Genomic DNA, 72,089 nt, shown 5'->3' on the forward strand with positions numbered 1-72,089 from the left:
AAAACAATTCTAATGAGTTCTACGTGAATAATGATTTACTAACAAATTTACATTATTTGTTACGGACGATGCCCTTGATAATATCCAGCGACGCACAGGTTGAAAACCATTGAATATAGTAAGTTTTTTTATGTTTATAAAATAATGTAGAACATCGATAATGTAACTACATAATACAATATCATACTTTATACTTTATACTTTATAATATTTGGCACTAACATCCAAGTACGGAGAACCCCTGGTTTTTCATTATCGGGCCGCCGCCGTGTCAATCTATCTGGCGACGACTATATAATACTGCAATAGTAAAAGTGAATGCAGACTTAAATAACGTAATTTTCCTGTTTCGTACACCTCGGTCCCATGGTGTAATGGTTAGCACTCTGGACTTTGAATCCAGCGATCCGAGTTCAAATCTCGGTGGGACCTACAATTTTTGCAATTTTTTCCCCGTTTTTTTATTATCTATTTAATTAAAAACTCATCCGTTTCCTTAATATTTTATATGTTATCGTATTAAAAAAAAGCCATGAATTATAATTTATTAATTTAACTTAAAACACTGTCCTCACACGCCGCTGTAGCTCTAATATTCCTCACTATACCTACTCATTGTAAGTAATAACTCATTTCATATTAGACATTTACTCATATTATATGGAGTGGCTATTTTCTCACAGAAATACTCTTAACTGCACAAGTGTAGTACTAAGTCCTCGTCCTGATTTAAACTGCCACGTCGATTTATACAAAATATCTATTACCTCATTAGGCTCACCTTTCCACAATACATTCAACACTTTATTATAAGATCACGAGCGTCGCCCTTGCGGATTGCAGCTGAATAGAATCCTTCAAACTTATCTTTTGCTTATACAACAATACTAATAAGTAATAACAATATACATATATAGGGAACGGATTTTATTGTAAATACATATTTTTATTGGAATGAGATATTTTTAATCTGATAAAAAATGTGCACGATTCAGATCATTCTTATTGAAATAAGCCCAATTTTATTTTACATATTTTTACATATTTAAGTAAAAATACATATATTCACATATTTTGAAAATAACTGAATATTTCGTAAATATTTGGGTATTTTTGGTTTTTTTTGTCAATTTACAACGACGTCAAAGATTATTTGCCTTATCTTAATGGCATTCAGATACCCTATGGTCTATATTATATTATACGTTGTCGATGAAAGCCTAAAATAATAATATTTGTAATTTTCAATGACGATAAACATTATCGACGTTCTCTAAATGGACTTACGTACTTTATACACTGCTATCGTATTATACACTGCGGACAAGTATGTATAGGTAACGTTCAATGTTACGGTCTTCAGTGTATGACGTATGTCTATAGTTACTGTTCTGGCGGGCGTAATTATTTGCATCGTTTTTTTCTTCATATCTACATCGAAATTTTCTCGTTTTTTTTATAAAATTGTTTAGAATGCCTAAAGTTGCAAGTTCAATCAATAATAAGGTAGCCGCATATTTAAAAGAATTTCCGAATGGAACATTTCAATGTGATGGGAAAGTTTTATACTGTAAATGTTGTGAAAAATCGGTATACTATCATTACGTCAGTTGATGTGGAACGTTCATTCAGTCAATACAAAAACATTTTCCGACCAAATCGCCGCCATTTTACGTTTTTAAATCTAAGAGAATATGTAGTTTCGCATTGTTTTAATAATTATTAATTAGATAAGAGATAAGATTTTTAAACTTACTTTTGGTACTTTTTTTCTGTTAAGCGGTTATTACATATTTTGATTTTTTTTTACATATTTCAATAAAAATAAGTACATATTTATGTACATAGGTATTTTGATTTTTTTATTACAATAAAATCCGTTCCCTATACATATATAATTAATGCATCATATACTTATATGTATCCGTATATTATATATTATTCTTATGTTTTTCTTTCTACATTCCTAAATTGAATAGCTCTCGCTTGATGACTCTTCCCACTGCACACATTCCACAACAACCCAGAGATCTGTGTTCAAATTTCTAGCAATCTCATCTTTAACTGTCGCAAATTTTGTTAAAAATGTTTGTTTTGGGTAATGTATTTTGTGTATTCAAAATTAATGTTATGATCTTGTAAATTTAATATTTTAACTGTCAAGACTTATTAATTAATTACCTATAAGTTTAAATAAAAATAAAATATACGTGTAGTTATCAAAATGTTTTCGATATAATACTTCTAAAAGTCGACTACCATCGCTGTCTGAAGATCATCCTCAACTGCAATGCATTTATAAATGTCTAGCACGTTCATTCCGATAACATAATAAATAAAAATAGGTATAAAATAATATAATATTATGGGCATAGGCATTGCATGTGAATCGTTAAACGCGTCGTATACCTACTGCCAACAATTGGCCATGTGACGACTTCGGGCCTATATAATAAATGTACGAGTCATATATAATGCAATATATAATATTATATTGTTGCCGAATACCTATCACTGGTGGTACCTGGTATACGTTATACCTATATAATATTATATTATACACGTCATAATATTAAACGAAATCATAATAATAATGTAGTAGGTACCTATAACGTTTTAGTCGTCCCCCGGTAAACAATTGTATTATTTTAATCGGTCGACGACGTGCCCTCCTAATACCTATATTATTATAATTATTACATAATAGGTATGGTTATATTTATGACGTTTACCCCCAAAATAGTCGAGCTTAACTTTTTTTTACTGGCAAATTTTATGTGCGCATCTCCAATAGGTACAATGAGGCCTTATCGTTACTGGTTTTCCCCTGCTTCCGCCGCTATACACACTGTCATTTTAGCTATTTAGCTTGAGGTAAATCTTCAATCCGACTGCACTCGATGTTCGTCTCATCTCGAAACCGTTCGCGGGGTAGGCGACAGAAGTCGGGTATAATTTATTATATTATAATAATTCAATTTAATCTTATTTCAAACGATGGAATTTAAAAAAAATCTTAAAAATCGAAAGTGACTGGATGATGATATTATATTATTATTATTATGTTACAGGTTTCTTTTTGTGTTTTTTTTTTTGTTAGTAATAGCGTATTCGGTGTTCCGCAGTGTAGCCAGAATAGTTGGATCGGGCTACAGCTCGGCGTAATATTATTAATTTATTATAACGCCGATGACACCAACGATGTTCTAAGACGATTATTTAATAGTATTATTGTTGTACGATGCGTCAATAGTAATAATAATAATAATAATAAATTATTAAATAATATAGGATTTTTATCGTCCGCGGTAAAAATTTCGGACTACAGTGAACGATCGTGTCACCCACGACTTTAGTGCGATTATTTCAATACTGTTCCGGTGAGTCGTTTCTTTTAGAAAATAGTAATACACTATATTGATTAATATATAAAATTATTATTTATTAACTAATAACTATACATGCCAATAGTAACTTCAACATTTTTATTATTGTAATTTGTTAAACTTTACACTTAGACATTAGTATTTAATATTTATTTTATTAATATAAAAACTTAATATTATGCGCATACACATGCCACATACCCCCATTGGTATACAATACGTCAATACCTACCTACTTCATAATACCTATCACATGTTCACATAATATTTTGATAACTTAATGCAACATAAGTAAAATATTGTGCAATGCATTAGTCTTTAGACTGTTGATAAGACCAGAGATTTTTTCGGAGTAAATAATATATTTTTTACACATTAAGATATTTTCATTGAGATTTATTTTTAAAGATCTGATTAGGTCCTCAATAAATTAGTAAAAATTATCTGCAGCTCTGACTATACATCTCTGATTTTAAATGAATGAACTGCGTATGATGTAAATATGTAAATGTAATCATACTATAAGTGTGTCGTTATTTTTCTCAAAAATCCCACCAATTAACTAAATAATTTCTGTAATATTAATAATATCGTTATTTATTTTCAATTATAATATTCAAGTATTATATTAATTAATATTATTCATTAACTCATTATAATTGCTAGCCCATGCACGTTAAAATAAATATCATATTATAGGAGGAAGTTGGCAGATAAAAACGAAATCGTGTTTTTACGCATAATGTTTGTGATGCCCTACACTAGATGACGCTACAGTATTGAATATCGATAAAAAAAATATTCCACAATCTTGAAAACAAACTTTTTTTTTTATAATTTAGACATCTGGTAATTCTAATTACTAATCCATTATAAATTTAATGCAATATATTTAAATGCATTGTGTTTATATGCAATTTCAGATAAATTGTAAAAACTAGTTGAAATATTTAACCAAATTATTTTGTAATAATATTATTGAAACACTTGTAATCTATTTCAATACGTTCAATAATATTCTACATAATATATTTTATATACCTTACAAATCAAAATTTAAGAAAAAATTTTAAAATATTGTATTTATATTATTCTATTCTAGTTCTAAGGCCAGAATTACATTTCGATTTTATTAATTAATATTGTGAAATCATTATTAACATTTAAAAATGATGCATGACTGAATAAAATAACATTTTATGAATTTTGGAAGTTATTTTGATCAAAATGATCAAATGTATAATAATTTATGAAAATTGACTTATGAATGAACTTTAACTTGAATACAATATTATTCTATACAGTAGGTATAGGTAGATGGTAATACTTTTATGTTTATATAAATAAGTTGGCATCAAGTCAACATTTTGTTTCACTATTTTTTAAATACAGTTTAAAAAAATCAAAAAGTCCATCAAACATGGTTACCGATAATAATATAATATACTACATGTATTAATAAATTATACTTCGACATCTGGGTCATTAGTGACAAATATACGAACATTGTGTGAGATTTTTTAATCATAACCGTTATATAGTAGGAACTAGGGTATTATCTTAAATATATTTAAAATATTGTAAGCAACGATATTGATATTGATAAGTAAATTAATAATATTAGCGATAACAACGTAATTTAAAGATTAATTGTTATGAGTACTCTATGCATTAGACAGTTTTAATCCATTTCGTCCATTTTGCATCAATAATTGTATGTATTGTATTTATTAGTTTTTTTCCTCATTGAACCAATTGTTTGTGTTAGAAATTTAATCATAATGATCATATTTTCATACCTCATATTAAAATAAATTTAATATTTTAATGATTTATAGCCTACAGACCAATTTGTTTTAATATTAGTTTATTATATATATATGTATACGTATGTTCCATACGATTGTCAAAATTAGAACATCACACAAGTATATTAAGAATCGCAGTATAAACACTCGATGTTTTCTTCAAAAAACAAACTCATATTCATATACTTGAAAATAGTTCAACATAACAAAAATACTTCAAAATAATATTATAGCAATACGCATGTTTTCAATAATTTGTTGTAGATTTTTTTTTAATGATTGATAATTGTAAAAATATGGTAGGTACAAAATATGTGTCTCTCACTTCTATTTCCTAAGAAAGTGGACTGTGACGTTAATTGTTATTACTATTATTACTAAATAGTAAATAGTGACCTGTTATTATTAAACACAATGCATATTATAATACCAATATACCAGATACCTATGTGTTTTTTACATAAATAATAGGTATGTCTTTGGCTGAGTAAAAAATTTTTTGTTTCTTACCGATTTGATGTAAGGTTGTCGTTGTCATGGTTAGGTACTTATTAGCAAAAATATGTTTATGATTCATAGATTTTCCTTGTAGATGAAAATATCTAGTAGGTAGCTCTCTTAGGTTTTTATTTTATAATTGTTCTGCATTAATCGATCAATCGTTGTAATAATTGTCATCCACTTATAGGAATGTTACGACTTTAAACATTGCACACTTTAATATAATTAAGGTCCCCACACACTGCGGCGGTGGCGTTAAAATGAGTCTGGACGTTACCGCGGCAGCACTGCCAATACAAACGAATTTTACCGCCACCGCAGAGGTGTGTGTGGAGGTGGACCTTTAGTATAATATGCTGTGGCAGTCAAATGTTAAATAAATACTTTTTTGTTATTATAATTTATTATATATTCTATTATCTGTTACTACTATTTTGCAGTTTTGCACACACACACTCGCATTTTATGCACATTGATTAAATACAAAAATATATATAAATAATAATACAAAATATAATTAGTGTGCCCAAAAATACATTACCTTATACTTATGAAATGGAAAATCATTTTTTTTCGTATTTCAGAAAGGACTAATCGAAGAAAAATTCTAATAAGTATGTATTAAATTATAATTGTTTTATAGCAGCTATGGGAAACTCAAAGTTACTAGAGGGCCAATTTTTAATCAATAATATTATATTATTATTAATCACGAGAACTTGAGACTTTTTGCCATTAAGTTTATTATCATTATTTTCTAATTGTTCACAATGTGTGTGAATATAAGTTTTTTTTATTATATTAATATAATAATATGTGTACTATAGATTCGGCTGCCCCTATATTATAATAAAAGAGACCAACAATAATTATCTCTAATTTTATATCCAATCTACCAATATTAGTATACACTTAAATATATAATAGGTAATATTCTTTTAGACAGTAATATTTTATGTATTATTATTTATTACCAGCCGTAGTCGAGGTTCGGGCAGATTCCGTTTAGTACCTACCAACCTGGCAACTAATGTTAATGTTTAAGCTATTTCAACTTATTCACTGTATTTATTAATACTAACAAATTTATTTAAACATAATATATACAATAGTGTTTTTGTTTATGACGTAGGAATGCATAGGTTTATATTGTAGAAAAAACGCGTTTTTAATATCAATTGGATAATAATATAGTTGGCAGTTTGGGGAGTTCAAAATTGAAAATGTCTAGTACTTCTAAAAATAATCAGGATACCTATTGTCGATGGTTCATTTTTACTTTTATTCTATAAATAAGCCAATAAAAAAATGTTCGCTGGGTAAAAAATCTTGAAGACTATAAAATAATGACGTTAATATTTTTGAAAAATTTTTGAACATCATGAAAATGTGCAAATTATTATGTGCTTAAAAATGTATGAAATGTTCAATATATATAGCTAAGACTTGAAATTAGATTGAAAAAAAAGTAACTCGTAAGTAGTTCACACTGAAACCAACAATTTTTTCATAGATGGTTTGAGTTCAAATCTAGACGAAATTAAATATTTAAATGAATAATAATTATTTAGTCATTTTATAGCAGTTTAAAAAATATTTGTGTGGACTGCTTGTATATTTTTTACGTATATTATTATTATGTTTTACTTTACGCAATGACATTATCAAAACATTTATAGATTCATTATTTTAAGCCTAATAAGCATTATATCGTATAACGAGTACTGTATTGGTAATAAATAACTAAAAAAATATATTAATTAACCATCAAATGCATTTCTATAATAGGTAGCAACATAAATATACCTATTATTAAAATATGTACTTAATAATAAAGGCAACCGTCTTCGCTAAGAACCGTTTATCCAATGTGTAATAATTTAATTCAAATTTAACATATTACATATACCTAGTGACTATACTTAATGACGATAGGTTCACTCAACACATACTGTAAAGCAGAGCGGTCACCTACCGTTCCCCCTTTGTAATTTTTTCGTTACGCATTTTGCATTTGCGTATTTTATATTTTTTATGTGCGTAAACGGCTGTATGTCTTGTTTGCAATGTAATTTTAAAATGATACTATTATTAGTTATTCAATTATGTCAATGCTCCTTAAATTATGATAATTTTGAAATTATTGTAGACTATCATATATACCTACGTAGCTCCGATGTTTGATTATGGTTTACTTTTAGTTAATTATTATAACCTAATTAAACTCACAGAATAAAATCACGCCTCTGCAGTTTTCTGCGTGATCTGTACTTATAGCCTGTTTTCCGTAGTTGTGGTTCCGTTTTCCGGGTTTTCGTTTTTTTCCCACCGGACATCCACGAACCCCCAACAAGATGATAACGCAAGCATAGGGTGACAACGACACGCCCTGGTAATAGCGGAATAACGTTCTGCCGACCAACTAACACGGCCACGGGGGGAAACGCGAGAAACGTAAAAGCAATAATATTAATGGCTGACTTTTCCAACCCACGACCCTTTTCTCGTCCTCGCCACGATCGTCGATGTGATTTTTGATTCATTTTGTGTAAACAATACTGCATAAAATGCATTATCCGTTATTTATAGATAAAAATAAATTGTCAAAACAATAATATTATGGTATTTAGTTAATTTTATGTGAATTAAATAATACAAAAATATATATATATATATATAATATAAAATCGGCGTAGACAGATAGAAAGATAGGTACAAGCAAAATATTTGTTTATACACATCGTATCCGGAAAAATCGAATACGAAGAAATTGACGTTAAACATTTCAATTTCCGTTCAAAATAATATACAAATTAATTCTGACGATTGTGTTTATTGTTCCTAAGTTTATATCTGTACACTACGCATATTATTTTACTCTCTTCCGGTCTCGTCATTGTCGGTTAATTCGAGCCAATTTAACATTTTCATGCTATTTAAATTAAATTGAATAAAAAACGGTCCTCTGCCGTTGTTATTATTCATATAAGTGCCTACGCACTGTGTTATGATTTAAACTATCCGAAAAGGCCGTTTAGCATTTCAAGTGTACACACAATTTTCCAGATTGGCGATCACTCCAAATGTCTGCTTTGAAATTATAATTTTCTCTTTGCCTCGGTGAAACTACATGTCCGATTGATCGCATATGCCGATCAACGCAACGTCATCGCAACTGATCTTCTAGTCTGAGGTAAATGTTTGATTTTATTTATTTACTTAGTAGTTATTACTCAGTAGTCAATGCATTATGAAAAGAATAGTTTATAAGGAACTTCAAATATTACGCGGAATGTGATTTCTTCGGACGACCGGCTTGTGTCTAATAACTACAGATTGATAGCTATAATTATATAATTACGCGTATATCCATAATCTAACCATTTAATATTAATAAGGCATTAGATAAACGTTAAAACTAAATTACTTTCTGCAATTATATATTATTTATACAGTAAATATATTTTACTATATTATGTTTGGGATGTGCTGACATTCTGCACTTGTAACTTGTAAGAAATTTAGTGTAGGTAGTAGCAATATAGGTATTCATATAACGCGATGTGTAACATAATATTAAATTATATATAATAAAATATTTTTTATATTTTAAATGATACTAATATATGGTGTTGTTCAAAATAAAATAAATTAAATGCAATGCAATGTGCATACAATTTATTTTAAATTGTTTAATCGTTGAAATAGCTTTTAATTATCATTGTTCAGGGTATAAATAAATAAGATAATAATTAATATGTGATTACTGATGTAACGATTTACAATTTGTGAGTAATTCATATTTGATCTTGAATCCGATTTCCAAGTTATTGCGGTCACAGCGTTGGTCAGTGACAACACACATGAACAGTGAATCAACCAACAATATATTACATAGATACCTATCTACTATTTCAAATTTTAGTTTTTGAAAAGTTATTTCAAATTTAAATTCTTTAACAAACAATACGACAATACTGAGTGACAGATTGTAGTAAAACTATGATGAATACCTTTATAATTATAGGAAAGCTAAGACATTCCTACATGGCAAGGTATTAGGTATATATTTATAAAACTAATCAATTAGGACATCGGAAACAGTGCGTCATACAATATAAATACTAAATGAATATATAATATAGTCACAATATTGTACTTAAGTAGAGAAGAGCGAAGAAATATTAGTAATAGTCTTTAAAACCAATCTAAGGTAAAAGAATAATGTAGTCTTCGAAATCGTGAACTGTAAATCGTAATACATAATATGCATACAGTAGTATGTTTCGGTAAAAGAAACTATATAATATAATAAAATATATCTCAATCATTTTTTTCTAGTACCAAAATATCGATAGTTTAACTAAAACTATTACATTCCACAAATATGAGATTAATTAGATTATTAACTATCTATATTTGGTTGATTACTGTCGTTGCACATTATGTACGAGTCAATTTTGAAAATTGTAACTTGTACGTACAATATTTGTTGTGGTAATGTAGTCTTTCAGTTTTAATGTTATATTATGGGTATGCATAATGCTATCTATCTTTAATTCATATCATTCTTCGTGTAAACTATTTTAAATTCTCATAAAATTTTATTCTCTTTAATTTTTATTGTTAATATAACTCAATATGGATGAATACGAAATGGAAAACAAATTTAATAATACTATATGTGATATAATTAATGAAAAGAGTTTTATTGGCACACAACACTATCAAATATGCTTCTCTAACGATGCAAGAAAAATAAATGCACCACCTGTAGTTGATTATAAACTCATAGTTGGGGAGTTATCCAAATCGAAATGCCACGGTTCTTTGCTGTATGAAAATAAATAATGATTTTACTTTATTATTATATTATTAGGTACCTATTTTTTTCAATACGTATATTATAGTACCTATATTTATTTTTTAATTTTGTGAGCAAAATTATAACTTAATAAATATTAAATAAATAAATAAACTAAATAAAATTCACCACGTGACTAAAATTACAATTTAAACATAATTATCTAATTCTTATTTCGGAATCACTAACAGTAAATAACGTTATAAACATTACAAATGATTCATTATTATTTATTAACTTAAATTACTATATTTAACAAACTACTATTTTACTATATTTATACTATATTTATATTATAAAACTAATATATTCCGAATATCTTTCCCAAATTAGTCATTTATACCAATTTTGTTGAAAAAACTCTCAAACAGGTAAAATATTATTATAACTACTTAGCTATTTAAATCACCATAAAACTGGGTTTTCACAGATAGCAAACCCAAATGTGTGCGTTTTTAAATAAACTAATAAATACCTTACAAATACCTTACAATAATCGCTCAAAATAAAACACGTGTACTTAGATGTCTATATTCCAACTCTGAATTAACAATTAATTTGGGCTCAATCGTACATTTACAATCGTAACTCTGTTTAATTCCGGCGCGTTCGGTTGCAATCAAAGACTGAAATTAAACCATTTACTGTTATTCACACTAGACGCTCGTATAGTCACGTTTATTTCGTACATTTTATTATAATGCAATAACATGCGATTTTAAATCGAATCTAGGTAATACATGGCTTCGAGCAATACATTTATAAACGATATATCGCAAGTCTCGACTATGATTATTCGACGGTCATCTGCAGCTATATACTAGCAGTGAATTTCCTAGGTTATGTAATGAGTAAGCTAGAGAATTAAGGACTCCAGTCTTTTTGAATCTATTTAAAAAAACTATATACCTTTGCTAGTCTTTATTGCATAAAAAATGTATGTCATAACTCATAAATCGAGTAGTAAACATGTATTATAGCCATTAAGGATTACAACATCGTTAAAGACTGAAATATCACAGAATGTCTCAAACCGTTTTAAAAATTACGATAAACTGTATTACTGTATTACTGCAGGGTACTCTGACATGTGCCCAAATATTGCACCTATACATATAGGCTATAGTTGTATTTTGGTGTTTATTGGCTATTGACTAGATTAGATATTATAGAGTAAGTTATAAAAATATAACAATCGTGAATCTACTACTGAAAACAAATGCATTACTTAACAAACTATGTAAGATGAAATAAGCTATTACTGTTGAGTCTGTTGTTGTTTTATACTTATGCAGCTATAATAATTAATATCAACTATATCAACAGATGAATTTACAGGTGAACGACGATATTTAATCATTATGGACAGGGCAATATGTATACGATTTCACTATTTTCCAATATTTTAGAGATATTACTACATTTTTGGCTAATGTCGTATTTTCTTACATTAACGTCTTTGACCTATCATAATGTATCTATATATCCATTACATTCTAAAGCTCTTTTTGGTTTGTTTTATTTTTACTAAGTCATAGCAAATTTGTTAAAATATGTACGATATGTGTTTTATAATATTAACTATTGTATAAAATAATATATTATATTATGTTTGTAATTGTTTATGCTGTTAAAATATTTTTTCTTGACATTCGCATTGGGAAGTTTCGTTTTATAATGTAGTAAAACTCTAAAATTAATATTTCGCGTTTAATTATTAGGTATATAATATAGTTTCATTTTCTGTCATCAATTTTGGTATTATAATATTTTAATACAGTTAATAGGTACATACATAATATGTCCCGGTCAATGATATTTTGTCGACTATTCGATTATGTTTGCTATTCAGAGGGTTCAGTTTGTTGTTAGTTTCCAAGAAAACGTTTGCTACTCAATGTTCCGCTATTAAGAGGTGTCCGTCAGGAGAGGTTTCACTGAATTCTATTGAGTATGATTTACCTATTCTATTTAAAGCATTTGTTTTAAATAGTATATATATATATATAGCTATACAACTCACGGACGTTACATTTCACTAACTTGATTCCGCAAGTGTCTGGATACCGTTTAAAATATATATTGCGTAGTCTAAATCACCCAATAGTAATGACTTTGACCGTTGAAAAAGTTGAGACTTTCGGTTATGCCTTTTTTTTAACGTGATATTGCAAACATCCTACAGGGGATGAAACACGATATAAATATTGATAATTGTAAATTTATAAATTTATAATAAATCGTTAATACTGGCGGAAAGTTTGAAAAATTTGAACTTTAAATGCATCCCGATGTTTTTGATATTTACTTGAAATTTTAAAGTTGTGCTCCTTAAATAAAAAAAACTAGATTCACATTATATTCCTATCAGAAAATATGCGGAAGTCGAAAATCGGAGCATTTTTACTACTCCAAAAGTTGACGACAGACAGAAAAAAATGCATTTTTTCGCTTAGAATCTAAAACTATGAGTAGTCTATATTTTTGTTGTAAGTGTTCTAAACTGACGTATCGATTAATATAGACAATAAATGTGGGTATTACATAATATTTATGGGATCTGCTATTGTATGTTTACCTAACAGAGCCAGGCAAAACTATTGGAAGTTTATATATCCATTTGAAACGTCATTGTCTTGGATATGAGATACGTGTACTATTATTAATATTATCACAGTACATAATACAAGAGTATAATACAAATAAACAGTGTTTACGATCAAAAAAACGATAGCCTGTATATTATAATAACGCGCTACAGACACTTGAACCGTGAAAAAACATCCGTCTACAGTTTATGCGTAAACGGAAACACTCGAAAATAATTTGGGAGTGCCATGACCTTATTACGACAATAAACAATAATATAAATAATTACATGCATGTACTTGTTTACCTAGACTGTACTTGGGGTTTTCCTCAGCGTCTTCCATCGCCCGGCATGTCAACTGCGACAGCGGTATGTTCCACAGCTGTTTTTTAGATTATTCCGGACACGAGGGTGACAGTGAGAGCGATTGTTTTTGTAATCAGTGACTTTAAAATCGGTACATCTTAATCATTTACCTGCAAATAGACTAGAAGCGAGCTAATACGAATTAAAAATATACTTTTTAGTTTTCGCGTATGGTCATATGATATCATGCTGTATTCTTTATTAAATTAGAATATATAGCGTGTTTTTATAGTGGACACTTAGTCGTTTCACCTTGTTCGTCGTGGATTATTTTATGTATAATAAACACATATTTTTAAATTATAATTGTTTGTATAAAAGATAGAGCTATACTGAAGCAATGTTTTCGTATTTTATAATATTCGTTGGTTAGCTATACAATTTAAATAAAAACAAAAATTAATAAATATTTCCAAAAAGCATGTCAATAACTATATACCTAGTTTCTATTTTGAGTCCTCAAAAAGTGTTGGATAAGTTAGGCTGTTGCAACAGGTGGACAGAAGAGTAGAGCATGTAATATACAATAATAGCATGATAGAGTGTGAACGAGGACAAACACGGTGAAATACTGTAATACTTATATACAATATACTTAAGTATTGTAAATATTTGTGTAATGTTTTGAGTTTAATGTGATGGACAGCATAAAACGGGCAGTTAAATTGGCTTCGGTACTTCGGGTTTATTTCGAACATTGAGAACATTTAGATCAAGGGCACAGGTATATGCCGAATATTATTGTCCTTTAGTGGGTTGATTAAACGAGAACGTTTCAAAGTTGATCCTAAATCATAATACAATAATTATTATACATTTTACTCGATTATTTATTAATTTACCAACGATGTGCGACTTTGAAAAATTATGTACTAAATCCTAAATACTTACCGTTTACGGTGTATACCACAAGTCTCTCTGGTCTCACGATAAGTTAAAAAATGTAATTTTTTGGCGACGCGTCCAGGGGACTGAAATTCGTTTCGAGTACATCTGTTGTTTTATCATAAACAGACTGTCTGAGTGACTACAAATTACAATAATAAATAGTTAATCAACAAATAATTATTCAGTAATTAAGAAAACTATAATTTTATTTAATAATTCTTTAAACATTGATTTTATTTTAAATAAAATAACGAAGGCTTAAGGAACACAAAACTTTTTTTTACCTCACTATAAGAGGCATAATATAATAATATTATTTATTAGTACATAATAGTTTAATTTCTAAATGTAGTTAACTTACTCAAAGTACTTTAAGTTTCTGCAGTCGAAAAAGCTAAGCCCAAAACGGCAATGTGTAATATCAACGTTTTATTTATATAGTTTAAATGATATTTTTTTGACAAACATTAAGATTCACTGTCAGCTCAAAGTATCGACTGCGGTTCGAATAGTTTGCTACGCCTACTTAGTGATGTTCAACATAATATAGAAAGACGGTATGCATTATTCAAGTCTACGACTATATAATATGCAAGTAAGCGTAGTAAAATAATTACTAAAATACTCATCGGGGGGTTATTAAATTTATTATTCAATTTGAATATCAGGACAATAAAATCTATTGTTTATCTTTATCAAACAATAATTATTGATGAACATAATACCGCAATAATAATATTTAGATATAACTTTATTACCAAAACTTCGATGGTCGTAAAGTCGTACCTAACCTATAAGTTAATAACAATAAAAAACAAAAAAATAATTCGTATAGTCTTATTACATATTATATGGTCAGTATGGTCTGCACGAAAGGTCGGTTGGTATAAGGTACTTTCGTATAGACTCCGTCTCCTTGGCACTTTCTGAGTGTACCCACTGCGGTACGTTGCAATCGCGGGAAAGTATTTTTTGTAAGTTTTGTATTTTGGTATACTTCTATCATTATCTATATTTATTATTTGTAAACAAATGGTATCCGATGTCAGACTTTAAAATTTTTTAGAAGAGTACCTACTCAGATGGCCAGATCGACTATTTTTAACCGATCAAGGTGATCTAATACCCAAATAATAATAATTATTATTATTATATTAATAATGCCGGTTGATCTCAAGGCAAGCTCTACTTGTAATATAAAAAAAAAATTGCGAACCTTAATATTATTCAACTTGTTTTAATGTGTTTAGTGTAATAAAGAAATAATCAGTATTTACTATTTATGCATTATAATATTATATTATCATACGGTTAGTGTGCTTGAACCTCAGTTTTTGGTAGGTACTACGGTGGGTATCCTTTACCGGGAATTCCTGAAAATGGCAACCCTGGAGATGAAAGTAAATATTACCAAATTTATAATATTTCTCTATACGTATGTGTGTGTGAGTGTGTTGATGTTTTCAAATATAGGAATAGTCATTTTCACAATTTTCAAGGAGTCATGACAGTTTCGAAAATAATAAACACGATTCGTTTTTAAATAAATAATCATAGATATATTATTATAATTTATAATAAATTAATAAATAAAATTTGCATAATAAAACGCTTTTGTTAGTGTTTAAAATAAATAAAATTATGATTGAATATTAATGTGTTTAACATCCAGTATTTGTCAATGAATAATCGATCTTGTATCCTTTTTCCACATCTTCGTTGGGATTCGAGAAATCGTCGCTGACAAAAGCCACGTAGAGAGGTCCTTGAGTCTTGACTGAAAAACATAAAACAAAAGCAAAATATAAATTAAAAAATTCCTTATAAAATCATTTCTGTGGATGAAATAATATATCAAGCAAAATCGGGAAGTCCTTAAATCTGTTCTCGTATCAGTGGGATGTTCCAAGTGTATCGACGTTTAAACATCCCATTAACCCTACAAAAGTACAAACTAAACGGGAAGCCGAACTTTAAATTTAATAAAATTAACTATCACTACCACCTAACAGGTCACTGGGTAAGTGCCTTTTAAAAATCAACGAAAAAAGGTTACGATCGCTGTTACCTGTGCTGTCATCGATGTTTTCCAGCGACTTGTCACAATATTTCGACGCAAATCGAGATCCCGAATAAAGGCCGTCCGGTATGAGCAAGTAGTCGCTGTGCACTCCACGTTCGGATGGTCGTCTTCTGCTACGCCCGTTCGTCGGAGCTTCGGTCTCATCGTCGTCGTTCGGTGGTATAGTGGTTCCTGCTGGTGGCTGAGTGGTTCCCGCTGGTGGCTGAGTGGTTCCAGCAGGCGGCGTGGTCTGGCCCGGTGCGAGTGTGGTCTGGCCCGGTGCGAGCGTCGTCTGGCCCGGTGCGAGCGTCGTCTGCCCGGAGTCAGCGGCAGTATCGCAGTCCCGGTCCGTGGAACCGGTCAGCTTCTGGTTGTATGCCATTTGGAATTTAACAGCCTCATATCTGGAGGGTTGGTAGTTTTTTGATTGAAAAAAAACGTTTCTATTATTTTAGAGGTTTTAATTGGTGCCTAGGTATGTGTTTACATGGACGATATGAATGTTGTATGAACCACATTAAAAAATACCTCATTTTATACCATACATGTATTATAATTGGGTTTATACATACATGTTAAGTTACAACCAACCATTTTTAATGTAATAAAATATTATAAATATGTACTAAAGTCAATAACGTTTATTTGTGGTATGAATTATTTGTTTTCAAAAGTATTATTTTGAAGTATTTCTTATTATTTATATCATATCATGTTTTTAAGGTCAATTATTTTTTACAGACCCGACCTGTTGAGGGGTCCTTAATTTGTTGCAAGAAACCTAAATAGGATTAAAATTAAACGCATATTTAAAATCTATATTATATTATTATCCTTATTTTAAATCTTTTCTTTTCTTGGGGAACCTACCTTTTTTAATAACTTTTAGAATACCGTTTTGCTTTTTAGAAAAAAATAATTTTAGTTGACAAAAGTGTTATGGTGTACGTCATACTTTTGTCATCAGACGGTCTAAATTTGATCATATACTATCATAACATGAATTCAGCACGGACTCTATGGCTTTGTCTTCATAGTGCTGTTATGTGTTGTTCAATCACTTACTTGATTCCACAAGTATCTTGGTTCCTTTTGAAGCACGTCGCGTAATTTAAGTTGCCCAAATAATGTCCCGTCCCTCTGTTGTAGTTGAAGCTTTCGAACGAACCACGTCTGTCAGTGAAGTATTGTAAACAACCTTCTGGCGCTAAAGAAAAGTAAACAAATAATAAATCGGCGTCTTATCCGAGTTCGTGGTAAACAAACACATTTCGGTGAATATAATATTACATCTTTATATTTTGTGTATATATTTATTTAGCTGCAGGTTGAGCGCTTATTATATTCCTTACCTAGACTGTACTTGGATTTCGAGGCGTCTCTCTCTTCGTCTTCCCAGTCCCAGACTTGGCGTGCGATGTCCTTAATCTTCCACCAGTTGGTCGACGTCGTTTGGCATTCCAATTGCGTGATCTTCAATTTCCAAAACGGTTCCGGTTCGGTGTAGTCGTCATCCCTGGCGGTCAGCCTGAATTTTAATGTCATCTGTTGCTTGTTGTTGTTATTGTTATTGTTGTTGTTGTTGTTGTTGCTCCTCGAATCCGACTGTTGTTGGTTCACCGGCACATACACTGCAATAAAAAAATACATGCACTGTACACAGAGGGAAAATATCGGCAACCGTTAAAATATTATAAATGATAACATTTTAAACGGAAAATGTATTTTCTTAATTATCTTACCATGCTGACCGGAATTTTCACCGCATAAAACGGGCACATTTATCTTTGTGTTGCCGTTCGTGATTAACGTAAACTCGTCACGTTCACATGTGTACGCTGATTCTGACGTAAGTTTGGTCGGTTGGCCGAGTGAAAACCTCTCGAAATCGATTCTATAAAAGTGATTTAGTATGTCTAATATATGTGCATAATCTTAATCAATACGCGTCTAAAAAGCCAAAGTGGGTATAAACTATGATTTTAGCGTTGCTGCACCACATACCTTATCTGGCAAATGTTTCGTCTGACGTTGATCTTGTACGAGCATACATCTTGGAATTTTTCCGGGCTTTGGAAATATGCGGTGCTTGAACTCGAAGATGCACCGCATGAATTAGGTGTCACTTTAAAAATAAATAAAATGTCTCGATAAAAGTCATAAAAAATAAATTTAGTTAATCTTTATAGAATACCTAAATAGTATAAACTATAAATTATTATAATATTGAACACTTTTGAATATACCTACGGTTAAATGCTTTTATATGATGTTGATAAATTTTAATGCACAGAACGTTCAATATTTTAAAATGTATTATTATAATGATAATCATTATCTAAGAGTAATTAACTAAAAATACGAGATTTTTAGTTTTTCAAAACTCATTTTATTTAATATTCTGTTTTTCATTAATTAAAACAGTTATACTGAATTGTTTTACAGTTATTGAACGCAGTGTTTTAGTGTTAGTTTTGAAATTCATAATAATTTCCATTTTGGATTGTCAAAGTATGCATTTTGTATTGGACCAATTTATAGTACCTACATCGTATTGTATATAAGAGTGGAGTGCTATACATTTATAATTTAAAGTTTGAACGGTTTCAGACTTAAGTAAAATAAAGTAAATAATATGCTATAATAATATTTGATCAAAGTGACATTTTTGATTGTGAAACTGGCATTCAAAAGATTTCAATTTTTTTTTGTCTTGCTATTATATTTTATATTTTCAAGTCAAAACTAAAATTAAATGGTTAAATGCCTCATGATAAAAAATTTAGCTCATATTACAATATAGGTACTATATATTACCTATGTATATATCTTTCTATTCTGTATCTTTGGTTTTTAAATGTAAAACGTTTCGGATAGTTTGAAAATGAATTAAATCATAATACATGTAGAACAAATAGCATGTATACAAATAACATTACCGAATGATGCATAAATAAATATGAATTGACCAATATAAGTTCATCATACGTTATTATATAATATTGGCAAACGTCTAATTGAATTTAAAATAATATGTATTTTATGTTAGATACTATTATTGTATTATTATATTATCATGGTTACCTGAACAGCAAGCATCGAACGGAAAACACCTGCCCACTGACTTTCCGTTAGCTTCAGTGCACTCGCTTTGGCCCATACATATGCCTGGTCGGCCGTTCAGCCCGACGCACGAACGTTTGGCTCCATCCAGCATATTCCACCCTGAAACAACATCGATCGAAATGGTTTTTAGATCGGCCCAAGACGATATATATAAATACATCGTCCAAACGACCGATCACGGTGTTTATAAAATACGTTCATTATGCTCAAGACATAATATTTTTGCCGGCGTATAAAAATTGTATAGAATATTATTTTGTGTAATGTTGATATGAGTTAAACCGTTGCACACGCACCTCTGCCTTGACGCTCGTCGTCGCCGTCGGTATTCGTCGCCTGACCGAAGACGGCTAATGCCAAAGCCGTTAAACACCACACGGTCGTGAACATTTTAAACATTTTAAAATTCAGTCACTGTAAAATATTTTTGGTTATTTTGTACAATGTAAATCGCGAGCCGCGCTACAGTAAGAAACAAAACCAAAAACTGAAAATACTTTGTATAATACGTATGTGTACACGATGAGCACAGTCGGGCCGAATGTACGGATTGTGAGCCGGGTTCGGTCTTATATAGTCACAAAGTGTCGCTTATCAGTTTTAGATTTTTGGAAATTTCACATAGACCGATATAAGCTACTGCGTCTGTGTTTGCTAGAGTCAAATATATTTTGTCGTCAAATCGACGGTAAACATATACCACCGCGCGAGTTCGGCTAATTGCTGAAGATAAATGAAAAATAGAACACACATACGGCGCGTATTGTATCCGGTTCCATCCGTATCGGCGATTTTTACAGTTACGCAATATACGATGTGTCTTTTGGAAACGCTTTTTTTTACTTACCATAGATTTAATGTTGTACAGAAGAAACGAAAATATTATCATCCATCGATGTATACGTATTGGTTGTGTTTGCCTAACAATTATTTTATAAAATTATTTTTCGCAGACAATTTCTTACCACGTATTATTGCAGATTTTTTATAAACCAACGATTGAGCAACTCACAATATACACCTTATATTTATGGTAAAATATTTTTATTCAAACCTGCAGCAATCAAGTAAAATAAAAATAATACACGTGCTACTGAGTGGCGCCGAATGAAATTAAAACTGGTAGTTCAAACAGTCGGATTGACCCACCCATTCTTAAAACGTCTGAGAAACGGTCTTAAATAATTTAATGACATTCGTGAATGTTTAATACATTTTTTCTAGTAGAAAGAATAGGAAGTATTCCCAAATTGTATGGCAAATCAATTGAACTACCTGAAGTACATCCTAAGCATGGTGTAAAAATTTGATATGTGTGGTGTTAAAATAGTAACTGTGGGGTGGTTGATATAATTTGATAGTAAAAATTGCATTTATTTATTATTATAGTGATGTGCATCAGTCAATAGTTATTGACGTCGTGAACATTATTATTCTGTTTTACGTCACCTGTTTGGCTGTTTCAATGCTTTTCAATATTTAAGGAGCTTTACACTATTAATTCGTACAGGTATATAATTTGTGCGTTCAAAATAAAAAATAATATCCATACAAATTTCAAATACTAGCAAGAAGGTTCAATCTGCGAGAATGCTAAATTCTCAGCTTTCAAACGTTTAAAAATATAAAGCAATAAACTATAACTCCAAATACAATTTTAAAATGATTGAGTAGGTAACTTAAATTGTTGGTAATTTATTTTGTACAGTATGAATAATGAATCAATATTAAATTGTTATACAATAAGTAAATATCTTAATTTTAAAAATCGTAAGTACCTATGTAAAGTACCTGCGAACAATAACAAATACATAAATATCTTTAATATTAATATCCATGGATATTGTGCACAATCGTAAATTCGTAACTATATATGTACCTACTAGTAACTAGCGAACGGACACAACACAAATTTGTTTTTGTTTACGTTTTTCTGTGAAATGTATTGCTAAGCCAATGGGGAATTGTTGTTTTTGTTTAATTCGGTTTTTTGTTTTGTCCATTGTTTTGCCAAGTTCGTAATGAGATGAGTTTTATTGTACGTTTAATATCTTGAAACATGATAATTATTTATACTAAAGGGAATAATAAATAACGTAGTTGGTTTTGTATATAATTTTGATGTAGGTATTATAATATGATTGAAATATTGAATTAATTTGAAAATACAATTTAAACTATGGGTAGGTTTGACTACCCATATATTAGACTATTTAACTGCGACTTTACAGTCGTTTCACGAAATACAGTAGCTCCATAACACTTTTTTGGGGCGGAAGGTGGGAGGGGTGGCAAGTGTCCCGAAAACCGTCTGTCAAATATCCGGCAAACGTGACAAACTGCCATAGTTATAGTTGTATTCATATAGAGGTATACTAGCTATCTATATATTATAGTATTCAGGCCGATCACGCTCGCGGACTATCGCGTATGACCAGCGCGCTTTCGGGGGAGGGCCGAGCCTCCACCCTCAACTCGACACCCCATCCGCGAATCGCGCCTCTTGTCGATAAGGTCTTTATGTCCGTCGCGTATGTACTGCACTATCCCGAGAACGCAAACATCCATTTGATTATTTATTATATAATACATATATATATATAAGTATTACGATTTATGTATATGCATATACGGCTATATATTTTCGTTGTACAGTATATATATAAATATATATATATATGTTGTAATATATGGTGTTAGTGTATTTTACGATCCTCGACGGAATCATTTCGGACCGGCGTCTATATCTTATTTAATCGACTTTGAGGGGATAATCATTCGGTCCGTGAGTTTCGGTTCGCTCTCACGCATAAATATACATGTAATGTATTTAACGAACGAGGCGACGGCCATGGTGTTTATGGTTTGTATATATTATATATATCATATAATATATATAAACGATATACTCATTGTCGTAGTAGGATATACTATAAATTATAATAACTATATACGCTTTACGAGCGGCGTTCCAATCGGAAAATCCTCCATCCAAGTCCGCCATGACTGTATAATGTCATATTATTATATTAACACATAACGCCCGACGTGACGTGCGGTATAACAATAAAATGTATTATGTTTTTGTATTTTATGCGAGACCCGTCTCCCCGTTGAGAACTAAAATCGCGGAATGAGCCGGGAAAAAAACTGCGCTGGGTGGAAGATCATACTCCGGTGAGGGGTGAAATGAACGAGACGCGTTTATACAACTCTGATGATATTAAATAATATACATATATATGTATATACGTGGGAGGCCAAGTGCGTACGTTTTATAACAAAAAGTGACAGGAAATAAAAACGTTTCGTCGGCGATAATAAAATATACATATAGTATAGGTATTACTTGAAAAAAAAACCGTTTACATAAGAGATATATGGCTCGTCGGAGATTCATTATTATGGAAACATATAACGTCGCTCGATGGACTATTTTCGATGAATATAATAATAGTATAGAAGGTGAGTTTTGGAAAATACGATTTTATGGGGCACGTCACTTTATAGAAATGCGAGTTTTCGGAAAGGATGTATTATATCGCGTCTTGCCGTCTCGTGTATAGATTATATTAGAAAATAATATAATTTATAAGTTTATGACTGTCTGCAGCGTAAGGGTTTTTATTCCGTACAAAAGTCATGGACAGGATAGATTCAGCGTACGATACGTTTGTCATATTATTATTTATCACGTCGTTATCGAATTATTTGGAGACGTATAATATTACACAATATATTGTTATAATCGACAGCGTAAATATTCTGTTCACATGTCGAAAGTCTGAAGCAGGTGTACACACTATATTGCATCACATTTATTTTAGAAATATACGATGTAGCGATCTGCAATGATCGTACTTACGATTTCCAGCGTCTGAGTTATCGAATGTCAAGACGAAAATCGATTTATTTTGGGCTGCAAATACGACTGCAGTAGGTAACAAACTATGTATGTTATCTCATATGTATGTTTATTTTCTAGATATTTAGAACTTTGGCACTATATGTATAGGTTTAGTTGGGTAGGCCTTAGGGCAAAGTGTACACATAGCTTATATTAATAATATTATGCATGACATCGAGATTTGAAAACTATAGGAATTCATTGTTTTTATAGTTATTATTTATTACCTAGTACCTACGATGAACGAATGAAATACTTTCTGAACAATAAACTAATAATAAATCCGTAGATTAGTTATTGATGGTATGTATTACATAAACATTTACTTTTTATTATTTTAAACCGTGTACAATATACCATTCTTATATACTAAAATAAATAAACAAATAAATAAATAACCCAACTATTAAGTTAGTTATAAGTTTTCAAATAACTTTTAACTTCACTGAGTTTAAAAAAAATTAGGACAACTATTAACTTTAAACTTTTTAAAATGTTTTCTTTCAACTTAACTTAACTCAGTTAAAATTTATCATTAACTTGCCCAGGATTGGTTTATATTATGTAAATTTTTGTTACAATAATATTTTTAAAAAGTGTAAGAAATGCGATGCAAAATGTTGGTATCTTTTATTTTTTTTTATTTTCATTAAAATGAAATTTGTTGAAGTGTTGAATTGCTCTAAAAGCACTAAACCTTTTATAGGTATTATAGTTGTACTTGTATTACAGTCGATCTACTTCAACGTGTACCGAAAATTGTCGGGTGAGTACACGTCCACTAAAAATATATGACTTATATGAAATATGATACAGTGAAACCTCTCTCAACGGGCACCTCTAAATAGCGGACACCTCCGAATAGTGGACGTTTTTATAGCAACATTTTCACCACTTTTATATAGGAAAACCTCGAAATACCTTACCTACCGACACTTTTATGGCAATTTAATTTTTGATTTTGATAATTATACACCGATATCAACGATAGTACGAATATGTCCACACTTAATGAGGTAGGAAAATATGAGACCTAAGATCAAGAAAAGGATCTAACTCCACAAATAGGAAGTCTACAGGAGTCACTGGCAGCAGTGAGCAGTGAAAGGTGTGTGTGAATACATTTCTTCTATCGATACATAGAAAATTTCATTGTTCTCCAACGCAGTTAAATTACAAAATGCCTTAATACACGAAATGCATTGAGGTCAAATAAGCTAAAGTAACTGATTTTTTCAATAAATGTTAATTTTTATACTATATGATACTTTTATTTATATTTTCATTAATTTTTACATATATAATAATATCATAATTTTAAATAATAGTATGCACAACTTACTAATATTTATTTATTATTAAAATAATACAAATACAATGCACACCTATATCATTAATATACATATGTACATATTATATAAATGTTGTATATTATATTATGCAGTTATTATTTTCGAATTTTTTTTCCCCTCTGAAAGCGGACACCTCTAAATAACGGACAAAATTACGGTGACTGTGAGTGTCCGGTATTTAGAGGTTTCGCTGTTTATATATTGTATTATAATAAATGCTTCATACAGCAAGTGAAAAAATGTAGTTTTCGGTTTAGTGTGTATATATTTTATTAGTTACTTATCTGAAATTCGAAACGAATGGATAGCGTACCAACATCATAGTTTTCAATACGTTTTCACTTCAACGTAATTTAAAGTATTATTATGAATACATAATATGAACATATACATTTAGTTTGTATTGTAAACAATGAGCGAATATAATTACTTACACGTAACTATAACATTATTAAGCGTCGTCGTCCGTCAGGACAAAATCATCACAAGGAGAAAACTATTTCGTACCTTCCAATGTTATAAACTATATTTGTGGGTTAGCGCAAAAGTGCTTTGAACCACAATTTAATTGATTTTAAATGTATTATAATATTATACACAGTTACCTAAACCATTTGATTATGACATGTACCTATATAGAGAAATCTGAACTGTAGAGAACATTACGCGGAAGACAGTAGTTAAGAAACATGTAAGTGTTGTCCCCTCAGCCCGCAGTTAGCGATATTCGAAAACCGCAATTATAATTGAATTAAAAACGGTTCGATATAATTTACCTTTTCGTACATTTATTTATAGGGTCGTGCATTGTATCGGACCAAGCCATTTTTACAGCGATCGCCAAACGAACCAGAAGCCCGAAGCCGTAGAACTGCATCAGACAACACGAAAAAATGTTTTCCACAAGATTTTTAATCGCGTTTGCGCTTTACTGTCTGGCTTTGGACACCACTTCGGGAAAACCTTTGGCTGGTAGGTATTTTCGATTGCGAAGTAAACTATAATATGAATCGTTAAATGAAACTATAATTTGACCACCCTATCTAATATGAACACATTTGGTGTACTTAAGTGTAATATATTATAATATTGTGAATACGATTTCAGACGGGCTGAAGGCTTGCAAGAAAAGCGATCCGAAATTGGACGAATGTCTTTTGAACATGCTCAGACAGGCTAAACCTCAGCTCATGCAAGGTAAAGGGTAAAAAAGACGTAGCTATTATAATGGTAAAACCGTTTAAGTTATTTTTTTAAGCTTCCATTACAACCTTCGGTGTAGTGTGGTTAGTTTCTATTAAAATTATACTGTAACAATAAATTGTAATCCCAGTTCCAGTCTGGTTGAGATGAATACCTACTTTAGCCACTGTCTCAACTTTTAATTTTAGTTAAACTTTACAGATTTTTGTAACCCCAAGTTTTGGTTAAATTGCTTATTTCGCAGGTAACCCGGAACTGAATCTGCCGCCGTTGGACCCTGTACACATCCCCAGGGTTTCGGTGTACAAGAATTTGCAAGATATCCGGGTGACTGGAGAGCTATCCAACTTGACAGCTAAAGGCGCCAGTTCGATTACCTTCAAATCGTTAAAGTATGTATATAAATATATTATTGATTTATTAGAGTCTTCAATAATATACCATCGATGTATCACCTATATCTAAATTTTGATATTTTATGATAATTCAATAGACAATAACAAAGACACTGAGTATGCATTTTCTTCGGACTATCACTTATATAATATTATAAAAATATCTCATTTTCGCATTTATCTATAAATATATAGTAATAATTATAATATTTATTTGTATTCCAACTATAGTTTTACAATTTATAAGAAAAAAATTTTAATTACATTTATATTAATTAATTTAAGTGGGTCACTTCCAAGTCATTGTCTGTGTGGAAGTTCACAACAGTATTAAATTAATAATATTAGGTTATACATATTATATATATGTATATATACACAACACATATATACATATAGGTAGATATTCATTAAAATATATTGTAGTATTTGACTTTTATTCAATGTATCCTAGTACAACATATATATTTTATTGTATTTATCAAAAATCAAAAATTGTTGTCATCGTCCATCTCTGTACAACTAATATGATGTAATTATAATCCGTTTTCATTGTTTTCGTGTACCACAGAGTCAATTTGAAAGCAAATACGTGGGACATGGTCATAGCGATTCCCCTCGTCACGTTCGTCACGGACTTCAATTTGAACGTCACGCTAAAAGTTATTCCTATGCCTGTCTTCGGAAATGGACTGTGTGAAGGAAAAATCAGTGAGTCTTTTACTGTTATTTATTTTTTACTATCAGAACAATGTCCGAAGTATTGAACTGCGTAACATTTTATTCACATAAAATTTTAAATAATAAATTGCACCCGAAAAAAGTTTACGATTGTATCTTTAAGTTCTTACATAGTGAATGTATAAGTTCATTATGTATTTGTAAGTCTTTGATAATTGTCTTTCTGTACTGAATCGGAATAGATCAATTTGGTATAGCTGCCTATTTAGAATCTAACACCCACTTTGAACTATGTAAGATATACGAATTCTATACCTTACCCATTTTTAATAAACTAGAAATTGTTTAAGTGTACATGATGTATTAAAAAAAAAATGTTTGATGTGCTCGCAACGTATTAAATCACTGACTATATGACGCGATGTACATAACAACCTATTCTAAATTTTCAGGTCACAGCGTCGTTCGATTTCACGCCAACACCGAAGTGAAACAGAGAAAATTGAAGTTGAACGATATCAAAATCGATCTGAACTTGGGTGACGTGGAAGTGCACATCATCAAATCTCAAAACCCATCATTAGGTAAGTCTGCACTAAAACCTATAATCGTCAGTTTCTCGTACCTAGGTTGATATCGAATATCGAATCGATGTACCACTTGCAGTGTCCACATAATCAGAGTATACATCACTCTATAACTCAGTTACTTATATTTATTATTCAGTACCCGATACATATTTTTGAATTATTTTTGCGGGACACGAGTATAAAAAAAATGATTTACCATCGGATTGTAAATTCCTGACTTACAATTTTTTAACTCTTGCGTTTTGCTCATGCTCGACGACCCCGTTTTCGTGGGCAAGCACAGTATTTTATGTAGTTTCACACAATGTATAAAATATAACATACTATTAATATGATTATTGTTACATTGAATACGTTTTGTTGTTTTTCGATTGACGGTCGATGCCACACATCGTGTATTATCGCATCTTATCGCTTATAAATAGACTTCGACAATAATCGCATCAGTGCATGATATTATAATATGTACCTACAATCTACATAGAATGTATGCTCGTATAATGTATTTACTTTACTTTTAGATAATTGTGTACGTCTAGTCAATAAAATAATATTTAAACGGCTAATGGTTCGTTTGCGCACGCACTACGGTTAAATTGCGTACACATTAGATTAAAAAAATGTGATGTGCACGTATAGTATTATTAGGTGTATTAAAATACAGTACCTATTTATACGGACTAAATTACTTAAAACGAATTATCAGTGATTTCCGAGGAACGGTGAAAATATTAAAACATTCCTGTATATCGTTTTCGTAAAAATGCATTTATTTATTTATTTACATAGAAAACGGGTTTTTTTACACCCAAAGATCAAACACCATATTGATATATTATTTAATATTTACACAAACCAAATTTTTTTTTCTCATTAAAAGTATAGGTACATAAATTGTGCCAAGTTCCACCCACAATGTTGAGTGTTGATTCTTGATATTATTTAGACTTGACTAAAACAAATTTATGTCTTAAATTTAATCTGAGATAATTCAGTCATTCGATTATAAAATGTCTGCGTGAATACCTTTGTATGTTAAAATGGGTCAATATTTTTACTGCATTAGCCATCGAAGTTATTTCAAAATAATATTGATGGACAAAATATGTTCCAATATATTTCGGTATTTGCATATAGTCTAGACCATAGGTGCATGTACCAATATCGATAATTATAATATTATTTATAACATTTCCCAGTTGTAACTTTGTAAGTGAAAAAAACTTGTAATATTTGCAGTAACAAATTGACAAAATTTAATGTTTATAACTTAGGATAGGTGTTAATGGTTTAAAACAGTAAAATTAGAAAACGAATATTGGTGATAATATTTGCTTAACTATATACAGTATAACAAATAAAAAATAGAAATAAAAATCATATAAATTAAAACAATTTTTCATTTTCATTGACATTTTAGTATAAGTTAATTACTATTGTCACAATTATTCGTATATACGTATAAACGAGTCTTAATTTCTAATAATTGTAGTAGGTAAACTGATATTTTAAAACGATTAGCGAGGTTTATGGATAAAATAACAGTATAATATTATATATTATGTGATCAATAAACATTTAACATAAATCGTATTTGTATATTTTCTGGGATAGTAGCCACGACACTATAGAGTAAAAATATTATATTATATTATATTATAGCTTTATTATACCGCTATAATCAAATTACCATATTATAGGCATTGCACTAGTGACTAGTGTACTCAATATTTTAGTTAATATAACGATGCAGCAATTATGTTTCCACGCTGTTTGTAAACTAGTCTTCAATAATTTTTTTCCATATTCATATTTTTGATATAAAATATATTATATTCTAGATACCTGATTTATAATATTTTAAAATGTATTAAATAGCTCCCAATTCTCAACGTTTTGGAATTGACTTGAATTCAAAGAAAATATTGATCTGTTTAATTTCTGAGAGTGGAAACTCTATTTAATCGTCATTGAGTTTAAAATTCAACGATAGGATTGTACACTTGTATGTATTGGTTTTAAAGTCTAGATAGGTGGCATGGCGGGTAGGTCGTTCATGGACGCAATGAGCACTCTGTATACTGCACTATGTGTCCAAAACCATCACATAATAATAATATTACACATCGTACACGTTAATTAAGCTTCCTATCGTTTTTCAGCTCAAACGACTTCGCAGTTTTTCAACATGAACAAGCGCTTGATCCTAGACCTGGTGACGCCCGTTGCCGAGGACGTGGTCCGACAGATGTTGCTCCGGTACGGTAACAGAATTCTGTCCACCGTGGAAATCTCCGATCTCTTGATTGACTGAGCCGTCAAAAAGTCGTCGTGGGATTATTTCGGGACGGTTACGTGTCATGTACGTGCAACAGTCATTACACGATAATATTATTAGGTACCTTCCTAGACTCAAAATAGTACTATGGTAATATATATGTAATTGTAGACTATTCGATTGGAGCACTAAGCACATTGTACGAAACTCGCCTTCGACCTAAATCCCGATACTTTGATTTATGCGATCGGGTATTACCATATAGGTCTCACAATAATTATATGTGTCTGTATACCTATATGGTCTCACAATAATTGTATGTGTCTGTGTGCCTATGTATCTCACTGTCGCAAAAGCCGTAATAACAATAACTTAGGTATTATAATATATAGTGCGTATGCAGACTTACAGTAGTACGTACCGATTAAGAACACTTATCGTGGCACAGTTGCGGTGTTCATATTAATACTAAATAGTAAATACGAATAAGTTTATGTGTTTTTTTTTTTTATAGACTTTTTTAATTGTAACTATTTTTAATGAACTGTATAATAGATACCTATTTATTAATTATTATCATTCGTGTAAACAGTGTAATTTATTATTTATTACATGATACATTGACAATATATTCAAATAATTTCATCGTATATTATTATATATTTGAGGTGTGGTAATAATTACTGTTACGCTTTTATCGACAATATTGTTTTCTATTTGCTATATAAATATACCCTGACCTACATAGTTTGGTAATTATTGATAGTAATATAATGTATTTATGATTTTTTTTAGTCTTATCAATAGTTTATTCCTACACATTAAAGTTTGAGCGTTATATAAGTAGGTAAATTATATGATAACTTAAAAGTTGTTTAGATATATTGTCATTTTGGTACACATAATAACGTTTCTGTATAGAAATAAAACTCGTTAGTATTATAACACTACCGTTGCAGTAAAACACTCAAGTACTTACCTCCGGCTCCGTCATCGCCACAATGCTATAATATTATATTATGCTCAGCAATAATAAATAATGATTTTGTATTACCAAGCAGAAGCTATAATATAATTACGAATAGTTTTAAACTTTCCTAATGTGCGCTGTTTTATAGGCCACAAACCATTTTGTTATTGATGAATGAAGTACAAGGAAAACATAATTTGAATTTGTCGAACCACTTATCTATGCTTAACTTCCCAAGATCCAGTACCAAGTTTCAAGAGTGCGTCCCGAAATTACACCTATTTAATGTCCCGGCTGTGTTCCAAGAAAAAAAGGCATATTTTTGACGTAGCCCAAGTACGATCCAGTTTATTTAAAGTTACCCTGGATGCACCACGAAGAAGTGAAGTGGCTTACATCCTAAAATGTTCAGTTAATATTATTCATTTTATCATTTTGGCTTTCATCCATTTTAAAAAGTTGAGGTGATAACTAATTTTTTATAGTAATTTCTCACATTTGAACTATCATAGTGAGATCTGTATCTTAAAAGTGATTATCCGATTAATTTATCTTGAGTAGGTACTGTAGACTGGGGACCCAATTGCAGGGCTAGTCGGTTTAATTCGTCGATAACACGGTGTATGCACAAGGGCTATGGAAAAGGTAAAAATTAAAACTGAACTCACTACGAATAAAATATCAGCCGTGGTTCAAAAACTGAAAATTGTATTTAAAACATAATGGATACTGACATATACTGTCACATTTATTGTGATTTTACTGTTAAAATAAAAATGATATTTATAATATCACTAGATATATAAATTTATAACAAAGAAAGATTGATCTATATTCTATATAATGTGCCAGTATCTTCAAAGGTGTTGTAGAATTTACATTATCGTTTCGTCCGAAATAAGAATAAGGTTCTCTCGGCAGCAATGCACGTTATATGTGTGTATTATTATGGGTGTAATACACTATAAAAATACTGCAATGCAAAAAATTACTTATTGCACACATTATACGTTTCAATTTAAATTATACTGTTTACAAAATGTTAGAAAGAAAGTGTGATCGTTTTTTTAACCGTAAAAGAAGATGTTCTCAGAAGACCAGCATTCAAAATATTAATCGAAACCGGTTTTCATGAATAGTTTATTGTACATATATTCAATGTTTCCCAAAACCACTGTAAATGTACCCATAGTCTTCGACAGCCAGAGGTCTTTCGGGTTTCATACCAGTCACTCCCGTTTTTACCTAGTGGGTTTGTTTTTTACCTTCTTCATCTTCTAATATTGTTAGTTATATACATATTAGACTGTAAGAGTATTCACGTACCACCCTAATATAAATACCATTTTTTTATGATTGTATTATGTACGCATTACCTATAAGTATCATACTATTATCTGAACGTTCATACACTGCATCAGTGCATCACTCTGAACCTGAACCATTTAAGGTTTTATGAATTTGAGTACTTTGGGGCCCTTTATTTTTATATCAATATGCCCTATGCCCTAAGCACAGCCTCACATAACTCTATAATAAAAGGGAAGGAAAGAAAAATATCAATATTTCAATATTTCTTTTTCAATTCAAACAATAGCGGTTTTAAATATTTAATGGTTATTTATATTTTCTTTATCTATTTTTTCAAATTTTTTCAAATTTTAACCAATGAATTAATTAAGAAAATTTTTAAAAAAAGTCATATTTTGCCTTACTTAGGTTAACTTAGCTCAGTTGTCAATTAAAAATATAATATTGGTAAGGGAGTGAGGAGAGTTGAAGAAAAATATATGATAAAGTGATACAGAAAAAATATTTACCTAAGAGTAACAGTTGATTATTTTTTCGATCAATTATATAGTACTAAGCTAAACGACAAAATGTCACCAAAGAAAAATCACTGTAATGTCCCAATTCGTGTAGGTACAAAATATGTACAATACTCATCACATCATCGATATTAATTGTCAAGCAAGTCTTGACGTTTTCAAATCTCATGATCGTGGTTTGCAGGTCACGAATGCAAAGAACCATTAAAATTATTTAAAGTCGTGTTCGCAGGTACAAACATAGTCGGTTTTTTTTTTCATTTTAATATCTTTTCGCGGACCGGAGACGAAAACGTCGTCGACAGTCGATTGAACCCGGCGCCGCGCCGCCCGCCGTCCCGTGTCGCCGGTCAGTCGGGTGGTGGTGACGACGGCGGCGCGGGCACTCCAGCGGGCCAAGCAGCAGCAGCTGTTTGTAGTCGCCGTCCGCGTACAGCGCACGTCCGACCTGCACGCGAGCCGAACGTTTCCCGACGACGACGACGACGACGACGACGCCCGCTCGTGAGTATATATTATATACATATTAGTTATCTCTGATTATTGTTATCACAAAAACCACCGACTTGCGTGGGAGAGGGTCGGCGGCGGCGATGAGTTCCACGTACGCAAACGAAACTCGTCCTCGTCCCTATAATCGTATACGCATTGTCGTATTATTAAACCTTTTATTTTTACTTTTATAAATACCTTTTAGTTAAATGCCATTGCAGGTCTACAATAATTAAAGTAATTATTATTATTGCGATGGTAGTTGGTATAATATTATGCGATTTGTACGTCTCATTTGACATTATATAATATTATTGTGCGAAAGTATTTCGTTTCGACTTTTGTAATATTATTTTTTAAAAACTATTAAATCGTTTCTCTAAATGCGTTTTTAAGGCGCCTGCATGTTGAATTATATCTCTGAAGTATTATAGCAGTGTTCTCGACCGGTCATGTTAATGTGATCATTAATGATCAATTATATAAAAATATATATAGGTAATATGAATGATAAGATCGTTCAATTGATTTTAAAGAAAAATAATTTGTGCTACTGAATAATATACATATAATAATACCTAATATACAATGACAGTTTAATGGTTTTCTGAACCTAATGTTAAACAATAATTATGATTACCTGAAGGTGAATTTTTTAAGGAATTTTCCATGTTAGTTTTTCTTGTCTAAAATTGTTAAAAATATTTCATTTAAGACCACTGTTTTGCCCCAACCCCTTAGTAATTAACTATACATATTTCAATATTTATACCTATACTTAAAATACGTATTTATGCTTTAATCACGTATTTTCTTAATCGTTTCCATATCATATTACGTACGTACATAATATATTCATAACTGTTAGTAATAAAAAAATATATATATATAATACTACCAGTATATACCATTGTATAGCATTTATATAAGCAGTAAGCACATAAAAAGTAGTCATCTGCAGGGGAGAGTAATAGTATATAAGTATTACATTTTACGTTTTTTCGTTATATAAAAATCGTTTTAAAAGTTTTTGTTTTTTTATTCTCTTTACTTTTACGTTAAGTTATTGTTTTTTTTTAACAGACGTTGGGTTATACGCGTAAGTTATGTATCATAACAGTATAATATAAATTAAATTGTTATAATAGATAAACATCTGAGTTATTTCGACCGTTTAATCTACTGGACATTATTTAATTTATTTCGCTCTCATGATGCTGAAAGTATATCAATTTTCCACGTAATAATATTATAATATGTACGCAACGTTTTTAGAGTGATTTTTTTTACGACAAATTATGTTATTCGATTTTTACGACAAATAATAACTACCGTTCCCCTCGTCCGATCACCGCTCATACTACATGCAATACATGATGTACGCATAAAATATATATTTATATACTATAACATATTGTTTTATTTTCTTTGCTAAATGTAGGTACACATTTACAATAATATACAGACAGCCGACTGCAAGACGCGTGTAATATTATGTTGTATGTTGAAGCGAAATCGAAATACGCCAACGCAGCAATGTCGATAACCTATTCGTAGGCTATATCCGTATTACATTACCACTATAAATCAAGCAAATCATGGACGCTATAATATTCATATTATAAGCGATGCAAATTGTATTTTTCGGTTTTTTTTTTAATATTCGCTCAACCTATTATTTACATTTCTCGAAAAATAAAATCAAACAGTTTCAAAAGCGTTTATATGGTGCTGCAGCAGTCTGTCAAGAATAATATTATGGAACAGTTGTCGATAACGTTTCGATAAGAATTATTTAATTACATTACAGACGTATGCCCTCGCACTTCGCAGGCTGCAATTTATTTTTATTTACCTATAACGCGTGACGCGAGTATTTGTTTATCTTATCTCGACAGGTAATTCAGTAATTACTAATTATTTTACTAACTTCTTGCAAGTCGCAGTGCATAAAATATTACAAAATAATTGTATTGATAGATTATTTTGCAAGTGAACGTATCTACGCACTGTTCCACATAGAGTCGTATCCTATATTTCGTATTACAATTTATATAACCCATTTTAACATTATATGTCTTCAAAAATTACCAAACTACCCCAAGTACCTTGACAAGAGACCGCGACTCGAGTGTTTGAATGCTGTTTTATCCACGGTTATTTATGATAAAAATCCAGTTCAATGGCATACATTTTCTTGAACTATATACATAACTATTGAAAAAATATAAATTTAATTAATTAATTTGCCACGGAGATGATTAGGACAATTTATGGAATGTGAACCTTACAAAATTTGTTTTAGTTTGTATTGGTATATACTGTAGTACTGTATACGTCTTGATCGAAGTTTAATCTTTCAATAGTACAACTTTACTTATAATCATAAACTCATATTACTCATTACTATATAGCTCATAAACTATCAGAGTGTAATAACACGGTAATTATACATTTATATTGTCATAATTGATAGTGTCAACAACATTTTTTTAACAAATCTATCAGTGTAATCTTTGAGTAACCGGAATTGACGGTTGATTAATATGTAACATATTTTCCTTCAAATAGTATATAGCCAACTTAAGGTTTGGGACTTCCGGGATGTTAAAGCATCGGGTGATTTAATAATAGGTATACCTAACCTTATATTATTATTATATAATAATAATATAACGTTTAATAAACAACCCATTACCATTTACCCAATTTACACAAATTTAATGGGTAATGTTATTTTGAATTAGATATTATATTTTTCTCCATACGACAATTTGTACGTATAGGATAATAATTATAAACATGTGACTTTTCTATAATATTATATTATACTATATTATTATCCCCTGCAGCAGAACGAAATATCATCATTAATATTAACAATACTGTTTGTTGACCTTATATGTTAACGATGCTTTTGTTGGTTTAATTGTTATATTTGTGAATAATTTTGATGAGGTTTTTCGCTCTGTGTTGCAACATATATTTTGATTTATTACCTAATAAAATATATATTATAATACATAATATTATTACATTATCCAACACGGAAATTCTGTAATAATTTGCAAACGAACTGATAAGAAGCTTATTCTGTTACATAATGATATTATAATTTATAATCCACGTGGCAACGATATTATTCTCACACAAACTATACCGTTGTTTATTGCTAGGAAATGTTTGATAATTCGGTGAAACCATCGGATCAGGGCTCCATGTGGCGTCGTGAGGCTATTACTGCGAAATATGTATTATAAATTAAAATATACTCTCTCTAAACCAAGACGATCGTAACGTAATAACGGGTTATTATTGTCATTGGTGTTTACGTTTTGTCTTCCATCGCTGTTTCTCAATGTTATAGACTCATAGTATTGTAATATCATAATCAAATTACTAATGATAACTACGAACTGCAGTTAGGTTTTATTTTTAAATTGTGATAATATTACCTATGTTGGGAATCTGATGAATTGTTGACTGTCTGTCGAATTTAAATATTGGTAATCATGTTGAACAAATTTTACAAGGAAGAAACGTTTTTTTTCTAACCCTGATTCCATCAATAAAATATCAATAAATACAAAATAACTTAGCTATTACGGTTGAATATCTAAAGTCGAGTCGAACAAATTTGAACTTCAAACGCTCATAAAATATTAACGCGAGTTTCTAGTAAACTTTTTTGTAGCTATAGGTAGAAACTTATGATGGAGTTATGAATCCTTTATTATGTTCTTTAATTCTTTGATATAAAATGAAAAATTACACAATAAATTCCAACTTTAAAACGAAATTAAAAATATTATGACTATAAATATATATTTACATAACTCTACTCCAAGTATTTAATCAATTTTTATCGACATTTAACAGACAAATTTAAATGTCAACAAATTTGCTCAAAAAGCTTCAAAATATTTTGAACATTTTATTATGCACGGGAAATGCTAATATAATAATTATATACATTTGGTGAATATTTCAAGTAAATATCAACGATCGTTCGTTTTGAGTTAAATAAAAAAAAACATTATCGATGTTGTCAAAAAATGGTTTTGCGTAAAAATTTTAATTTTTCTCCATTATTAAGAAAAGTATTAGGATTTTGAGCCCCCTCCCCTCCAAAGTACCAACTAGATCCAGTTCTTGCAAAAGTAACAAGAGTAACCATTGAAGTTAAAAACGAAGCATGTTTACTGCTACAAACGGTGATGTCTGTAGACACAAAGAAAAACACACTCATCACATATCGTTGTAAAATCATAGGACTCATATGGCTCCACTCAGAATCTAAAACTTCAAAATTGAATTTTTTTGGTTTCATTGTTTTTAAATATTACATTATTATTATTTAAGACTGAAAATGGAAGTCGATTACGTGTGGGGGACGTCATCGGCTAACGTACCGGTTCAAAAGTTGGAGCAACACTTTCGTGAAAATTTCTCATCGCTTCAACCGGAATATTACGTCAAAGTACCGGGCAGAGTGAACTTGATCGGCGAACATGTAGACTATTGCGGCTATTCCGTGTTCCCGATGGCCATCGATCAGTGTATCGTAGTGGCGGCGAAGAGGACAACCGATCGGCAAACCATAGAGTTGACCAACCTGTGTACGGAGCGGTATGAAAACGTCTCCAAAAATATATCGGACATTAGGTAATGACAAATCGAAATTCGACTAAAATATTACCTCAATGATCTAAAAATTATCGATTTATCCGAATGCAGCGCAGAGTCATTGGGCAAAAATCCGAGTTGGTCCAACTATTTTTTGTGCGGAGTGAAGGGAGCCCGAGAGTACCTGAACGATAGTCAGCTGAAAGCCGTCGAAAAAGTCGGTTTTTTGTTCGCGGTCACCGGTAACATTCCTGAGAGTTCGGGATTGAGCAGTTCGAGTGCACTGGTGACGGCCGCGGTGATGGCCACCCTAGTCGGGTACGGAGTGAGTATCTATTACAATAATGTATGTTACCTACGTACCTAATATATAAATTATGTATCATGCAAATAGAAATAGTTTTATAAAATAACACGAGACATAGAAATTATTATAATACTCGAGCTGTGCAATTATAAATGTAAACAAGTCAGGAAAGCTCACTCTGCGAGCGTGCTAAATTCCCGGTTTCCAAAACTTATTATAATACAGAGCAATCAACCATATAATTCCAAGATCAATTAAAAAATAATTTGGCAACCATAATATTTTGTTAGTATATTTTAGATAGTATGAAACTATATTAAATAACATTAAACAATATGCAGTATTGCAGTAATTAACTTAATATCAACATTCGTGATTAAATTTCCTAATCAAACAATCGTAACTATGTAAAGTGCGAACTATAGTGAATAAATTAATATCTTAACATCAACAATCGTGATTATGTAAACTGGTAATAAATGGACGCACGGCCACAATACCTAATGCAAAAGTGTTAAACTTATGTTTAGAAACCTAAAACTATCAAAATGTACGTGCCTCAAGGCTTCACGACAGTATTATATAAACATAATCTATAGTCTATAAATATGACCCATATAATATATATAATTACGCGTACATATTATGGTTTTACTATTTTTTAATACTCAAACTTGATAACTATTATTTATTTGCAATTGTTTGAAAAATAATTGTGTGAAAATAAAAGAAAGGTGTCACATCCTCAGTATTTGACGTAATATCATGACTGAAGCGGTGATAAAAAAAATCAATATTTACATACACTCAGTTCTCCAAAGACGGCGTATTGTGTAGGCAAAACGTTTACGATGACGTATTGTAATTTTAGGTGCAGATCAGTAGACTGGAGCTGGCCGAAATCAGCGCCAAATGCGAAAGATACATCGGCACGGCCGGCGGCGGCATGGACCAAGCGATAGCCGTGAACGCCAAACAAGGTAACCGAACATTTTATAACACGAATTAAATTATATAATATAATTCAATAATTTATAATATTTAATATGATTTTTTTAAGAGAACGCTACACCCGCATGTGTTGTATCCTGTATCCATCTTACAAATTTACAACATATAAACAACTGGTTTGCGTGAGATAGAACCATGCAGGCTATAGTGTTAGTTATAAAGACTTCAAATCGATGTACAATAAAGTTGAGAACATTATCTGTGAAATATCTTTATTATTTTTTTTTGATATCACTTTTAGGCAAACATTTCTTATTGTTTCCAACCCCATTATTTCTGTGCTGACTTGAACAATAACTCTGATATTGAAAAAAACAAAAACGATATATTTTCACAACCAAAGTTTTTTATGTCGTGAAAATGTTGTTTCTTAGTTATGACTGAAGCCTTCTCGTTTCTTTACCGTGCAAAACAGTTTTTGATATGTTTTACTTTTGTGAGACGGAGGCAATACATTTTGGTGTAGCATATTAAACCATATTTTATAATTGTCATTGTTATTAATATTATAATTATAATTATTATTCCACGGCATATAATGTAGGTTATGCGGCCCGCATCGACTTCAATCCATTGGCGGTCAAACAATTCCGGCTTCCGGCCGACGCCAAGTTCGTAGTGGCTCAGAGTTTGGCCGTCAAGAACAAAGCGGCATCGAACGACTTCAACACGAGGGTAGTGGAATGCAGACTGGCTTCGCAGGTAAATGTTTCTAGTGGAAAAGGTCCAGAACCCAATACAATATATTTATATGATGTGCCATATTCCATCAACATTTTTATATCAACTAGTAACTCGTGAAAGCTTTAAAATTAACAAAATTCATTGGAAACGAGAACTGATGTATTCGAAAAGAAAATACTTTTTATTTAGACTTTTTGTGACTCTGTTTATGGTCCCTTTAATCCAAAATCTTTTATAATATTAAAACTTTAAATGTATCGCATTATTGATAAATGTATAGCTTGTCGAGACTTTGAGAGTTCTTAACAAACACGATTTTACAAACATATAACCTCAAATGAAGTCTTAAATGGAATTTCAACTTTCGCAAATTGGTGTTTTTTGAAACGGCAAGCGGATCCGATAAAACCACTAGGAGGTACCCGGCATCTATTATTGCAGCTAATCACGCGTTTTTAAAGAAAAGGCACGCAGATCGATACACATAAAAATATTATATTTCTTTCAATAGTTTGATATGATTCTGAATTAAATATTTTAACATTTATGTTTGATATCAATCGATAAATAAATCGCGATCTCTGGTTTCAGATAATCGCCAAGAAATTGAATCTTGAATGGGAGCAAATGACCGCACTGGCGAAGCTGCAGAAGAGTTTAGACCACTCGCTGGACCAAATGATCGAGTTAGTCCACCAGCACTTGCACATCGACGGGTATTCCAAGTCAGAGGTACGACAACAGTTGGTCTATATAACATTAAACTTGAACGATCGTTTTTCTTTTTTCCCGTGAATTATATCTAGGTGTGTGAAATCTTGTCGGTGTCCGAAGACCGACTTGACGAGCTCAGTTTGACGGCCAACACGACCGAGGTCACCGAATTTCACTTGCACCGGAGAGCTCTGCACGTGTTCGAAGGTGGTGATTTGAAGTATTTTATTTATATATAGACGGTGGTAGTAATGGACTTATGAAATATCAGCTCAAACTAGTGATCGTTGAATAGTTCTCAACAAGTAATTGTGTGTGACAGAAAATGTGCTGAAAATGTTGAAACACATGAATCAAATTTAAATTTTGAATAATCCATTACAAATAGTATGTACCTATAGTTTTTGTACGATAAAATGTAAGAAAAATCCCAAATAATAAACAACAGAAATAAGTAAAAAATGTGGTACAACAATAGTCACTAAATAAAAATATTTTACAAAGCACTCCATTACACTCGCTTTTGTGGGTATAGTTAATTAACAGCTATAATTGAAGTAGTGTCTCACGCCGTTATGTTTTTTTATTTGTTCCAAGCAACAAATTTACTTTTCATTTTGCAGATTGTAAATTATGTATTTAAAAAAAAAGTGATAACAGATTAAACAATATATTTCCAATATAAATAATCAAAAATAAATTGAAATTTTCGTTATCACGAACGGAGTTTAATTTTTACTAGGTAACTATAATTTGTCTTTTCTTACAGAGGCCAAGCGGATGGAAGAGTTCTGCAGGCTGTGTGAGACCTCTGGAGCAGCGTCGGATCTCGGCAGACTGATGGACGACAGTCATTCGTCACTGCGATACCTGTATCAGTGCAGTCATCCGGACCTGGAGGAGTTGGTGGCACTCTGCAAACTGGAAGGCGCTTACGGATGCAAGCTCACCGGTGCCGGGTATATATTGTATTTGTATATTAATCACATAATAAACTCGTAGATAAAACAATTTATAGCTCAGAGATGACATCGGATCCTCCCAAACTACTCAAAGAGACGAACCTGATCCAGAAAATATTGCAAATAAACATAGATTTGATCACATGTAATAACAAAACTTAAACCATAAGGTGTATCCCATTTAAAAAATGTTTATATAAAACTTTAATTGTAATGTATATTATTTTAGAAATTCCATATAACCTTAGCATTTGAGACGAATAAATATACATTTTAAAAAATAATTTATGAAAGTATGAGTTAAAAAATCAATTTACTGGTGTGATATAGTTTGCTCAGATTACGTATGTATAATATATCATATATTATGTATTAAATACATATACAATGTACTCGTATATAAATATCTCGATAGTTTAAGACAACCGTATTCTTAACATATTTGGAACACAGTACGACTAATATTTATGAATTTTATAAGAATACTTTATTTTTAATATTATTTCTAAGCATTTGAACATATTCATTAGGTATAGGTTATTTCATAAATGTCGTCACTTAATTCTTTATTGTCAGCAAGTGTTTAGCCAGACCACTGTCATTTTTTGACACTATAGATAATATTATACAACATACATAATAATAAAATGTGAAATATGAAATTATTTCTATTATAATATTTATACAACACTTTTGTTTCTAAGAATTCAATACACAATAAACATAATTATGCACAATTTATCAGATAATTAAAAGAAAATATTCATTTTTGAGGGTTAATACGTCTGTTAAAGAGTGTGTTTGCCTAATAATAAATCCTTGATTTAATTTAATCGTTTTATAATGTTTTTTTATGTGTGTATCAACATTATTCTAAAATTGACAAAACTTAAATCGTTTAAATATCATAAACCACATAAGAACTGTAGTCACATTATCCCGGTATACTTATTGTTCCGAATTTACAGTCACCGCAGACAAACACTAATGTACATTTTTTTGGTACTTTTCAGTTGGGGTGGATGCGTCGTGGTCATGGTACCGTCAGATGGCGCCGAAGGATTCGTGAGATCTATAAGGGATCAATACTACTCGAATAGAGAGACATGTGGTAAACGCATCGATGAACTGGTGTTTGCAACGAGTCCTTCTGAAGGTGCTTGCTGCGTTCACGTCAAGCCCACTTCCATCAGTGACAAAATCACCGACCAACTTCCGGCTCTGGTGCACTTATGAGACACACTCAGACAATTTATTCTGCATAGCACATTATTTGGTCTATAATCAAATCGTACATTTTTCCAATAAAATAGTTTATTTTTATCGTGGTAACAATCATAGATTTGACGGTTTATTAAATAACGTTTTAATAATTATGTATATGTACATAAGTATATGAAAATTGTTGTACTGTTTTGTTGTTTTTGTTATTTTATAATTATTTTCACTTCGGTCAATCAGTGTTCAAAGTATAAGTAATTTATTAAAGCAAATAAAAAAAAATTGGATTGGATACGCCAAGTTCTTAATATTATACTATCGAGTCTGAATACTTAAGTCCTTTCTTTGGAAGCAAATAGTAGGTACAACGACCCGACTGTTGGCAGTAAACACACAATAAACCTGATGTAATATTAGAATATTATTTTTAGAAAACAATTATTGATACAGTTGGTTGGTTTAAGATTGTTAGCTGTACACTAGTTCCATAACTGCTTGTGACTGATTGAGAGGTATTCAGTTCAGTGTTCTACTATGATATTAATGGGTCAAAAACTATTTTATACTAACATTTTTATCTGCCTTCTAATTTTGCAAAGACTCGCTTTCTTGGATACGCCACTGGTCCAGGACTCTTGTAAGACCTCTGTAAATAAACTAGTCACATTATTGCGATATTAATTATGATTAAATTCTATTAAACGATATCACTAAAATTAAATAACATTGAACCGAATTTATCTACACAGGCTCAGTCTACTGCTACAGTGCTACAACACTTTAGAATACCCGGTTCAGTCTGGCCTCGTCTATTTGTCTTTTTCGTGTTTATTTGTATAGAGCGTTCTATGTTTTATTTTCTAATTTAACTCGCGTACATCATTCAACTGTATGCTACAACATCGCACTGTGGTATTTAATTATACTATCTATTATTTATTTATATATAAATTTTATTTTTGACCTCCGAGAATTAATGGCACACTTTATTTTCAGTAAGCCGAGCTATATTTGAATACTTAATTAAGAATAATTTCATATAAATGCAACGATTTATTGATATTTATCATTAAAAAAATTACTTACACACTACACTCAATTGAGCAACATATCAGCAGTTGTGTAGATTACAAGTGGTGAGAGGAATGACATTTATATAATTGCTTTGTATTTTTCAATACCTAACCTTTTCTTTTTATTGTTATTATGATTTACAAGGAAATTTAAAATTTGATTCACTGGAAAAAATATTTATATTGAAATCTTTATCGAACAAATAGATTGTACAGCGAATAAGACAGCTGTACTTTTTGCAGCATCAAAAATAATTATTTAATTGCGCTGTAATTTAATGGAGGTCCACGATCTATTCAGGAATAATGTGAATAATACTATTTTAAATTAATTATTTCTACGATTGTAAATATCATTTTGGATTATAGGTAGGTATGTAAGTTTTGAATAGAAAGACTAATTATTTTTCTGTTTTAACTCCGAGCACGGATATAATTTAGTTTTATCTTGTATTTAAATTTTATTGAAGTAGGTATTAATGATAAATGAATAATTGGTAACTATAATACCTATTATTATTTGTATATTATATTTTATAGCACAAAATAATTGTTTGTGAAGCTAAAACAGTGTTGTCATTAGTGACATTATGGGTACCTATAATGTTACTGTCGTACAAATATAATGCTCGTAGGTGAGAAATTAGACACGTGGAACTTTAGAATTGGTATTTTTTGGATTTTGCCAAATTTTTCAGGAAAATTGGCAAAGCTACGTGCAAAAGTACTAAAAAAAAAAACAAGAACTGTTACCTGTAAACGTTCATAGGTGTGCCATTTTTAAAAGTTATTTGAAAAATTGTGCCAATGTTTTCATATATACATCTGAAATTATTTCACACCACAATTTTAAAATTAAAAATCTAAAAATACGTATGATATGTATTGTATTAGTTTTGTAGCTAAATTTAAAATAGTGATAACGTTTAAGTGTTCAACATAAAAATTTCACAGAAAGGATATGAGTGACATGATAGCAAAAGCATATACTGTTATTGTTGGATCAAATTATCGGTTAATGTATGATCAGTATGATACAATTGCAGATTTGTAGTTACTACTTTGTCACTTAAATTTTTACTAATTTTACTCATTTGTATTAATTTAATACATATTTACTAATTATACAAAACTTTGAGGACTTGTTAGTTGCTATAAAATATGTTCAATATACATAAACGTTAGATCAGTGAAAAACATTACGACTTATTGAGGAACTGTATTATATTTGTTAATAAGCCTAAAAAAAATGTCTTCCTAGTTTTTGTAAAATTGAGGTAATCCGCGACCTTTAAAATATTGTTGAAGTGGTCCGTGGAAGTAAAAAGGTTGGGAAACACTGCGTCAGATAAACGATTTGGGAGAACATTGCAAATTGCGCCCATCAAAACATTTTGACTATTTTGAGGTATCCGTTTCTGTGTAATACATTTTACCCAGAAGTTTTTCGAAGTAATATTATTTCTACTCTAACTTGTATTCACCATTGTTCATGGGACACCAAGAGTAGATTATTTCATTTTTTAGTTAAATAATTTATAAGGTATTATATAAGACTATTTTGAAACATTTTTATAAGGTAAGTAACCTTTGGACTATTTGGAGTACATAGTAATTATATATTAAGTATTTTTTGCACTAGTAATGGGACATCATTTTCACATATTAATATTCCACGGAGTTGCACGAATATTACTTAAAATCATTGATATCGATAATATTATTATAATTTTACTGAATACAATGATTGTAGCATTAAGCGTTTGACTTTTATACCAATAAATGTGTAATGGTGTCCAAAATAGATTAATTCAAAAGGTCACTAAGATACTATAATGGGTTCAAATTACTATAGGTACCAATTTTAGAAATCAAAAAGTGCCGGGTGCAATTTATTATACTTATATTAGGTTGTTTACATATACCTACATAGGTCCTGTACCTATAGGTTTATTATTGGTAAACTATTCGAATTGAAGAATTTCGGTGTCACCTCCTAACCACACTATATTTTTAAGTACAATAAGTAAAAAATATTTATTATTCCCCCCCCCCCCCGCAAAAAAATTAAATAAAATTACTCCATGTTACACTACTGATTTGGAACGATTTCAGAACCACAAGTAAATACATGTTTCCAGTAACGACTAACGAGACACATCCGTGAGAACAAACGAAATATAATACCTATGTACTGTACATAGAAATTCGTCCAGTACAGCAATTTCACTTTTAAAATACGAACATTCCAGTACACCCCACCCCCAATCAATAAACATGTACCTGTCATCAGAAATTCGTAAATCCAAAACAAAAACGTAATCCTGAAGGTACATCCCAGGATGCCTATTGCTATAAAACTACTTTTTTTTTGCACAATAAACGATTGTGACCGGAGGAGAAGCAGTGCCAACACCAGTTCCTCCTCTGGTTCTCGATAACAAGGAAAAAAAGGTACCTTAGTATAGTATAAGTTATTCGTAGTAGGTACACGTCTTATTTGCCAGCGCAAATAACTGAAAAAGAACGTCTTTCGTATTGACACGTATCACATAATATGCGATATTGTCATTATTAGTAATTTTTATTTTTATGTAATTTTAATGTCAACGGACAGTGTAGTACTGTAGTGGGTCTGTACAATAACACCCTATTTTGTAACACAATTTGCGCGTTATTTTCACATCAAAGTCAATATCAAAAACGTCGTCATCGTTCGTGGTATATTCGAATACGATGCGATCGTTATTGCGAGTTATTTAAAATCGTATTCATTATTATTATTACGTCTTTGCATCGGATCTAGTCGGATCATTTGCCCGGCGAAGCGTAGTAAATGTCAACGCGCAATGAAATTTAATTCCCCCGTCAAATAATATACCTAGGTGTATACATCTAGTAATATTAATATAATAATATATACCACCGCCGCATACTGATATTAATAATGAAAAATGAATAAAAAAACTTCACACACATTTTGCTTACCGAGGTGCTATAATATGCTGCTGCGCAAAAACACACTGATAATATATACAAGTACGTAAAAGTTTTGAGATTTCCATCGGTGGCGGCTACGACTGATATGCTGACGGACCGTTATGGGTTCCTTGACCCAACGAAATAATATCAAACAAATCTCGTTGCACACATATTTAATATTATATATACGTATGTACAATAGTGTTGAAGTGTAGTTCAATGTCAGTGCACGGTATATTATGCATTCGTATCGTGTGAGAAATGTGTATGGCATGCGTTGACACGTCGAAATCGAAATTGCTGTAACGTAGTTTCGAGAAAAACCTATCGATGTGTAATATTATAATATAATATACTAAGTATCATAAAATTGTATTTGGTCGGTGGTGTCGTCGACGGAGATAGCAACGGCGAAAAGGTCGGGTATAGGCCGGGTGTCGCCGAAGTGCAGGCTAGCTATACGACGCAGAAAATGTGTGTTAGCATATTCATCATTTTGTGTAATACTACCGTCAATAATACTATAATAGTGAACTGCACTATGTATATCGCAGATCATATAAAACCACGTGGTGCACTTCTGCATTTACCGACAACTCGAACCTATCCCAATGCAGTGGGGTCACATATTATGAGACTTTATCATAATGGCAGGTAAATGCAATTGTTGGTGAACAAAATATTAGGACTTTCGTTGGATTTTAAAATAAAAGACTCCATGAAATTTGTATAGATATCTGTGAATTGAACTAAATATTATTCTATTATTGCACATCGAGAGCCTTTGATGAACCACACTATTCCAAATTTCATGTTCGTACGTTTTGTAAATTTTGATACGTAGCTATGAATGAGTGAATGAGTGAGTGGTGGTATTTGGATTTTATATGGATGGGTAGGTAATGGCTAAGCGGTCAGATAACGTCCACAATTCCATATCGAATCAACCATAAGAAAGTACTACTCTTCACGAAACTCATTCATGCGTTGTTGTTCTTAAGTTCTTTGACCGTCAAACTGACGATGTGTTCCCCCGGATGATCTGTTCATGGCGAAGAATGGAGGATTTAAGATTTTCTGGTCCGACGAACCGAGCGAATGCTTCCGTAGGCATAATATCTTCACTCAACCCCCTAGAAACAATTATTTATTTATTAATTTTTATCTGTATGTCTATAGATTGATCCATAAAGCTGTTATTAAACCAATAACCGAACTCTGATTAAGTTAAAACACTAAATTTATGTAACTTATATCAGGTATATTGGTACAAATATCTTTACGGTGTATAGGTATATATTATAAAGATAGACGCAATTACGTAACACTGTAATCCTAAGGTACGCATTATTGTGCGTAGGTACCTGCCACCTGGTACACACAATAATTTGTTACTAATCTTGAGCATATAATTAAAACTATACTTATAAAGTTATAACAGTTATAACCATTCAGTGTTCTTAAACCAACCGTTCGAGAGTATATAAGTTTACAAATTAACCAAACAATAAATCAACAAAATACCATATTATATTATAATCATGTACTATAAACTTATTAATATAATATCATATATCACCTGTTGTATTTGCTCACTTAAAATATCTTCTATAACACCGGAATATCAATATATAGACACGCCGAGTACACGAGTAACAATTATGTAAGTCATGATAAAAATAATAATAGTAACAATAATAATAATGATAATAGTTTTAGAGATCGAAATTATTGTGTATGCATTTTCATATTCATACTGATAGTGTGATACTAGTGTATGCATAACTAATAACAATTATTATTAGAACTTATTTTATTCTATGCTATTAACAACTAGGGTTCGAAATGTAGGTGTTTCAGATCAAACTGATTTCATAGACGATATTTTATTTTGCATATTGATGCATATTTATTGGGCAAAGGCATGTGTTGTTATTAAAGCATATAATTTGCATATTTTAAACACTTTTAGTGAACAAATAACTATTTACTCTTTCCTTGGCCACCTTAAAAATAAAAACGAGAGTTAAAATGTTGATCAACAATTAATTTTAAATAACCACGAAAATCTTTTTCATAATCGAAATGTATATTTTTTTGTTTATATACATAGAATTTTATTTGCGACACTGTATTTATAACAGCTAAGGAGCATTCACAACTACGTATCGTGTGTCATGTCGTGCTGATCAAATCGTATTGTGATTTGTGATTGGACCTTAATTTTTTGGTATCGTGTAATAATCAAGTTGCGACAGAGTATCGGTACTAAGAATTGACCACAACTCAACTTATAAACCATATTGATTACCAGTTATAACCATATAGTTACCAAGCCATCGTTGCACGACAAGACACTAGTAAACGACTTAGCTGTAAATCCGGCTTCAAAGAATCGAAAAGAAATAATAACATGGTTACTAACACGGTTTTTGATGGATTATTGTTTAAACCCACTGACTAATTATAATACAATAAATACATGATTAAAGTATATACAATTGTTTGATTAAAATTGTAAACATTTTCTAATGAATAAAAATGTGATTTGCACACTTAAAAGTTGTATTTATTGTATTACAGACATAATTTGACAATATAGTGTATTGTGTATATATCTATCCTATACTAATTACCATGTAGGTTAGATTCAAAAAAAAAGTTAATTTATACATTTTTTTTTTAGTACAAATTTTGAATACATAATATTTTACTGTATATTTTGAATTTTTTTTTTGTACATAAATTGGGGCATATTTTGGCATTTTGATCATGCATATTTGCATCGTATTTAACACTTTTTTATGATGAGTTTAATTTTGGTCGCTAATAATAATAACTGTTTTACTCCTAGATTTCATTAGGTACCTAATATTTAGACGTCATAATAAACTATAGTCTAAAATAGAAGTTCGTATTAATTTATTTCTCTTTAATTTTTAACCTAAGGGCTAAGACTAAAGTCCTGTACGTGGTACAATGGTTTTTTGCCTGCAAAGTTCACCGAATGTACTTAATTTCACAATATCAAGCCGTATAGTCAGTTATATGATGTATAGGCAGTAGTATAGAAGTAAAATATAGAAACGAATTTTTAAAACTAACACAATTTATGGAAATATTAGCTCGTTTCACGTATATTGCAGCTTCCAGGATGCGTATTGTCACGTCTAAAAGTATTGTCTATCGATAGCATTTCAAGAGATATAACTAGAATAAGATTCACACGAAATGTCCACCACTTTCAAAATCCAACAAAACGAGTTTAATATTTTTTGATCGATAAAAACTAAGCTAACATGTAGAAGTTGTACTTTTAGAGTAATCCGTAAATGACGTATTACGCCAACTTAATAAAAGCTTTGACGGCGAAAATGAAGTCCAACTAATTGTAGATCAAACACAATGTCCAAAAAGTTACAGACAAAGTCGTGGGATAATATGTGTCTGTTATGTTTGCGCTGCTAACTTTATGAGAGTAAATATCCCGCAAAATTTGAGACGGTCTGCGATTTGTGAATATGGACCAAACGGCGAGACTGTAAGAGTCTATACATTAAGTAAACAATTTCTACTGATGAATTTTAAGAGTTTATGTTTAAGTAGTACAGCCATATTCAATCCCGTGAGTCTGTGATGGAGAACTTAAATCTCAGCAAGTCGATTACAAGTACGATAGTCTTTTTATTCTTCAAACACGTCCAAAACTTTCATGTTTTCAAAAAAAAAACAACAATTCAATTTATCAAACAAGCAATATTATCATATTTTAATTGAACCAATATTGAATCCGAACATGGGCCTATCCAAACATTACACTTTTTATGTTTTGTTTGAAACAAAAATTAAATCATACAACAGAATTGAAATCAAACTGTATAACAATATATATATTATATAGATTATAGATTTATAGGTACCTACTTATTAATTATTATTTAATGCGCACAATAATATTAATCATTCATTGTTTAAGCAACTCAAACGATTACATGTAATTATATAATGTTATGTTATGCTTATCAGCTTATCATGACAAATCTTTAAAATTATAAATTACAGTATTCAGCGATGGCAAACGGAAACATTGTTTATAATAACTTGAATAGAATAGTGTTGTCCTTACACTATGTTAATTCGAAAGTCGAATTCGATAACACGAATGCTTATTTTGACGAAAAACATATCAAAGGCTTCGAGATAATTTTAAAATTTGATAATCCATGTTTAAAAACATGACAAGCTCTTCGAAAAAAAATACATTTCTCTTGAAACCGTGGGTCGGTAGTTTTTATTCCGTCCTGTTTAAAGCGTGTTCCATACTATTTTTTTTATAATTTATAATTTATTTATTTAATTTTGTAACATAACCTTTTGAGCGACCCTTTGTTGCAAATACCTAATAATATCGTTTGAACTAAACCGTGCTATTTTAATAATGACATAAAACATATAATACTGCTGTCACAGTTATTAATGCAATTTTAATTTTAATGTAGTACCTATACATGCAGCTATAACAAACTGGCGAAACCGAGCGAATTTCAATCAAATATTGTATAATAATAGATTAAACTCTGTTAACTTAAAGTGTTTCGTTTTGATACGTTCAAAACACTTATTTGCAGTAAATATTATATAGTGTGAACATATAATACAAACACTTACATATTATACAGTGCAATATTATTGTATTTACACACCCATATCATGTTTGATGTTTAAAATGTTCAGATAATATTCTGTACGATTGCTTGTACCTATGTGCTTAGGACTGCAATAAATTAATAAATAACACATTATAGGTATTTAATAATAATATTATATAATGTTTAGTTTAAAGTGGCAAGATAAATAAAATGTATTATTTTTACATAAACTATTTTTTTTTTTTAACTTTTTGATTCAATTTGAGTTTCACGGATGATAAAAAATATTAGATAGACATAATATATTGAGGCTGCGAAAGTAGATATAATATGCAATAAAAAAGTATTCTAACATAATACTAAATTAATAAAGGTTGAGGTTTTTGTAAATATAAATCATTAAGGATTTTCTATAACACTCGAGACTTACCTCGATAAATAATATAAAAACATTCTAGTAAACATCATAACTTGTTTCATATTTTTTATCTCATAAATTATTAGTTTATTTGATTATTTTCTTTTATCGTTTATGTCATGTCAATTTTTTTTTTAAACCGCTCAAGTATCAATGAAAAAACAAACTTGTATTGCTTATGTTTTCTTTCCAACATTCAAACATAAAAATATAATATTTATGTGTAAATATAATAAATACTTCTCATTCCAACACAGCGTTACAACATTTTGGATTGGTAAATAGAATTATTTTTCTTAAGTTATACAATTATTAGCTATACTATATTCCTTCTAAATAAATTATGGTGCGTTGTAAAGTCATATTATATTATGTTAGTTACGTATTCATTTTAAAAATAATAACTGTTAATATTTATCATATTGATTGTAATAACTGTAATCGTTTGATATTTGATTTTAAACTAATTTTAGGTGAATGAAGTTTTAAACATTTTGAAAGAATGTGATCCATGGGTACATCCACGATTGTTCAAGAATGAAATTAAAAACGTCCTTTTTACACTATAACGATAAAATATATATATATATATATATATTGGAAAATTAACATTTAATTAACTACGTCGTTGCTATGACCAAATATGGAGATTTATGTTTTTTAACGACTATGTGTAATTCGAATAAACTGATTACTTTATTATTAAAAAATATTATAAGTGGATAAACAAGTAAGGTCTGATGTAAGTATTTGGTAAACGTTGCGATTAATTCTTAAGCAAAGTTAAATACACTAAAATACCTATAATTGTGATTATAAAACATTTAAAACATGTTATTATAATTATTACAGTACAGCAGACGATTTATATTCTTATGACACGACTTAATTCTATTAAAAAAAAAATTAGTCTCACCGATTATTTTTCAACTAGTAAATGGAGCCGACGGATTGAAAATTTGAAATTGTTGGGTTCCCAGACTCGTCGATTTGAAATTTATCATATTCCAGTGATAACCTATACGATATTTACCTTCTATAACTATAAAGGTTAGGTAAGTGCAGTTTTATCAATACAAGTGGATATCAATATGACAATATGACAATATGATAACAGATATGTGTTGTAAACACTATCTAGAAATATTTTGGTAATTTTCTTTTAGAATTAATAAATGCTGGTTATTTTTGTTTGCTATGATAATAACATAAAGTTTCTTATTTGGTTTGTATATAATAATTATTGTAATATTAAAACACGACTGACCCGGTAACGAAACAAAAATAAACAATCAAATTCCATATTATAATGTCAGTTAATACTTAAATCACAAAATTATGTTTTTCGACAGAACAACCGCGCTCACACTTGCCCTGTTTTTTACGACTGCAGTGGCATTTGTGGGATGGTACCGGTGGAGGAATCGCAAAATTAGACGAGAGATACTACAGTCTTGCAAAGATTGCAAAAACAATAACGATGTGAGTGATTAAATAATGAAATAATATTATCTTCTGATAACGGTGATGATGGTGATGTAAAATAATAACAATAATATAACAACTATCACGGAATCAGCAAAATAATTGATCGTTAAATGTATATAATATAGGGCAAAGGATTCGATGATCAAGTGACCAAAGATAACTTGTCGGTGATTCTAAAAGGCAATCGGTTTGTATTGTTTTTTATCAATGGGTTGATTCTCCTTGGATACTTCCTCAGAATGTTACCGAACGGATTCACTTCCCATCTAATCCTTTTCCTAATACTAGTATACACCTTTCACATGCTAATGTCAAAGTGTTATGCGATTAACGTAGTTTGGTGTCATGGAATCATGTCCATAAACGGTTAGTGCGTTTATTAAAACGTTTATAATATGGTAATAATATGTATTGAATTTTTAAAAGTTCATAAGTACCTCTTTATTATTATTGTAATATGACATATTGAAAATATTTTTACTATAATATACCTATTACAATATTACAAATAAAATATCTGTTACAGCTGACATTGATATAACGTTATTTCCAAAATTAAGAATTTTAAAAATATTTCACATCAGCGCCAGCGGTGAAACAACGACACAGCAATAAAATAGTATATGCTTATGAAAATTATATAAGCCTGAAAAAACAAATTGAGAAAAATATCAAAATTTCCGATGAATTTGAAGTTAAAATTGTATACGAGTAAGGTCAATATTATACTATGTAAGTGATGGTTAAGTATTGAGATTTGGCAGAAAAAAATTTTACTAACAAAAAATTAACACACAATTGTGGAAAAATGTTTTAACCAGTTTACCACCCCCCAAAATGAATCTAAAATTAATTATATTCATTTGATTTTATAATGTCTGTTTATGTTTTTCATAGTTATTATGAGCAAACTTCGTTAGGTTGGTTAATTTAAACTTAAAAATAATATTTCAAGACAAACAATTCTTGTTGAAAATAACAATTATCTAGTTCAATATTTTAATTCACTGTTTTAGATTTAAAGATCAAACTTTAAATAGTTTTGGATTTTGTATGTATACTTTTTTAAAATTAATTTTAGATGTTAACCGGAGTGATGAAGTAATGATTTTATAATGAAATGTGTCTCTTTTTAAATTTTTACTCATTATATTATTAATTGCACTGTTTTGGGTAAAAATTAAATCAACCTGCCGCGGTAGTAATAATAATAGTTAAAATAATGACTGTTATAGCAATATCAAAAAAGGTATCATGCAAATAAATATACTCAGTAATGTAGGCTGAGAATTGTTTTTCGTATGAGATGATTTCGCCAATATATTCAAATTTAACACATACATCACAAGGTGTTACTCAAACACGAGGAACCTCGACACCTGCTGTGCGATTACCTTCTTGCCCCCTTTTTAAAATGGCATTTTCATTTTATATTTTTGGTAATTTAACTTTCGAAAACTGTATTCATTAGTAGACGGTCATAATTATTATTAAGTTCTATTATTTGTAAATTTTTTATACAATCAATCCATTGGTTATTGGTAGAAATGTTTGATTTCACTGAAAATCACAATAGTAGTTTACCTAAGTAAATTATTTTGTATTTGCTAGAAGAAGAGTTTATATAAGAATTGATATTTCAATGTATTTTCAAAATCGAGTATCATTTTTACAAAAACCTTTGATCCGCTCAAAATCGGTCATTGTCATAGATCAATCATCGATTTATAAAAATAATTAATAATCGTTGTATTGAACATTGCACATTGTATCGAAGTGGACGAAGCCATATAGTGACCAACAGGTAATTTCAGTCCATATTATATTTTTCAACAATTTTTGTACAAAGTCAGCAATTTGAATTATCATTATAATGATGCTTCTTAATACCCTTCTTCTATGTACATTTTTTCTTCTAACAATATTGTATCATGGCCTCCAGATATTATATTCTATGTCGTTTGAAAATTATTAATAAAAAATCACACAAACAATTATTGTAGAATAATACAAGTTAGATAAGTTTTATTTTATTGGAAATGTCAATTTTTTGCGGTTTCCTCAAATTAAAAATCTCTTAGAGTTGCCAAACGACCGTGATGGCTATATAATAATTGATAAAGAGATAATAATATGATAATCAATACCCAGCGGACATCTTAAAATACCGAAACGTTTTAAAACGTAATATACCTACCAACGTTATAATATTACTATCAATCTTGCAGTAATTAAAATAATATGTGTTCGAGGTGAATGTGTATAAGAAAAAAAAATCATTATCTGCCCGATAATGAGCGTTCATCAAATATCGGACGATTTACGTTATAATAATCATTCGTCGTGTATACATACAATTCATATTACATGGTTTAATAGTTATTATTTCGCAATACGGTACTGTCTTTAAATATGTTTATAACGGCTATCGTTCTCGGTATATCTTTGAACTATATAATACCGTACATTCGATAGAACTTTAGAGGAAGAATAATAAGATAATATCATGTGCGAAGTCCCGTGATAAATAATTGTATAGTATTATGATATTACGTATGTACGACTTACGACAAGAGCTGAATTCGCCCGAAACATCATTATATAAAAACAGTATCATAAAAATTGCACGTGGTTCGTGCCACGTGGTAATTGTGTAAACATATTCTTTATAATAGACCAGACCAACGAAATCTCGTCGAAATAATAACGATATGTGACGCTATAGGCCAACAAAAAATAGCCAACTTTCGAGGAATCTCGTCGTGCCTCGGTCTAAAGTATTTCACGCACGTCGTAGCACAACATAATTACTGCGTCGAAGCATCTAAAATGATGTATTTATTAATTATGTAATTATTTTTATCTAGTTTTTTTTTCTTAAATTATTTTTTTTTTTATTTTAGTGAAAGGTTAACAAATATTTTTACGGTTTTCGGTGTGCTGACGTCGAAGTCTTATTATTATCAGCGACAAGCAGTGATGTGGTGAACGCGGTCTTATGACGCCTTTTCGTCATGGTTCAATCTTTTTTTTTGGGTTGGATACATTATATTATAGTAACCAGTAATCTAAAACAAAAATTGAAATATTTACAGTTTCATAATAATTATATTATATAAAGGGGATAAAGAGTGGGTAAGTACCTGCTGAAATATATGATGTGCGCCAGGGTTTTTAAATGTTCACCACGCCACTGGCGACAAGCGAATTAACGTCGTGGTACCACTACGCTTTAAGTATAATCACAGATTAATAGATTTATATAATCTGTGGCATAATAACATATTATGTACATCATAAACGAAAAATGTTAATGAAAATTGAATTTTAGAAGACTTACAACGACTTGCAGGCTTGTCATTATATAACTATTGTTACTATCCTCGTAATCTGAAGGATGTTGGTGCAGGAGTGTAAAACTGTATGGATTAAAATATTACAGTGATATAACATATAGACAACGACGATTTGTGGATTCAAATTCGATAAATAGAAAATCAAAATAACGACATTCGGTAGTGGACAAACTTTATTATGAAATCAAAAAAAAGTGATTTTTGAATAAATATACAGCACAACTATACAGTAATTTTATAAATAGGCACATACGCAATAAAATGACTATGATGAGGTTTCCTCACGAACCTCATCACTGGCTGCCGAATAGACATAAAAAAATTAACCGCATGTTACCGTGTCCTTAAATAAAAGTAAACTCAATCAAAAGATTGTAAAATTCTTCCCTCGTTATATCAATGAAATGTGAGTATTCATAATTGTTCAATTGCAAAAAAACAAATTTCAATTAGTATAGGTAAACGTCACACATGTGGTTCCATCAGCTCCATAGATTACTTGAAAATATTCAAATTACAAAATATATTAACTAATATCAAATATATCTCTTACATCAGATATATTTTTTTAAATGTATAGATCAACTATTATATTCATAGGATGTATTTTTCTTTATTTAATCATTTTTGTTTTTACTACACAATGTATGTACCCTTGTTATTATAATTTGTAATAATCAGATCGTAATGTAATAATGACGTAATACAAAGGGTTTCTAAAATAAATGTTAAGTTTTAACATGATATAGTACCAATCTAGTAATTGTATTTAATACTTTTTTTTAAACCTGACTTGTTGTATAAAAAAACCTAAGAAAAATGACAGACGGCCACAACCCTACCTGTATAATGTTATAAAACCTTCAATAAATCACAAATTTAATTCGCTCTATCGTGTTTGGCTCCTCCTCCTCCTCCACCTCCGACACTCTTCGCCCACCCCTCTTAGCCGAAAAATGAAATGCCGTCCAAATTAAAATGATCCAAAAGCTGGTCGATGAACAAACATAAAATCGTATATATACATGTTAAGTTTAACAACAACGCGTACATAGTTCGACAGACTCGAAAGGTGATATGACAGTAACATTAACGCGATATCTCGAGTCAGTGTTGCGTAACCTTTTTTTTGGCTGTACACGCACGCACACGCAAAAGCTCCGTCCAACAGTACAGTACAGTACGCGACCTGTGGCGGCGGCCTTTTGATAAAAAATATTTAATAATATTTTTATTATGATTACTATCGATTCGGCTTTCCGGTGACTTGTATAGACAATCCAATACGCTCGCTGTTGCAGAGGTCGCGAGGATAAGGCTAGCGTGCTGTGTATTTTTTTTATTAAAAAGTATAGGTATATTATCATTATGAGCCCGTGATTTTAGTTTCATCTACTGAGCACCTGTAGTGCGTTGTATTTGTTTACTTCTCGAACCGGAAGGGCAAAAGTACAGTCTTATAATGTATTATTAATAATTACTTTCAGTTAAAGTTAAGAATTGTAACTGTTGTATTAAAAAGTATGCGCAGTTCTTATAGCACCACACAAGTTGTGCGATATTATTAACGGTATGTTTTAGACGAGGCCTTGCACCAGAATTAACCCAAACCAACACCCTTAAAACCCATTAAAAAATCCGAAACCCGGAGGATTGTTTTTTTCAAAGCATTAGAATTTATCAAAACCCGTATACGGTTAACCCAAAATCCGAGTAATTTTTTACTCTGTACATCTCATGTGAGTATTAGGACTATTTTGTAAAAAGTTTTTTATTAAAAATAAATTAAATAGGTATTAATTTTTAAAACACATTGACTTAAATATTTTGGCATAGGTTATGTTTACGTTATTACGTCAAACTGTGTTATATTTTGATCGCTCTTTTAATATATTTTTTAGATTGTTTCTGAAATACTATATCGACACAATCCATGTTAGCTCAAATAATAACGGCAATCGATAATAGGTACATTAGCCAACTGTTTATCATATTTTATTGAACCACTCTCTCAGTTTCAAATATTATTCTACTCAGGACTAGTCAGCCGTCGAATCCTAGGACCCGTGAGATTAGGGGATTATACTAGAGGTTTGACAATTATATTTTTGATACGAAAAAAGTTTAGTGTCCTTGAAATAGAACAACAATTAATGATGGTAGTTACTCGGTTGTAGGAGGTTGCTCAAGGTTTTCGTCGGGCATCCAAATAACCTACTCAAGCGTGTATACAATAATAACACCCTGCTGAATAAGACTCCAAATAACAAGTTACAACCATTTCTCGCATACAGAGTAATCCTATAATAAGACATATATATTATATAATATTAAAATATATTGAACACCACGAATCCACCCGACACGCCAAATCTGGTGAGCTGGTTTTGGTGTTTATTATGTATTATGTATAATAAAACTCGTCCCATATTTCCTCACTTAATGCGTAGTATAATAAGCTCAATATTATTTAGCTTTTATGAGCTTGCGAATTTTTTTTTTTTTTAAATATTTCCACCGACGCAAGACATAATGCCCATACTACAATACGATAATATTATATAATATAATACGACTGTATTAAGTGGGCCATAATATACATCGAAATAATTTATAATAATATTATACATAATTATAGTACATATATATACAGGATGATTCTCCAAGCATGCTCACACCCATCATTTCCTTCAATAATGAATTCATTCCATTTCTGATTTTTTGAATTCTTAAATGTACTCAAAGGCCATATTTTCAAATTCTTTAATTTTTTTATACTACTTAAGGAGTATCCAGTGGTGATACAAACTTCTGTTTATCAAATGAGAACCCCCTCCTCTTTTACTGTAATTTAATTATTGGATAATTTTTTTGAATATTTTGATGTACCACATTCAAAATTCTAATGAGTAGTTTCTTAGTTAGTAAAATGTTTGTATTAAGGATAATAGTCCTTAAAAATGATTTTACATGAATATAAAATAGACATAAAATTGAATCTATAGTATTTATTAAACTTGGGCCATTTTTAATAATTATTAATATTGATATTAATTACTACAATTTTCAAATTAACATACTTCCCATATCTTATAGGCTCATTACTATGGACCATTTATCCTTAGAAAACAGAGTTAAAAAACTACTTGTACGAATTTTGAATTTGATACGTCAAAAATATCAAAAAAATTATCTACTGTATAATTTATAGTTGAGTAGGGATGTTTTCATTTGAGAAACAGGAGCTTGTATCTCCACAGGTCACTCCTTAAGTAGTACAAAAAAATCTCAAGATTTTGAAAATATGGTCTTAAAGTGTGTATAAAAAAAAAATCAGATTTTGAATAACTGCATTATTGAAGAAAAAAGGGGGTGAGCATGCTTGGTGGATCACCCTCCATATAATATGATACAGTTAACGAGTGTTACAGAGGTACACAGCTGCGCATCGCCTCACTGTGCATCGCTTTTCATCACGTACAACATATTATTAATTTAATCTTCTTGTACCATATTTCCATCGAACACGTTAAAATGTGTAACGATTATAATATAGTTCCCTATATTTAAACCGGTACAATGTGTCCCTCGGCACGCGCTCACGAATTTCCTCAAATACCGATAATATATTATATTATTTATTTATATTATACAAAGTGCATCGTGTGCACTCGTTCGCCATTGTATTTATTGTAACATTTGTTAACAACATAATAAAATAATATATATTATATGTATTACTTGTGCACGCGCGCGGCCCCTGGCGACCGTCCGGCGACGATGATGGCGACGACCACTGCACCTCCCCCCGCCACCACCAATTTATTATCTTTTTCAGTTTAACGTTCGATTTAAGACCAACTCTGTAATAATAATATAATATATAATCCGTATGACCGTCTTATAAAAATTATTTTTAAGCGTAATTACGTTGTATAGTTGTGATATTATTTGTAGCAAAAGTTGATCGGGGGAGGGGGCGCCGCTGCCAACGCTCCATCTTTTCTAGTATATATGCGTGTGTACGAGACTTTTGATCCTGCTTTTATAGAGCTTATAAAAAATTAGCCAAATACTTATATTTTTTTTAAATACATTCCTATCATTTGCGCTTAAATTAATACTTAGACCATAAGGATCAATATAAATGTATACCTAAAGAGTCAAAGGTGCAAAAAACAAAAGCATCTGCACCGATATTAATGTTCTATACATTTCAAAATATTTAAAACCTTCTACAATAATTGAAAATTATAATTCAAATAATATATTCCCCAAGTAATGTATTAATGTCCCTGTATATAACAGTTGAGAAGATCTCGATTTTTTCAATTTATCTCTCGACAAATTTTTATTACAATTATATCTGTTTATAACTACTATTATAATATTGTTCATTGTAACTTAGGGAGGTCGATGTTTGGGTGATGATGATAAATTTGACCAAAAATGAATAGTCCGTTTGGGTGAGTGAAATTATTTTTTCATACTAGCTCAAGATAAAAACCAGGTGACTTTGATGCGAACGTTTCTAAAGATAGGGTTCATTATTAATTATTTTTATTACACAAATCGTATATAATTTTGTTTTATTAAATCTTTGTCACTATCCATTATTATCATATGTTACATAGATACACTTTGTACCTATACTTATATTGTAATATTATGTTTTAATTTGAAATTATTCATTATAAATCTATGTATTAAATGTTATAACTGTGTATATTACACTGTCTGTTTGAATTTGTAATTGAAATTTTATTTAGTGAAATAAAGATTATTATTATTATATTATCGTAAAATTTTATATTTTTGTTCATTAAATAAAACTCATAAAATTCCTTTATTCGTAATATTGTTCTCGTGAAATGCATTGTCACTAACTTACGGGAATGCTTACTAAGTAGTTAGTACTAATACACAGACAACATAGGCACATGAAAATACCACTGTCTGTAGTACTTACCTAGTAAAAAGTAAAAATACATTATAATGTTATAACACAAAAACACGGTCGTAATCAGATAATAAATGTGTCGACTAAGATTATACTTACGTGAACACGTGCGGTAACAATTTTCGTTTTTGAACGATACACCTATTGGCAGTTCTAAATTGAATACCTACACGAATGAAGGACACAGGTATCTGAGATTTTGGAGAATTTTTAGTTTGTAAGATACGATTTTATTTGTCCGTATCTCGTTTTGACGCAAATATTTTCACTCGTAAATATTTATTAAAGTTCTAATAAGTGATAAAATCTGCGTTGAGAATATTAGTCATCGAAAACAAAATATCATTGTCTATATAAGTACCTATAATGACTAATTATTCGTTTGAAAAATACAATTATTTCATTTCAAAATACCTGCACTGCTCGTTTTTCCTTGTTACTAAGTTGAATTCTTGAATAATAATACTCATAATAATTACTAATTATAATGTAAGGTTTTTTGCTGTAAAAAAAGATCCACTGAAAAATCCTCTGAATACTGAATACAATTAAAAATAAAAATAAAAAGAAGAATAATTATTATTTTAGTAGTATAATATGTATAATAAAATGTAAACTGCGTTTCAAAATAAAATAACCTTCAAAAGTATTAAAATACATAAGACCATTATTTTACTAATGATACGGTAAATTATAATGAGTATATAGATCAATTATCAAAATCATTTTTACACACATCAATTGTCTTATCCTATTTTAATTGATCTTTCTACATAATATGAATTTTAGTTAATTATTGGGAACGGCGTGACAGCATCACAGCGATCAAATTTCGTATGGAAAAATACCTCGAATCAAGCAATAGATTTCTGAAGCCCAGTTTTAACCGATTTCAAAACATTTTGTTTTAGAAATAGGATATTATTTTACAAGATGGCTAAATTCCAAAATGCTGAAGTCCTTGTTTTATATGCAACGGTATAATTTTACTAATTAAATGGCATTTTAAATTGTATTGTTTTGATTTATTGTGAAAAGTATTAAGCCAGCCTTCTAGCTACTTTACGAGATTATTTTCTCTTTCTAAAATAAAAATTTCAAATCCATGAAGAAAGTGAACTGACAGTTCACTTTTATAATGTGCCTTTAGATATGAGAACATTAAAATTCGACATTTCGGCTTTTAATCGGTTTAGAGAATAATATCTTCTTTCTAAAAAAAAATAAAATTTCCATATCCTTTTAGAAATGACTTCAGAAAATGACTACACATGTCTTAAGGTTTTTTTCCGTCCCCATAAATATGAATCACGTGATTAGTATATTATGTTGTACCTATTCACTTCTGTTTATTTATTTGATTTTATGATGAATCATCAAATTATCTTGCTACATCGGCCGGATGTCGATAAAAAAATAAAACTATATATACCGCAATATGTTTATGGAGTGTTTAGTATAGTCTATTGTGCTTATCATAAAGGGTATAATAATAAATAGATAGGGTGATTTATTTTTTTAACATGGTCTCTGGTGTTTTTAATAATATATATTTTTTTTAAATATACCATAATATTGTTTCTATTTTTTTTTTTTTTTTTGATCTTGAAATACATTTTATTTATATACCTACACAAAACTATAACAGGATTTTTCCAACTTTATATTTAGTTGATTCTGCGCAGGAATATAGTGTATGTTTTAACGTTCCTCAAACAACAACTGCAATATTACATATTTGTATTCGATCGGAAATTATAACAGTTTCTAAAAACATAAATGTATTAACCTCAAGTGTTTGACGTCATATTATTTTCGTTAATTAATTACCTATCGGTCGTCCGCAACATGATGTAATATTATACGGTATACCGTCTAGACGTTAAAACTTAAAGATGGTCTTATAAAACAGTCAGCCATAAAGGCTAGAAGAGAAGATGTTTTTATATTTTATATTATTATATTGAAGATTTAAACAAGGAATCGATTTTTCGTTACCAAGCCGATCCTCGCTCATGAAAGGAAACCTTAGTGTGTACCGATTTTCTGCTGCAGTATATAAAGTTTAAATTATATAATTTGCCAGTTACCACTCCGCATATACTACACTGTAGATAAAGTTCGGAAATCGTCTGAATCTGATTTAAGCTTCATGTTTGCAAAATTATTATAAATACTATTTTGCTATAGGTACATAATTTTAAAATTTTAGACTGAAAGGTTTAATAATAATAATAATAATAATACTACTACTAATAATAATAATAATAATTACCAATTAGTTATATCTACGTAAAAATAATGACCATATAGTATTAAATTGTGCTTATTAGTTTATCGTTTTGTAAAGAAAGAAATATGCAGTGATCGCACTACATTCGATCTAAATTAACACTGATAAATATGTTTCTGTATTAATTTAATCAGAAAAATAATTACATGGTAAGTTGTACTGTCCAATGAAAAAAACTTTATTAAAAAATCAATTACAATATATGTATATAAAGTACACTATTTTCTTTATTAAATTTATAATTAAAATGTTTCGAAATGTAAACACATTATTACTATACAAGCAATGATAAATAATAACTGTATAACATTGTGAACTCAAGAATTTTACAGTAGTCGAGGTTGGTTGGACTTATGATTAATGGACACATTCGTCCATTGGACTCAATCAGGGACCCGATTTACACGTATTCACATAAGGCAAGAATGCAAGATAATCCATCGATTGGCCTTCACTGGTTAATGTGTATTTTTTTTAAAGTCATATTTCAATATTTTTTTAGTCCGTTTTCCAATTTCATCCCAAATATTTTGACGATATATCGAGCAATTTATCCTCGACTCATTACACCGAAAGTACTATATTTGTTGAAAACATTTTTTTACATCATTTGAGGTCATTGCAAATATAATATTTTTCATTTTTATGGTTACCAATTTTTTTTTCTCTATGAATATATTTGAAAAACATCAATAACTAAATACATAATAATAAATATTAATTAATAAATTGCTAAATTTAATATTTTTTGTCACAATATGCATATTATGTATATATTTTTATATTCTTAGACTCTTCGACTTGTTGATTCTTCGGTTAGTGAACTCAAATATTATGGTGTGTCCAACAAACGGTGACTACTATACTATCATATGAAGGATATAAAAATGAATAGGACAGCTAATTATTTGTTAATGAATAGAATTAATGTAATAAATTATTTTAGCTTTATCACAAAGAAAACAAAAACAAACAATACACATTTATTAAATCAAAAACTAATAAGTTCGTATGATACCTACACTATAATAGATCCTCTTTATTACTAATTTAATATAAGTATAGGTGGTACAAATTACAAAATTTATATTGAGATTTCAAATATCTTTGAATACATATTATTAATATTATTATTATTATTATTATTATAAATGTAATTAAATAAGCACATTTCAAATAATTGACTTGTGCAAAGCAGGGTTTCAAATACCAACTATCTCAATCTTCGACTTTGAGGTTGTTGGTTGTTTGGTAGAAAATTTGAACTAGTTGTTACATTGAGAGTTCAAAAGTATAAGATATTTTGTGTTTTGAAACATACAGTTATGAGTCACATAATATTGTTATAAAATATACAAAATAATATGGTTCAGTCAATAAATTAGGTACACAAATCTATATTGAAGACGTAATCGAAAATGCATGCATACAGCTATAACTTTTTTAACCAAATTATTTTGACTAATTTTTTTTGCCCACATTACCTACTGTGGGTATTTTTTTAGTTTTTGTTATTCAGTGTGCCATTTCGCCAAGGTAAGAACGCATTGCGAATTCCGAGTCCAGATAAATTGAGCGTTTAGTTAACAATTAAATGAAAAATAATTATATTTTTAACGAACAGTGTTTGCTTTTATATTTAAATTAAAAATATTGCAATTTGTAATTAGTCCCACTAGCTATATGATTTTTGGCACTCCGCTATCGAAGGCTAGCGCTAACGAAATGAAAAACAAAAGAAACGAAACGATACAAATAAAATCAGACGTTCAACTTAATCAAGTAAAATAATATACATAATTCGAAAATCTAAAAAGTTTGAATGAAACGATATTTACGGTATCGAAATGTTTTCTTATCAAAATATTCGTATTGTTATTTCTTTCAATCGCTGTTGCACTATATTAAATTACATTTATGATTTATATTACCCATAAATATTATAGATGTTCGTTATCGGTAGCATTTGTTAATGTGTTTACAAACATGGCGTGGTATTGTCATTCATTGTGTCGTTTGAGCGATAATTGCACTTAACTAAAATATTACAATACATAGATATAGGTACCTCCTAGGTACGATGTATTATTATTATTATTATACAAAGTATCTTTTTTAGCATGCTCATGCCGTTTTTTTGTTTAAACTATGCAAATCAAACTAAATTTCTGATTTTTGGAATTTTTTAGTCTAGTCAAACAGTAATACGATATTTTCATATAATTAGATTTTTCACAACATTTAAGGAATATCCTGCGGTGATATCAACCTTAGTTGTTCAAGTGAGAATCTACATATTTATAATGCAAATTTTGAATCAGATGATTTTTCTGTACATTTTAACGAAATGTAATCAAAATTTGAAAGAACATTTTTTGAGTTATTCTATTTTAAACACTAAGGATAATAGTCTTTAATTAAAAATATATTATTAACTTTTGTTTTAAAAATGATTAATTATAATTTATAAAGTATTTAATAGACTATTAAGTTAAATTTATTCATAGTGTTATTTTTAAAATTTCCAAGAATACTTAGGTAAAATATTTCTAATAATTTAGATTTTTTTACTATTAAAGTATGTTCTAAAGAGTCGTTTCTGCGTTATTAATATGCATAGTACTAAATATTTATGTTCATATTATAATAAAGAAATAATATTGGTCCATAAAAATGATAAAAAATTAATTTAAAATATAAAATTTAAAAAAAATTTAAAAAATATATAAAACAGATGTAACATTGGATCTTTATTATACTCTGACATTTGTATGAATTATAAAATATCGATGGATTAATATTGGTTTTATAAGTTTTCAAATCATCGTAGAACACATATATTTCAAATTCAAACGCATTACCTATTATATTAGACCTATATTATCATTAATAAACAAAGTTTAATTAATTCGAAAATACTCGTTAGAATTTTGATTTAGATACATAAAAATTTTCAAAACGTAGATTGATTAACAATTTATAGGAAATGGTTATAGAATGGTGATTCTAATTTTAAAAATAGAGTTGATATCGCCACAATAAGACATTTCTCAAATTGTATAAAAGATATAATTATTTGAAAATATGACTATAAAATAGACTTAAAATCAAAATTTTAATAATTGTACAACTAGATAGTAAAATTCTGACAAGCATGCTTAGGGAATCACCCTGTATATTATATAGTGAATTGATAATGAATCAATAAGTAAAAATAACAACAGCGAGCCAAAATAAGATTATGTAAAAAAAGAAATAAGTTCAAGCACATTTATATGAACAAAAAAAAATTGTCAATTAAAAATGATTTTATTGAAAAAAATAACAAAAACACAATATATGTCTTCTCAGTGCGTCATTTTGGTTCCATATCCTTGCAATTATAAACAAATGCAAGAAAAAATATTTTATTTTAATAAAAGGGTGAAAGAGAAAAAAACTAAAAATGCATAACCAATACCATCAGTAACCGAAAACTATGTCTAAAGAATCTATCAAAACAATAAAAGATTAAGCACATAGGTATTTAGCAGATTTTGGAAAATATACCTCTAAAAAGTGTTTTCAAAATTAGTATAGAAAAATATAAATATACATCTATTTATTTAAAAATCATATAAAATAAGTATATTTGTCACCAGTCACCACTTATTCAATTAGAAAGTAATTTTCTCTAATTTGTAGAGCACACTAAGCAGGTGGGCAACGTTTTAAGTTTTAAACATATAGTTTGTAACCACAAATTCTATCCTCGGAAAATAAAATTGATCTATGGAATAGGAATACGCCCATAGCGCCATCTAACCGGCTTCACAGTGACTTTTGATAAAAAAATATGCAGGAACCACTGGGTTGGAAGTTTCAAATATCTCTGCTTTCAAGTTTTTTAAAATATTTTTAGATTTGAATCGGAATAAAACAAATTCTTAATATCCAATCCACTGCAAGCAGGTAGTCCATCTCGGTCAGATTTGTCCACATAGATAGGTATGTGACTCTGTGACACCGCCAGAGTAGTAAAGTGCTTGGGAAAAAGTACATTAAGTACTCAAATATGTATTTGTAATACTGTCTTCCAAGTATCTCTATTTAAAATCAAATACTAATTTTTAAATTTTATATTTTTGTATATTCTCTATTTAATTTTGATAACTTAAAATAAAAATAAAAATTTAGAATATTTATTTTTTTCTGAGAATTATACTCTCAACAAAAAATCTAATACTCTGACAAAGAAAAAAACAGTTGCCCATTTTAAAGTTCAGTTAAATGATGCGATGTAAAATGTATGCCATATAAAATTAATGTTAAACATAAAAATCGGTTCAGTTCATTTAGAAGGTAAAAAAAATATTTTGTGAACAATTTGAAAATATTTTATAATATCTATAAATACTTTTTTAAAGTATTTGTATTTGTACTCAAATACTTTTTTGCTGAGTCATGAGTATTCAAATGATTAATACGTGTTTTAAATACTTTTCAAAATAACAAATAAGTATATATGTGTACCTGTACTTGAATACTTTTAAAAATTATCTTTTATAAGATTGGACTTGCTCTGGACTTGTCAATGAGGTATACTCATACCGAAATTCACAGAGCGTCAAATCTCATAATTTTGTTCATACTTGCTCCGAGCGAAGTCAGATGTTTATAATATTTTAAACACATGAAAGAAAGAATTTATCAAAACGTTTGATTTTATTTCTTTATCGTTAGTCTGTTCCTATTGGCGCCTTATCTGCAGTTGGCGTTGAATATTTTAATGTTTATGCGTCTAAATTTAAATTATTTAATTTAAAAAATACTATTTAATGGTTGCATTACAGCAGTTCTGAACGAGTGTGTAAACATATTTTAATTTTTACTCATATATTATACACCTATATATATATATATTACATATTTATAATGTTTAATAATATACCGATTGCCATTGGAATACGTGTTTTGCTTGTAAGAAGTTATAATGAAATTTCGTTTTTTAAGTTGGAGGGCTTTAGAAAAAAAAATTGTGAGTGACAGTCGGTACGCGACTAGGACGAAAGACAGACAACGGAGATCTCTGTGTATTGATATAGGCATTGAAAAACTGCTTCCTTTCCCATTAACAATAAATAATAGTACACTATACGATTATTGCTGTTATAAGCCCACTCAAAATGAAAACAACATTATATTACTTTAACAAGTGATTAAAAAACAGTTTTTTTTTTATTCGGCACAAACAAACCAAAACGGTGTGGTTTCAATCGAAACTAACGAAAAAAATCAGATTTTGTTTGTTTTACTATTCTATTATAATAGACATTTTTCAAGGTCAATAACATTTTTATTATCTTATTAATTTTGTGGTTCGATCCATATAACCGATCCGATGACATTTGGTTTACCACTTACAAAGTGTGTACGAACATGTGTGTATTCATTACTGTGCACACGAGTTATTATTAGCATTTATTGTTAAGTTTGATTCTTTGGTTGAAATATTGAGGATACTTTCAAAAAACTTGGCAAAACCGCCATCAATGAGTGCTCTTCAATCGTTTGATTTATTTTGGAAACTATTTACGGGTATGACAGTGATTGGTATGTATAGCTATAGGTATTTAGAATTATTGAACAATGCAACTTAATTTAATCAACTAACTTTATATTCCTTGAAAAATGACTGGGAGAATGTTTTTTATTGTCTGTTTAAATACTGAACACTTTGTGTTTTATGTCCTTAAATAATATTATTAGTAAAAAAAATCATAAAAGGAATACACCTTAACTCTCATTAACTGCCAAGTGTTTGCGATTGAAACGAATATTAAAACTGTCTACTGATTCATTTATGTGAAATATAGATGTTATAGTTAATATAATAATAGCAAAAATAACGAGAAATAATAAATCTGTATTATAAGTATATCGAAATCAAATAATGGGAGCATGTATAAATTCTTTATAAAAAGCAAGTTTGTCCTTGATTTTTGATAACTACTCACGTATAGAATATAAATAAATGGAAACGATTTCTGCTATTTAAGACTTATGATCAACGTGTTATAATTGACGATTAGTGTTGTTTACCTGAAAAAAATTGTAGTTTGGTAAATTTATAAGAATAGAAACATATCTGATATGAAAAAGGTAATAAATTATTATAAATTGCATAATGTGAAATAAAATGCTCTATGGTGTAAATGCTATTTAAGTTACAGAGAGATCCCATGATTATATATTGTAAATTATTCACGAATACGACAGTGAAACCTCTGATTCTCGGAATCTCGGTTGCTGACATTTAGTCCTCTATTCGGAGGTGGTACCTGCTATTTAGAGAGTACAATTTGTAGACAGTTTGTAGTTGGTTCTCAAAAAGCTCTCTGGAGGTGACCACAGGTTTCACTGTACCTATATATTATACCTATGTAATACATATATAGCCCTCCGCTGAGTTATCATTCTGTTCCTGCATCGTGCTCGTTGCCGTATTCATATGAATATTCATTATGCCCGCCGTCGATTATATTTATATAATAATATTATAACGAGTATTATAATATTATTATAAACGCGTATCGCTGAGAGGGTTTTTTTCTCGTTTTTTTCCTCAATCTTTCTCGTACGTGTTATGATAGGTATTTCATACAACAACACTCGCGACAACTGCAGTTTCGCAGTGTAATCATAATGTTATTCTCGAGCCAGATTCAGTGCGTCAAACAATTTCGTTTTTCAGTTGACGGTGAAAAAAAAGAAGAGTAGGTAGTAGGTACACGTCCCGCCACCACGAAAATAGATCGACCTCAACAGGAGCCAAAATACCAGTGTATACAGGTGTAAACCGGTGGCGCGATATATTGCCAAATTTTATGGGTGGGTGGGAAAACGGAAAGGAATATTTCGCAAAATATTCTGCTGAAAATATTTTGTTTTTTTTTTTAGTTCTCGAGCGGCTCCTCTAGTGATTCAGCAGTATACCTACATTATATGTTACTGTAAGAAAATAATAACGTGGCACCGAGTACATCGGACCGTTTCTATTTTCTAGAAACCCCTATTGAAGCGATCAAACGTATTATTGTTTTTACGTACATACTGACTAGTATTTATCATATTATGTTTTTTATTTATTCATTAGATCTCAACGCCACAAGGGCACAAAGTACAGTCGACTGATATCCGCCATGCATATTATCTTTCCATGGGCATATTATATGTGTATAAACACCATAAACTATTAGGTATTGCACCATTTCGGAGAGAAGAAGCTGGAGTTCTTTCAGGAAAGTTCGTATAGGTATGTAAGATGTAATCAGTCTTTGTTTATCGAGAGTGTTGACTGTTGATAGCTGATCTGTTGTACATCAAATCTTCATATTATATTGTAGATTCTTTGAACTCATCGAAAAGATTCATATGACCATATTTGCTTAGGTTTTATCAGTTAAAGTTATACGCAATCATAACGGCCGCAAAACAATTTTGAAAAATACATTTGCATGCACAACACGAGTGATATAAACCAAATCATAAATTTTAAAATCAAAAATATCTTCGTTTATACTCCAGCACTCTTACACGGCAGAAGTATCATATGAAGTTATTAAAAATTCGATTTGTGCAAAAATTACCATTCTTTGTATCCTCAAATGATTCAAAGATATTTTCAATGTTTCTAGGAAAAATCTGAGTTGACTTGATTCCTTTTTGAAAAAAGTAACTCGTTTCGGTGAGCTGAATCATCACACCTTATTAAAGTATCCTTTTTTTTAACAAGAACCAGTAAGGACAATGTAGTAAGAACTCGGAAACCAATTTGATACAAGCTAATCTTTGATATTCAAAACACATTTGATAACATTCTATTGTAATTAAATGCAAGACGTTGATTCGACAATAGAACATAATTTAAGATACTTTATATATTATTTTATAATAACAAAACACTTAATACAAATTCGACAAAGAAATTTTATTATGACATATATAAGTATAATAGATAAACACAAATTAGATAAATATAATTTCAAAATGCATTGTAAAAGGATTAGATGAACAGT

At 29.9% G+C, this 72,089-nt stretch overlaps 4 protein-coding genes, 1 long non-coding RNA gene and 1 other non-coding gene across 13 annotated transcripts; 4 read left to right on the forward strand and 2 right to left on the reverse strand.

Moving 5' to 3' along the window:
• The first annotated feature begins 360 nt into the window (after positions 1–360).
• Trnaq-uug lies at positions 361–432 on the forward strand. Its single transcript has one exon. It is a non-coding gene; the product is annotated as a tRNA-Gln (tRNA).
• Positions 433–6,143: 5,711 nt separating this feature from the next.
• On the forward strand, positions 6,144–30,421 carry LOC111030887. Of its 2 annotated transcripts, XM_022310597.1 has the most exons (8): positions 6,144–6,309; positions 8,762–8,888; positions 25,649–25,822; positions 25,958–26,047; positions 26,298–26,445; positions 27,020–27,159; positions 27,582–27,713; positions 29,882–30,421. In XM_022310597.1, the coding sequence occupies exons 3-8, from the start codon at positions 25,744–25,746 to the stop codon at positions 30,031–30,033; spliced, it is 741 nt and encodes a 246-aa protein (XP_022166289.1). In that variant the 5' UTR covers positions 6,144–6,309; positions 8,762–8,888; positions 25,649–25,743; the 3' UTR covers positions 30,034–30,421. The 2 variants fall into 2 exon arrangements, with proteins under 2 accessions (XP_022166289.1, XP_022166288.1); XM_022310596.1 differs by lacking the exon at positions 6,144–6,309 and having other exon boundaries at positions 8,673–8,888.
• LOC111030888 lies at positions 13,287–15,032 on the reverse strand. Its single transcript, XR_002604140.1, has 3 exons — positions 14,765–15,032; positions 14,407–14,542; positions 13,287–14,302 (listed from the first exon to the last, which is right to left on the reverse strand). It is a non-coding gene; the product is annotated as an uncharacterized LOC111030888 (long non-coding RNA).
• LOC111030886 (putative uncharacterized protein DDB_G0292292) lies at positions 15,988–20,151 on the reverse strand. The gene is made up of 8 exons (XM_022310595.1): positions 19,888–20,151; positions 19,550–19,690; positions 18,470–18,590; positions 18,208–18,359; positions 17,818–18,096; positions 17,531–17,672; positions 16,472–16,869; positions 15,988–16,180 (listed from the first exon to the last, which is right to left on the reverse strand). The coding sequence occupies exons 1-8, from the start codon at positions 19,988–19,990 to the stop codon at positions 16,065–16,067; spliced, it is 1,452 nt and encodes a 483-aa protein (XP_022166287.1). The 5' UTR covers positions 19,991–20,151; the 3' UTR covers positions 15,988–16,064.
• Positions 30,422–33,113: 2,692 nt separating the features above from the next.
• Positions 33,114–43,105, forward strand: LOC111030889 (N-acetylgalactosamine kinase). Its single transcript, XM_022310598.1, has 9 exons — positions 33,114–33,300; positions 37,651–37,953; positions 38,026–38,239; positions 39,093–39,201; positions 39,777–39,934; positions 40,508–40,648; positions 40,723–40,837; positions 41,400–41,589; positions 42,606–43,105. Exons 2-9 carry the CDS (start codon positions 37,658–37,660, stop codon positions 42,826–42,828), a joined length of 1,446 nt encoding a protein of 481 aa, XP_022166290.1. The 5' UTR covers positions 33,114–33,300; positions 37,651–37,657; the 3' UTR covers positions 42,829–43,105.
• Positions 43,106–48,241: 5,136 nt separating this feature from the next.
• LOC111030895 lies at positions 48,242–54,333 on the forward strand. Of its 7 annotated transcripts, XR_002604146.1 has the most exons (6): positions 52,034–52,212; positions 52,409–52,677; positions 52,788–52,990; positions 53,288–53,468; positions 53,549–53,789; positions 53,950–54,333. XR_002604146.1 is itself a non-coding variant. In XM_022310606.1 (3 exons), exons 1-3 carry the CDS (start codon positions 53,274–53,276, stop codon positions 54,036–54,038), a joined length of 474 nt encoding a protein of 157 aa, XP_022166298.1. In that variant the 5' UTR covers positions 53,207–53,273; the 3' UTR covers positions 54,039–54,333. The 7 variants fall into 7 exon arrangements, 2 of the variants coding, with proteins under 2 accessions (XP_022166298.1, XP_022166299.1); XR_002604145.1 differs by lacking the exon at positions 52,034–52,212 and adding an exon at positions 48,242–48,531 and having other exon boundaries at positions 53,288–53,789; XR_002604147.1 differs by having other exon boundaries at positions 52,022–52,212; positions 52,788–52,985; positions 53,288–53,789.
• The last annotated feature ends 17,756 nt before the right edge of the window (positions 54,334–72,089 follow it).

Source organism: Myzus persicae, unplaced genomic scaffold (assembly GCF_001856785.1).
Source record: "Myzus persicae strain clone G006 unplaced genomic scaffold, MPER_G0061.0, whole genome shotgun sequence".
NCBI classification, from domain to species: Eukaryota; Metazoa; Arthropoda; class Insecta; order Hemiptera; family Aphididae; genus Myzus; species Myzus persicae.

What these genes read in the sequence shown, in the direction of transcription:
- LOC111030895 (XM_022310606.1), top strand. Translation starts at nt 53,274, where the DNA reads ATGTTTTTCGACAGAACAACCGCGCTCACACTTGCCCTGTTTTTTACG. An exon ending in ATTGCAAAAACAATAACGAT is followed by an intron (nt 53,418 to 53,548) that starts GTGAGTGATTAA and finishes TATATAATATAG; the next exon opens with GGCAAAGGATTCGATGATCA. An exon ending in TGGAATCATGTCCATAAACG is followed by an intron (nt 53,790 to 53,949) that starts GTTAGTGCGTTT and finishes TATCTGTTACAG; the next exon opens with CTGACATTGATATAACGTTA.
- LOC111030889 (XM_022310598.1), top strand. Translation starts at nt 37,658, where the DNA reads ATGGAAGTCGATTACGTGTGGGGGACGTCATCGGCTAACGTACCGGTT. An exon ending in CCACCCTAGTCGGGTACGGA is followed by an intron (nt 38,240 to 39,092) that starts GTGAGTATCTAT and finishes TTGTAATTTTAG; the next exon opens with GTGCAGATCAGTAGACTGGA. An exon ending in AATGCAGACTGGCTTCGCAG is followed by an intron (nt 39,935 to 40,507) that starts GTAAATGTTTCT and finishes CTCTGGTTTCAG; the next exon opens with ATAATCGCCAAGAAATTGAA.
- LOC111030886 (XM_022310595.1), bottom strand. Translation starts at nt 19,990, where the DNA reads ATGTTTAAAATGTTCACGACCGTGTGGTGTTTAACGGCTTTGGCATTA. An exon ending in CGACGAGCGTCAAGGCAGAG is followed by an intron (nt 19,691 to 19,887) that starts GTGCGTGTGCAA and finishes ATGTTGTTTCAG; the next exon opens with GGTGGAATATGCTGGATGGA. An exon ending in CGAAACATTTGCCAGATAAG is followed by an intron (nt 18,360 to 18,469) that starts GTATGTGGTGCA and finishes TCACTTTTATAG; the next exon opens with AATCGATTTCGAGAGGTTTT.
- LOC111030887 (XM_022310597.1), top strand. Translation starts at nt 25,744, where the DNA reads ATGTTTTCCACAAGATTTTTAATCGCGTTTGCGCTTTACTGTCTGGCT. An exon ending in TTCGGGAAAACCTTTGGCTG is followed by an intron (nt 25,823 to 25,957) that starts GTAGGTATTTTC and finishes ATACGATTTCAG; the next exon opens with ACGGGCTGAAGGCTTGCAAG. An exon ending in ACTGTGTGAAGGAAAAATCA is followed by an intron (nt 27,160 to 27,581) that starts GTGAGTCTTTTA and finishes CTAAATTTTCAG; the next exon opens with GTCACAGCGTCGTTCGATTT.